The following is a 69,330-nucleotide window of genomic DNA, read 5'->3' as shown; positions in this document are numbered from 1 at the left end:
ACTTAGCCCCCAGCCCTTCTTCCTCATCCCCATTCTTCCTCGCGCCCCTGAATCCTGCTAGTCTCGGCCCACATTCCCCATGGCGCCCACAGCCCCCAAGAGAGGGAAAGGCTCCAAGAGTTCTCCGGGCTGGTACCTCCGTACTCCCTCTTTCTCCACGCGCTCATGGCGGCGTACCAGCTCCGGGTTGCGCAGCTCCACCCCACCTCTCTCTTCCTTCTCGCCGTCTTCCAGTTCCTCTGCGAAGGGTTTGTCGGAGTGATGCCGTCAGTGGCATTATTCCGGCACTACTTCTACCCGCGCGTCGAGCAATCAGGCGCGATATCATCGGGGGTGGTATTCCGGGCCCGCGATAAGATGAAGTCGGAGTTCATCGTGCGGACGGAGAAGAAGATCAAGAAGGAGTGGCGCGCGGATTGGTGCTGGGTTCGGGTGGAGGAACTTGACGAGTTCATCTACGCGTCCACCGAGCTGTCGGTGAGCACAGTTGGCGGGACCACTATAGCCGCGACGCGGTGCTCCTCCCCATCGTCGAGAGGATCAAGGCCCTGCGACTAGCGGGGCTCACTGATCTTGATGTGGCATGCACCTACATCAGCCGGTGCATCGCGCCGCTGCAGCTACGGTCTCGCCCCGCATGGATGTATATGGGGCCCGGGGACACCACGCGCCTCCAAAGCGCGGGCATGACCCTGGATGTGATCCGCGCGTGGGTGAAGGGGATCACCGGCGAAAATGCCCCATTCATGGATCTGCCCCCGGGTGCTCCATCCCTCCACGCCGGCATCGCGGGACTGCACGACATCGTCAGCAGCTACCCGCCCTGCAACGAGTGGGGGCTGATGTCCGATTCCCCTGCTCGAGCCCCGCAAGCTCCGCCACCCGCAGCCCGTGGAAAGCGAGTGGCCGAGGAGAGCGAGGGGGAATCGGAGCTCCGCTGGCCTGACGTCGAGTCCTTTGGCGACGAGGCTGGCCGCGTTGTTGGGGCCCAGATGGCCCCCCCTGCAGCGGAGGAGGAGGAGGACGACGACGACGCACCTCTAGTGCGGATATCAAGGGCGCCAGCGGCTGCAGCCACCTCTGCAGCAGCCGCACGCGCCTTGGCGGCCTCCGCGGCAACCGGGGCGGCAGCGACTCCTCGAGGGTCCGCGGCCCCACCCAAGCGGGGAATTTTCCGGGGCTACTCGCTCAAGCTCAACCTCCCGAAGTAAGTTGACGCTTCCCCCGCACCCCCTTCTATCTACAAGTTTTACGCTTGCCTTAATTCCTTCACTTCCTTGTTGATGCCTCGCAGGGACAGCACTCCAGCCGGAGACGGAAGAGGGGGAGGACGGACACTGCACCCGCCGCGCCAAGCAAGAAGCCGCGCACCCGGGCCAGTGCCAGTGCCAATCAGACCGGCACGGGGACCAGTGGCGCCGCCACCATGCTTGCCGCCGACCCGATCCTAGTGGAGGAGGAGCCCACAACAGGTATAGGGCCCTCCCCTATTCCATTGCACATGCTCCTTCTGCACATTGGCCCATAACCGTGCCATTACCTTGTCTCGCAGGCAAAATCCAGCCCGCAGCGGACAGCCTGGCAACAGGAGTCGGGACAGAGGGGGACAAGGCTCCCTCACAAGCACGGCGGCCCCGCAAGGTACCCGTCCGGAGCTTCCTTGCGTTTGTCGCCGGGTACCCTAGCTAAGCTTGAAGTATTCATTTTGCTCTTTGTCGCAGGCCCTATTCCGCCCACAACAAGGGCGGACGCAGCGGTGATCGACCTCACCTCTGACGTTGTGGACGCAGGGTTGAGGGAGAAGCCGGAGGCGGCTCCTGCGCCAAGCTCCGCCGCGCTGGACACAACGGCGGCGACGCCCGCCGTCGCTACCGGGGCGGAGCTCAGCGGCGCGTCCCCGGCCTTGCAGGCCGGCAGCGCGGGTCCCGCAGTCGCCCAGCAGGAGACGACTCTTGTCGGGGGCGCGGCCCTCCCGCCAGACCCGCAACCCACGGGCACGGGTGCGGGGGAAGAAGCGGCAGGGGTGCAGCAGGTGGCTCCCCTGCAAGCGGACGATGCTCCCCCCGGCCAGACCATGGAGGCGGGGGCCTCGTCATCGTCCGCCGCCACCTCCAGCCCAGACATCGGCATACTTGCCGGGGCGACTTGGGACCAAATCACCTGCGACCCAAGCATTTACGACCAGGGGCACCAATTCCTCGACGCCATCAAGGAACAATAGCTGGAGTTCGTCACCTCGTTCAACAAGGTGAGGGAGCACCACGAGCTCGTGAAGAGCCAACTCGGCGAAGTGCGGCGAGACGTCGAGAGGGAGCGGCAAGAGCGCTCCCGGCTACAGGAGGAGACGCGCCTGTCTCGACAGGCCAGGGACGAGGCCGCAACACCGGTCGTCCCCGAGGCAGAGCTCCAACGGCAACTGGAGCCCCAAGACGCCGAGCACCAGAAAGCACTGGACTCGCTGGCCGCGGCGCAGGAGAGGGCCAACAAGGAGCACGAGGAGGTGCTTGCAATAGCTCAAGCTCGCCTCAACGAGAAGAGCAAGCTGGTCAGCAGCTACTCCTCCCAACTCCAGGCGCTACACACAAAGCTGGAGGAGCAGGCCAAGGCCGCGGAGGACAACGTGAGCAAGGCCGAGGAGATCGGGTGGCTCGCGGAACTCCTCCGCAAGGCCAAACACGCGGTGGCGCTGGCACGCGGCAACCACGACAAGTTGGCGGAGCAGCGGCGGAGGGAGACCGAGGAGCTGTACGAGATCGCCCAGGCCGTGCGCGAGCTGCTGCAGAGGTCGAGCTGCAGGCGAGAAGGTGGATGGCACGGACGTCAGCACCCTAATCCCATTCTTCTCCGACATGGTGGGAAAGCTTGGGGCGTTGGACGTGTGGATCTCCAAGTTCTGCGACGGGGAGATAGCGTCGTGCGCCAAGGAGATCGCCGAGACGATCCTCCCCCGGGTGCACTACCACCACCCCAACTTCCCCTTCAAGACGTTGCTGGATGCGTGGTCGGACAGCGAGGATGGTCCCACCCACTCCAGGGCAGTAAGCCGGTTCGTCAACGAAGTGGTGGATCGGATGCAGAGGAAGCCGGAGCCGGAGCCCCCAGCGGAAGCCCCCGGCAACCAGCCGTCTTAGTCCCCTGCCAGCTTTTATTTTTCCTTTTGCTTCCTGCAAGTGGCGCGCTTAGCGCCATTGAACAATTATCATTTTATTAGTCCATGTAATCATTCGCTACTCTTTTAGCAATTTTGCTTTCTGGTTCTACTTGGTACTTGTCCTTGAAATTGACTCGCGGGGTGGATCTTCCTGTCCTCGTGTGTTATGCTTTGTGTTGGCGGGGACTCGTTAGCTACCCACTTAACCAGACCAGGGACCCGGGACGGACCCGCAGTGCCAACCTGGGGCCAAGTAGCAGCGGCGAGCCACTCCGCTTGCGGGTTAGCTACTCCCAAGCACGCGCCCACATGGAGGACCTGCAAGCCGCATGAGGAGCACACGCCCCCCACAAACGTCCTTCTAACACTCCAGCCACACGCAAGACCCGACCCACACCAACGAGCCAGCATTGAGTACTAGAAAGCTAGGCGCCTAAGATAATGCACTTAGTTGTCTGTTCTCATGCCGAACGCATCAGTTATGCACTTGGAACGCCTGATGGAGGGGTGCGGCAGAGACACTATGGCAGTGCACCCACCGGTGCTGAGCACTGATAGCATGCACCACCACGGCAACCCTTGCCTTGGAACCACCTGCTGGAGGGATGCGGCAGGGGCACGGTGGCAGTGCACCCATCGGTGCGGAGCACGGATGGCATGCACCACCACTGTGTCTTTGCGGCCTCCCTCGCCTCTGTAGCCATCTCCTTAGCTTTGCTCCGAGTTGCTCCGTGGCCACCACGCCCTTTTGTAGGCACGGCGAAGAATCTTGCCGCCGCGCGCGCCGAGCTACCATGGCACACGTGGCGACACCCTCCTGCGGTAGGACCGTTGAAGCGGTCACCATCCTCCAGTGGCTCCCCGCTAGACAACACGGCCCGTGAGTACTCCACGAGCATCACAGTGTGCCCGATCCCTATCCTCATCCTGCATGTCAGATTCTCACCAAGCCCGAGATGCTGCAAAAAAAATTCAAAATGCACGAGAAAAGGGCACAACACAGACAGCCCTCCTGCCTCCCAGCCCCCGGGCATAGAAGTGTCGATAGCAAACTTGGGTGTCAGCACTCTTCCTTTCCCAAGATGCAGGTACTGCATGGTGCGTGTTGCGGGGATCCCGGCAACGGCACGACCCCGTGCCGGAGTGATCCGGCGACGGGATTTACGTTTTCGAGGCTCCGGCAGCACCTTGCTCATAGCCAAGGATGGAAAGAGCCTTCTATGCACTTAGAGCAGGAAACAGAAGAAAGAACATGCAAAAATCGAGACAACTTGAAATCCAGAGGAAAGCACTTATCTTTATTCATAAAAACTAGCGGATTACAATCGGGGGTTGCTCGGCTACACTAGTTCGAGAGGCATGCTGCAGCAGCATCACCCGTGGGTCAGGCTCCGCCGCTTCATGGGTAGAACTTGCGCAAGTGCTTAAGATTTCAACTGTTTTGCACCGGCAAGCCTTCTTCGGTTTCCAGCCGGACAGCCCCCGGCCTGGTCACCTGCACTACCCGGAAGGGGCCCTCCCATTTCGGAGCCAACTTGTTCCCGGCCTTCGTTCCTTGTAACCGGCGCAGGACAAGGTCTCCGACCTCGAGCTCCCGGGTACGGACCCGCCTGTCATAACAACGGCGGAGTCCCTGCTGATAGCATGCAGCTCGTACAGCAGCCCGGCATCGAAGTTCTTCGATGAAGTTAAGATTGTCAACCCTCTGCTCGTGTTGGCTATCGTTGCCGTACGCGCGTACCCGAGGGGATTCATGCTTGAGCTCGAGGGGCAGGACCGATTCTGCCCCGTAGACAAGGGCGAAAGGAGTTTCACCCGTTGCCAGGCTAGGTGTGGTGATTGACCACAGCACGGGCTGGAGTTCTTCGACCCAGTGCTTCCCGTGGCCTTTGAGCTTGTCAAAGGTTCTCGTCTTGAGCCCCCGCAGCACCTCTGCATTGGCTCGCTTCGCCTGTCCGTTGCTCCTCGGGTGAGCAACAGAAGCGAAGTGGATCTTGGTGCCCATGCCCTCGCAGTAGGCTTGGAACACGGCGCTTGTAAATTGTGTGCCATTGTCGGTGATGATGCCGTTAGGCACACCAAACCGGCACACAATGCCCTTGAAGAATTCGATGGCTGCCTGAGCGGTCACCTTACGCGTTGGCTCCACTTCCACCGACTTGGAGAACTTGTCGATGGCCAAAAGCAAGTACTCGTAGCCGCCAACCACTCTCGGCAACTTGCCGACGACGTCCAGCCCCCAGACCGTGAACGGCCAGGAGGATGGAATGACTTGCAGGGCTTGTGCCGGCTGGTTATTCTTCTTTGCATGGAACTGGCATGCCTCGCACGTCTTGACTAGTTGCTCGGCATCGGCTAGCGCTGTAGGCCAGTAGAAGCCGTGCCGGAAAGCCTTGCCGGCTAGAGCCCGGGAGGCCACATGGTTCGAGATTGTGCCCCGGTGTATGTCTTCTAGAAGTGTGCGCCCTTCATCTTAGGGCACGCAGAGGAGCTTTACTCCATTTGCACGCCTCCGGTAAAGATCGCCGTCTACCAGAGCGTACATCTTTGCTTGCCGGGCTACCCGCTCCGCGGCAACGTCGTCTTCAGGGAGGGCTCCCTCCTTGACGTAGCGGGCGATGTCCACCGCCCAAGCCGGGGTTTCCCTTCTCATGCATGCCGCCACATCGGCGGCATGGACCTCCGCTGTTGCAGGGTTTCCTTCGGTTGCCGGGGAGCGCTTCCCCGGCAGCCGGTTTGGGAGTGACTGAAAGCACAGTCTGCCTGTGCCAGAACACGCCCGCCGGGACCTTCCGCGCTCTGCTGCCCACTTGGATAGTTCGTCAGCCGCGAAGTTATCCTTGCGCTTGGCGTGCTCGAATCGCAAACCCTTGAACTTGCATTCTAGCTTGCGGACTTCATCCACGTACGCTGCCATCTACGGGCAGTCGTAGTCCTTGTTGACCTGGTTGATCATGAGTTGGGAATTCCCGCGAACAACCAGGCGCTTGATATCAAGAGCGATCGCCGCCCGCAACCCGGCGAGCAACCCTTGGTACTCAGCCGTGTTGTTGGTGGAGTTGGGGAAGTTGAGTTGGATGGCAAACTTTAGCTGGTCTCCCGTGGGTGACTCGATGACGACTCCGGCGCCAGCTCCTTGCAGGCTGAAAGCGCTGTCGAAGTACATGATCCAGTGGCCTTCGTCCAGCTTGCCGGGCAGGCCGGTCTCTAGCTCCTCTTCTTCTATGCACGTTGAGGTCCACTCTGCAACGAAATCAGCAAGAGCAGCACTCTTGATACTCTTGCTGTTCGTGAAGTGAAGATCGAACTCTGACAACTCCATCCTCCACTCAGCCACCCTTCCGGTGGCTTCACGGTTGGTGAGGGCCCGCTCGAGGCAGAATCCTAACACCACCGTGATGCGGTGCGCCTGGAAGTAGTGGCGCAGCTTGCGTGACGCAAGCAGAATCCCCAGCAAGAGCTTCTGCACTTGCGGGTACCGCGTGCGGGTGTCGCGCAACACCGTGCTGATGAAGTACATCGGGTGCGGCACGAGCCGCTTGTGCGGTGCCGTTGCCGCCGGCTCGTTGGTGGTTCCGGGTCCAAGGCGGTTGCCGAGGCTGATTCAGCCCCCTGCCCCGCAAGCTCAGCCCCCGGGAGATCTTCTTCTCTCTCGGCAACAAGTACTGAGCTGACCACCTGGTCACTCGCCGCTAGATAGAGCAGCAGCGGCTTGCCCGGCTTGGGGGCGACGAGGATTGGCGGCGACTTCAGGTACTGCTTGAGGTCCTGGAACGCCGCCTCAGCCTCGGGGGTCCAATCAATTGAGATGAATCAGCCCTGAGATGAATCGGCCCTTCTTCTTCATTACCCTGAAGAAGGGCAAGGCGCGTTCGCCCAGCCTTGAGATGAATCGGCCCCGCGCGGCTACACAGCCGTTGAGGCGCTGGACATCCTTCACCCTGCAGAGAGTCTCCATCTTCTCGATAGCTTCTATCTTCTTTGGGTTGGCCTGAATCCCCCTATGCGAAACCAAGAAGCCCAGAAGTTGCCCCGAGTCTACACCAAAAATGTATTTCTCAGGGTTCAACTTGAGCTTGATCCTGCAGAGATTATCAAATGTCTTCCGCAAGTCATCAATAATCAAGTCCCTGCGCTTTGACTTGATGAAGATATCATCCATGTAGGCCTGAACATTTCGGCCTAGCTGGGGTCCCAAACACTCGTGCAACGCACGCTGGAATGTTGAGCCCGTATTCTTCAACCCGAAAGGCATGCACGTGTAACAGTAGCAGCCAACCGGGGTGATGAACGCTGTTTTTTCCTCGTCCTCGACTGCCATCTTGATCTGATGGTAGCCGGAAAAAGCATCCAAAAAACACAACAAATCGCAACCAGCAGTGGAATCTACTATTTGATCAATGCGGGGTACAATGAAAGGGACTTTTGGACATGCACGATTAAGATCTATAAAGTCTACACACATGCGTAATTTATTCTCCCCCTTGGGTACTACAACTGGATTCGCTAACCAAGTGGGGTACAGTACTTCACTGAAAGCTCCCGCAGCCTTCAGCTTGTCCACTTCTTGCTTGATGAAGTCTTTGTGCTCCTGTGCTTGCCGGCGGATCTTCTGCTTGACGTGGCGAGCGTCTGGACGCACCGCAAGTCGATGCTCGATCACCTCCCTAGGGACTCCGGGAAGATCCGACGGTTCTCAAGCGAACACGTCGGCATTCTCCCGGAGGAAAGTGATGAGGGCGCTTTCCTATTTGGCATTGAGGTTCGCACCGGTGGTAACGATGCGCTCCTCGTTGCCGGCCTGGAGGGGCAACTTCTTCACCTTGGCAGCCTCCTTCTTGAGTTTCTGGCCCTTGCCGGGGCGTGAGCTTGAGCTTGTGCCTACCCCGGCAAGTTCCTGCGGGGTGACACGAGCCTTCTTCGCTGCGGGGCCATCGCCGGCAGCGAGCCTTCACTTCCGGCGACGCCTTCATCACCAGAATCAGCTGTGGCGGCGGCCTTGACGACCTCGCCCACACACCAAGCCGCGTCCTTGAGGTCGCACTTGATGGAGAGAACTCCGTACGTGGACGGCATCTTCATCACGCCGTAGGCGCAATGAGTTGCTGCCATGAAATTGATCAGTGCCAGCCGACCAAGAATCCCGTTGTACGGCAACGGGGTATGAGCCACGTCGAACACGAGGTGCTCGGTCCGAAACGCTTTCCGGGACCCGAAGATAACCGACAGCGTGATGCGCCCAGGGGGCGCACGATCCCGAGGTTCACTCCTCGGAACGGGTCGGTGGGCTTCATCTGCTCTAGCGGCAGCTGAAGCTTCTCCACCAACCTGGCGGACAAGAGGTTCAACCCACTCCGTTGTCCACCAGCACCTTGGTCACCGTCATGTTATTGATGATCGGCGAGACCACGAAGGGCAAAACCCCTGACCCCAGCTACCGGGCTGGGTGATCGTCAGGGCTGAAAGTGTTAAAAAAATCAGCACGTGCGACCACTTCAGCGGCTGCTGCGGCTCCATGTCCGGCAACAGCGCACACACTTCCCAGGTGAGGTGCTTAACGCGCTATGGGATGAGAGAGCATAAGCTCCCCCATGAATGCAGGGGATGCCGCGAGGTTCCTGGAAGCCAGGCTCGCCGCCCTCACTGTAGTCGGACCCGCGCTGCTCCTCAGCATGAGCCTTGTCTCATCCTCGGGGAGGCCGCTCCCTGCCGGCGCGGGCTTGGGCTCGACCCCCTTGGGCTTCCTCTCTGCCGGCATTCTCGCCGGCAGGCTTCGCTCCAGCTCTGGGGTCATCCGGGCAGTCGCGGGAGAGATGCTCGAGGTCCCCTCAATTGAAGCAGGCGCCGGCTGCTCAGCGCTCCTCGTGGCGCTGCTCGCGCCTCTGCTTGATACCCTGCAGGATGCGGCAATCCTGCGTGTCATGGGTGGCGTTGGCAGGGATGGGGCAGTGGGGTGCGTCGCCCAGCTTGCCACCAGACCCGCCAGCGGGTGAGGCCTTCTTCGCAGGCCTCGAGGCGGCCCCCGGTTCCGCGGCAAGCACTTGCTTCCCGCTACGCTTCTGGGAGCCCTTCTTCTGCGAGCCCTCAGAGGGACTCGCGACTGCCTTGGCTGCAAGTTCGGGTGCCAAGTGCCCTTCCTCGGCCACGGCGCACTTGTGCGCCAAGGCTTAGAGCTCTTGCGTCGTCCGGATCCGGTGCGTGCTCAGTTTCTCACGCATCTTGGGGTCACGGACGTTGATGGCGAAGGTGTTGATAATGGCGGCAGCCTCCGGCTCTGGAATAGAGTAGGAGAGACTGGAGAAGCGGTTGACGAAACTCCGCAACATCTCCCCTGGCTTCTGCACAACGGTGTGCAGCTCCGCCATGGTTCCCCGGCGCTTGTAGCCGCCATGGAACGCGCTCACAAACTGCTCGCGCAGGTCAGCCCAGGAAGCTGTGGACCCGGCGGGCACGTTGAGCAACCAGGTCCTCGCTGATCCTTTAAGGACCATCGAGAACCAGTTGGCCCTGACCTTGTCATCGGCGCCGATGGCATGCATCCCCAACGTGTAGGTCAGGAAGAAATCCTTGTGGTTCACGGTCCCGTCGTACGTTCCAAGCACCGGTGCTCGGAACTTGTGGGGCCATGTCACCCGGCGTAGCTCACGGGTGAACGCGGTGCAGCCATCCTCGGTGCCCATGGGAGCATCCTCCTGCTCCTTTGGGCGTTGACGTTCCGCCTCACGTCGGCGCCGGCGCTCCAAGCGCTGACGGAGGTCTTCTTGTTTGCGGGCGTTCAAGACGGCCCGCGCATCACCCCGTGTGACGGTCGGTGACGAATCCGAGGACCCCTCACGATCCTCGCCTCCTTGCCCTCCCCGCGGGGGACGGTTTTCACCCTGCCCCAAGACGCGGGGTGCGTCTCCGCGTCCCGAGTTCTGCCCTCAGCCTGAACCGGCCGAGGCGCCCTCGCCTTGTGGCTGCTGGGCGGCGAGCGCAAGGACCGCGTCTAACTCTGCACTCCATGCCTCGTGCGCCGGCGTGCCTTGCGGTGGCTCGTAGCGCACCATGACACGCGAGGCGATGATGGCCTCCGCTGGGGTTTGAGCAGGAGGCTGCCGATTCTCCGACCGGCTGCCCTCCGCCCTGTCCCCCGGTGCCCCTGGGTGAGTAGGGCGAGATCCTGACGGCGTCCCACGCGACGCGGTATGCTCGTGGCGCAGCTGCCGCTGCGCGTCTTCGGCCCGCGAGTGGACTCGCTGGCCGGCGCAGGCAGCGTTGTGGCCGCTCGCCCGACTAGCTCTGGCGCTGGGGGCCGCTGGCGCCCTCAGCCAGTTGTTTGCCGACGGCGGAGGAGGTGGGGGTGGCAGCTGCGACTGCTGCTGCTGCACCCGAGAGGGCTCAGGGTTCTCCTGACCCTGCGACGCGGGTTGCACGTCGTGTGACCGCGTGTGCGCCGCTGGGGCACCACGCGGGTTGCACGTCGTGTGACCGCGTGTGCGCCGCTGGGGCACCACGCGGGTCGATCCGAGAGTTGCCAGCCCGCTTGGGAGGCATGGCGACGGGTTTTGTCGTCGGAGAAGACGAAGCTGACGTAGCTGCAGACGACGGCGCCGACGGTCACCGGCGAGCACTCCACACGCGCCCCGTACCTGGCGCGCCAGATGTCGTAGCCTAGGGCTTAGACACCGGGGATGCGAGGTAACCCCCTTTTTGGTTCGGCAGTGGGCGGTGGGGATCGCTCCGGCGATCGCCGGCGAGGCCAATGTCAAGCGTAAAGATGCACAAGACCGTTTTACCCAGGTTCGGGCCACCCTGAGGTGTAAAACCCTACGTCCTGCTTCTGAGCTTGTATTAGCCAATGAACTAGGGTTTACAAGTTGCCGGGGGAGTCCCCGGGCGCTCTTTCCTTTCCTGCTAAGTGCTACTTGCTACTTCTGGACTAAAACTAGTAAGAACCGAACCGTTTGATAGTTGGCAATGTTTCTCCTTTTATACTCAAGGGGATGCCACAGGTGCCTCGGTGCATGGGTGACAAGTGTGAAGCAAAGACCCTAGGCAGCTTGCCCTTGAGGCGCTGGCTTGCATGCACGGTACGTAGCGCTGCAATTTGGGCGGTACGTGCCCTAGATTCACTGCGGGCCAGTCATTAGACGGGGAATCACCTTTCTGTCGGAACATTAAATGCTTGCTTGTGCCACACTCCTCGCCTTGACCAACCCTGCGCACAAGGAGCCTGCCGGGCGGCCACGTGGCGTCAATGCTGTGCCTGCTGGGTACCATCCCTGTTGTAAGTGCCTGTGCTCGAGATCGCCCTCCCCGGCAAGTGACCTTCCCGGGGGTGCCCAGGCGGGAATTCTCTCATCGCCTTCCATGGTAACCCCCGCAGCCCGGCTAGCCTTGTCGGGCTGGTAACTTGCCGGGCAGCTTGTGCGGTGCTGCCCAGGGTGCTATCCTTGCGGGGAGCAGGTGAGGCGACCCACGCGTCAAGCAGCGGTGGTACCCCAGGTGCCACGGGTGCGACCTCAGAATGTAAGATTCATTAACATGGAATATCGAGTAAGCACGTGAAGTATTGGGACGCTTTGAAGCATCCTTGCGAGGATTCAGATTTCCCACAAATGGAGGAACCTCAGTATACTTCTCTCTTCCCTGGGCAAATTTTGTAAGGGGATATTGCTCAGGGAGCCAAGCATCACCATTGACATTTTACTTCCTCTCAAAACCGATACCATCCTTGCATCAGCGAGGAATTTGAAGACCAAGAATCTGGTTCAAGGTTTCAGTCCCTTGGTGACACTTGAGGATACCAGCCTCAATCTGATTCTTCAACTTAGCATTTTCTTCAACCAGTGAGAGATCACTAGGTGAAGGGTTAGTGACAGCAGTGCAAAATTCACCAATAGTAGTAAAGCTAGAAGCAATATCAGGTGAATCAATTGAAGCAGGGAAATCAGTTTGAGTCACAGCATTTGAAGTAGTGATTTGAGGAATGTTGTTTAATGAAGAATTGCATTTAAAACATACTTCAGAGGAATCATCATTTTGAGGTAAGTTGAATAACTTAGCATTGAGATCAAGATTCTCAGATTTGAGATCCTCATAAGAGTTCTTCAGATTATCATGCTCGAGTTTGATCGAAAGCATAGTTAAGACTAGTCTCAGCATGACCTTTCTTCAGATCCTTATGAGACTCTTTCATGGCCCGAAACTTAGACTTAAGTCTTATGAGTTCATTAACCATGTTAGTGTTCTTCTTGATCTCAGTGATAAGCAAGTCTTCTTGCTTCTCAACAATGAGTGCAATGTTGTTCTTCTTCGAACTGGATCCAGGACCATGGATCATCTTCTTTTCTTCCTGATCAAGCTCATAGGACACAATTCTTCCAAGCACCCAGGTAGGGGTTAACTCCTTGAAGTCTGGCCGATGCTTGATCAACTCACAGACAGTGGTGTACTCCATGGGAAGAGCTCGAAGAAATCTTCTGTTTTGCATCAAGTCAGTGATATTGTGATCATCAAGAGTATTCAGCTCATTCACAATGGTGCTCATGCGATCATAGAGTGAAGAGACAATCTCATTAGACTGAAGCACAAGTCTGTCAAACTGACTGATGAGGCGAGTAACTCTAAAATCTTTGACAGTGGTTGTCCCTTCATAGACTTCAGCGAGAAAATCCCAAATCTTCTTGGCATCAACAAGTTTACTGATCTTGTTAAACTCAGCATCACTGATAGTTGAGAAGATGATATTATAGGCTTTGGCGTTCCCTTGATACTTCTTCAGAGAAATAGCATCATATCCAGAGATGGGTCCCTGAGGAACAACAAAACCGTTTGTGACTGCTTCCTCTTAATTCGATTTTTTCAAAAAGCATAATTGGTACTGCTAAGAACAGGTAACTTTCCTTCCTTAGACATACTTCTTCCTTAGGTGGTTAAACCAAAACAAGGAGACCTTGCTCTGATACCAAGTGAAAGATCGAGTACGTCACAGAGGGGGGGTGAATGTGACCAGTTTTAAGTTTTCTTCAAAAATTAAGACTGGAGACTGAAGACAGTCACAGTGCTTCAACAACAAAGATTTTACTTAGCAATTTTAGAGTAGCAGCGGAATGGAGAAAAATGAACAAGTAAAGCAGTAGCAGTGAAGACAAGAACAGTAAGAACAATTATACTTCAACAGAAAATATGAGATTGAGTAACGATATCACCAGAACATGAAGACATGGGGAATTTATTTTCCAAAGTTCAGATTGTTGGCAGAATTCTACGTCTCCGTTGAGGGGGCTGAGTCACACAAGACTCGCGAACACGCAAGTCCACCCAATTCTCCTAAGCTAAGACCTAAGTCTCGCCCAGTTACTCGTGGTAGATCTTGAGGTGATCTCCGGACCTTCACAGACTGGTCGATGGCGAATCACAAGCTTCGATTGCTCTTCAACACTGACTCCTAGCCGTCTAGGTGATGCCAATCACCAAGAGTAACAAGCTTCAGGTGCTCGGCTAGAGAGGGGATCCCATTCTTCACACTCAGTTCAGCTCTAAGGGTTTTCTCAGGTGTTCTTCAAAACAACTCTCTAGGGGATCACCACCAAACCCGTTCGGAGTGGGTCGTCTTATATAGCCTTGGCCACGGCTGATCTAGCCGTTGTGACCGTTGGATAAAGTGATCTCTGAGACTCCAGCTCACACTTTATCTCTTTGTCTCACAACAGTTAGATTACGTGGTCAAATCGTAAAGCGACAAAGATTTTCAAACACATTTGAAATCAGAGTGAAGACTTCACGCGGAAGTTTCTGTGAAGCCTGAAATGCTTCATTCTTCACTCCGACGAAAAACACTCACACAGAAAATGGTTTTTGCCTAAGCTGAACATGAAGAATAGGTTTCACCTGAACCACCCCCCTTAATAGTACAGCGTTCCTATACTCAAGTGAATAAAAAGCTACGGAAAGACCTATGAAGAAAGCTACGCTTCACGTTCTTCTCCGTTCTTCACTGAGTTCTTCATACTTCAAGCTAGTACCTGTACTTCAATTTTGAGGGGTCGTCGATGCTGGTTAAACCAACTCTTCTGAGGAACTAGAACCTGAAATACTCCGTGTAACTCATTAGTTCCTCAACCATGTTGTCATCATTCATCAAAACCCATACAGGGGCAAGGTTTTCCTTTCAGCCTTTTTCCTCCATCTACTCTCTCGTCGGCCCTGCTCTACGATCATCCTTCGTGATGGTATCTGTCTCTGAGATAAATCGACAACAGCCGTTGCACCTGCTCGATCTAGAGGTAGAGGAAGAGCTGCTACTCCATCTACAGGCAATGGTGTAAGAAGCAGAGGAAGAGTTGCTCCTCCACCTACAGGAAATGATGCAGGAGATAGATGAATAGTTGCTGCTCCACCTACAGGCAATGGTGCAAGAGGCAGAGAAGGGACAGGAAGGAACAAAAGACAAACTTACAACGGCAGGCTCTACTATAGGCTTATAATTGGATATGAAGATGTAGGACCATCTACACAGAACAGTGATAGTGGAAATGATGATGATGATGATGTCCTATGATAAATATGTAAGATGGTGTTTTTTGTGATACCATGTGTTGATCCTAGATGGATCACTTGATGCTATATTTTCTGACACCAATTGTGGATGCTTTATATTGTGATAGAATAGCTGGGATGCTATATGGTTACGTTTGTTCAGTTCTGCCATTTTTCTGTCAATTTTCACTGATGTGGATGCTAAATGCTGCCAAAATTTTCACTGCGTTTTATGTAACATTTTTCTGTGCTTCATTTCTCATCAAATTTGGATGTGAATTAAGAATGGCATGTCAATTTTCGAATTTTACAATTTATTCATCAAACTTGACAATTTTCTACATTCATTCATCCATCCATCCATACATCCATCCATTACAAACAACATAAACTACCATTTAATGAGCTTAATGATCTCTAGAGGAAGGATCAACACAAAGTAACAACTTGATGTCACTAAGTACATCATGTAAAGCATCTATTTTCTCCGGTAGCCTAACATCTTGAGGTTGGCCCTTCTGCTTTCTTCTCATTCTGGACAACATTGCTCTTATTCTCCACTTCAGATGCTCCCATGAAACCTTCATCTCCTGGTTTCAAAAAACGAATTGGAACTCCAATTGACTTCAAATACATCATATACTCTGCCTCCCACTCTCAGAAATCACACGGAGTATCCCCAACATATAGAAGAAGGGAGAGAAAAGCCGATGTGATGAAAGGTCACACAGAAAATAGCCAAATCAAATGAAGGAGCACCTGATAATTGCTACACTTGTAAAAATCCCAATTTGGATGATCCACCGTCGTGGAGGTGTAAACCTTCAACCCCCCCTCCCCCTCCATCCGCAGCTGCCGCATTTGACCAGAGGGAGATGGGGCTTCGTCCTTACTGCCGGTAAGACCTTGATGAGCCACCTACCAAGACAAGGAAGAGCTGCGGCACAACGGGCACATCAGCGGTGACCGAGGGAGAGAGAGGGCATGGTCATAGTTACCGGGAACGCGGAACGGTGCAGCGTCCCGTGAATCGGATTCATCGACCCGAATCGAAGATTGGGGTCGACAGCGGGATGTCACGAGTCGATGGTTTGAACGAGATCCCACGAAGCCGGGACGCTGCTGTTGCCAGGAGAAAGAAAGAGATTGAGAGAGAAAGGAAACCCACGTATTTTAAGGAGAAAGATAAAAGGAAACTCAACTACCCATGTGATCCTCTTTACACGGCTGAAATTCTGCTCTTTCCATGCGTGATATTGCTCTCTCCGTTCCGTTTTTGCTTTCCAATCATGATCCTAGACAATATTATGTGATTTGGACCGATCGACCCGCATAGATTGTCCCCGATTAAATGGGATCTCGTCCCGCCTTTCGACCTATCGTCCCAAAGGAGAGTACCCAATTGACTCGTCTTTTTATCAAACAACGATCCTCGACTCCGTCAACCCGGGTTCGTGACAACTATGGGCATGGGCGCCGCGGCAGAGAGGAAACTAGGGTTAGGGATTGCTCCCATTTGGGGGATTTTGCCTCCGATTTGGGGGAGCTCGGGATGGATTTTAACCCGCGTGGTAATTTTCAAAAGAAAAACTGAGGAACTTGAATAGCAGCGTGCTGTCCTGGCTGAAGCCAACATGGCGGCCACGTGGCGTGTTTAAGCCCCGCCAAACCATTTTGGACTAAAGTGACATGGTAACTCCAGTTTATTAAGGGTTTAAGTGTGCGTTTTCCGAATTCATGTATTAAAGTGTTCATTATTGTCGAGTTCATGAACTACCAGTGTATTTTACTCCTAAAGAACAAGTAAAAACGAACTGACCTCGGTGTGTGTCATACGTTCACATCTGAAACACATCTACATGGCACTGCACATCTATTGGACAGAACATCTGAAATACTACATTTCTAAATTCTAAGTCAGCTTGAAACACATCTACATGGCACTGCACATCTACTGGACAAAACATCTGAAGTGCTACATTTCTAAATTCTAAGTCAGCTTGATTTCACCTTCATCTTGAATTTGTTGATCAAACATTTTCAATTTTCATTAATTTTTGAAATTGTCCGGCGATGGGTATTTTGGTCATTCCACACAGGCTACTTTAATTATTTCTTTTGTTTTCTAAGTGTAATTTTAATTACTCCTTTCTCTTCTCAATTATTTTAGTTTATTTACTCCTTTTTCCTACTATTGTTTATACTCTCGAATCCACCTATGTAGAAGATCCCCATTCTATGACCTTCCAAACAGACCAAGTTTTTTCTCATTTTGTCCCGCATTTCTCTTCTCCATTAATCAAATCCAACGTCCAGACACTGGACATAAGGGAAATGTTTCCTTGGCTTGCACTAGACTAATTTCTTCGCAGTGGCAGGGAGGCAAGAGTATCTGTAAGATAGTACTCCCTCGGTTCTTGGAAATAAGGCATTTTTTCCTTTAATCGGGATTTGACCAAGAATTAGTCTGTTAATGTATATTATTTGTAAAATTAAATTGATATCATTGCATATGTATTCAAAAGTACTTGTTTACATGTAAGATTTGTATCGCACGTTGATGGAGTAATTCTTGGCCAAAAGAAGTAAAATACTTCATCCAATTCATAATAAGTGTCTTAGATTTGGTACTAACTTAATACAAAGTATGGATCAAAGGGAGTACGTCTTAATTTTAGGAACAGAGGGAGTGCAGCGATCCATTCATTGCCAAAATGGTTCGTGCGGAATGGTCTAGGAACAAAATTCAGGAAATACAAAAACTGCACGAGAAGGTCGAAGCTTGTTTTGGAAAATACAACAATTTCTCTCCTTTCAAATCTCCTAGAGGACAAGCGAGGAGATCGAAGCAAGCACCTTGCAGTCTAGCACGGTCGATGATGGAGATGCACCATTGCCTAATTGATGTGAAGCTTGGCCAAGACCCTAGGTCCCAAAGGCGGTACGAAATTGAGCAAGGTAGACAGATTTGCCGAGTGGGAACCATGATCCATGAGCTTCCAATGGATGGAACCAGGGCGATCATCAGAAAGTTGAACATGCATCACCGGCACAAGGAGGGACCCACTATGAACGAGATGCTGAAGGTTGGTTCCTTCGACGCAAAGACCTTAACACACAGAAAGTCCCGTCTCCCTTTCTCTCGAAACCTATCGTTCTCAGTAGAATAGTCGACTCAGGTGACCGGAATTCTATACTGTTATCCCATGCGAACATATCCATAGCGATGGCTTGCTTTGAGCACTCTAATTTTTTCAAAGTAACGATGGCAGAGGCACGACCCGGCCAATTAAGGCTAGGAACGCATCGCCGGCTGAAGGGTCGAGTAGGTCGGTGCTCGCCGTGAGACGGATGGGCCGACCCGGCCCAACGTCCAACTACGAGCTTTTTAACTGCAACAACATAAATACTAGCAGGTGTGCCCGCGCGTTGCTATGGGTCAACAAATCACAAACTATTTTTTATTTATTTTCTGTGTAGGCAACTCATGGCGCCGTCGAGGTCGGCATGCGGGTGTGGTGGCGTCGGTTGTAAGACGGAGTAGGAGAAATCGTGGAAAAAAACTGGAGGAAAAGAAAATAACAGGCAGTGGCATATTGATTGTAATTTTAACGAAGTTAACCTACGGCGGCGACCTACGACGGCGACCGTACCATCACCACCAACTTCAATTTAATATATTGGTATAGATACACTATTGGAGCTGGAATTACCGCGGTCGCTGGCACCAGACTTGCCCTCCGATGGATCCTCGTTAAGGAATTTAGATTGTACTCGTTCCAATTACCAAACACTAATGTGTCCCCTATTGTTTTATTAATGTGTCCCCTATTGTTTTATTGTCACTGCCTCCTCGTGTCAGGATTGGATAATTTGCGCGCGTGCTGCCTCCCTTGGATGGGGTAGCCGTTTCATGCCGAAACAGTTCACCGCCGGCAAGCCCACCTTTTCAGGCGTCATGGGGTAGCGGGGAACCTGGTTCTTGGCCTGGTCAAGGGATTTGGTACTAGTTTATCTAGGTTTTTAGTTTCCTCTTCGGCGGCGTGGAGGTTTGGGCGACTTTGCCGAAGATTGGGAATAAAGTGCTCCCTGCTCCGTCCCGGCTTTGGCAACAGTCGCCGTGCTGCTACCAAGGAGCGGGTGGAGATTTTAGAGCATCCGCAGTCCGTTCCTTCGGTGTTACGCGGTGGGGTCGGCTTGATGCTCGCCAATGATTTTGGCTTGGGTTGTCAGGGTTGCGGTCGAGTGGCGGCAAGATCCGGCCATCTTGGAAGAGGTGGCGTCGTGTCAGACCCGGATTTGGAGTTGAAGGAGCCTCGGGAGCTGTTTCGGCATGAAACATGCCTCCGGCTGATTCATCTCATAGGTTTGATTCCTGCTCTTTTGAGTGGGTGTGTATTGCGGCTCACTAAACCTTTCAAGCGAGGGGCTTCATCAGCTCCGTGGGATGAGATCGACTTTGTCTCGGTCTTCTCCGGCGGTGTTTCTCCTGCTACCGTCGGCAAAGGCCACCAACAACCGGCGACTTCTGCGAGGAAGAAGAAGACCAGGGTCTTGTTTGTTTTTTCCTTTGTGTTAAGGTCTTCTTTGCAAATTAGTGGGGACAGCTGTCCAGACTGTATCCTTTTCGTATGTGTGTATTTGTCCCGGTACTTGTCTCTTCTTCCTACTCGTATGAATACAGATAAGTGTATGCCTTTGGGTGTACACCTTCAAAAAAAAAGTCTTGGGTAAACTGGCGCAGTCCCGTGCGCAGCTGAAGCGAAGCCGGCTGACGCGGCATTAGCACCGGCTGACACGCGTACAGCCAGCAGCCCACGCATCTCGCTGGCTCTCTTCTCCCTTCGCCAATCCAATCCATCCCCATCCCTTTGCTCAAAAAAAAGAACATCCCTATCCCCAAGTCCCAACTCAAAGCCCACGAAGCGCAACCCCCAAATCGCCACTGTTCCTCGCCTCTCCGGCGAAGCAGGCGCTTCGAGGAATCAGAGATATGGCGGACATCGATGAGGTCGATGCCTCGGCTGATGAAGTTGAATCGCCGCTCTTCCTCGCCTCTCCTGATGTACGGCTGCAGGCGCTTCGAGGAATCAGAGATATGGCGGACATCGATGAGGTCGATGCCTCGGCTGATGAAGTTGCCGGAGATGCGACCTCCAAATCGCCGCTCTTCCTCGCCTCTCCTGCTGTACGGCTGCAGGCTCTCGGTGCAGTTGGGGAGATGGAGCTGAACGACGAGGTTGATGCCGCTGCTCACCGAGTTGAGGGCTTATCTCTCTCGCGCACCTCGGCGGAAACCGCGTCGACTCGGATCTCCGTGTCGAGCGTGCTGGACAACGACGACATTCTCCGCGAGATCCTACTTCGCCTTCGGTTTTCCATCTGCCTCGTCCGCGCCGCTCTCGTCTGCAAGGGCTGGCTACTGATCATCTCCGACCCAGACTTCCTCCACCACTTCCACAACCTCCACCCGCCCACCCTCCTGGGATTTTACCTGGTCGCTGACCGCCTTCTACAGCCTCGATTTGTCAGCGTCGAGGACCACCCACCAGAGCTCGGTCTCATCCTTGGACGAGCAAGTACCTACTTCGATACATGGGTGGACGTGCCAGTCACCATATGGGACTGTCGCAACGGCCAACTCCTCATCGATGTGTTCGACAAATTGGCTGTTCAGAGTCCTCTGAATCCTAGATATGGCATTGCCATATACCCTCAAAGCCCTCTGAAGGTATGCCTGGATCCTGCGTTCAGGTATAACGTGCTAGAATTTTGCCAGAAAATGGAGGCAGAGGGGTGTACTATCGTTTAGCAATAGGATATAAGGATGATAGCATCGTAGCGTCTCTATTTCTTCTGGAAAGAGGAATTTGGGAAGTCAATACATCTTAATTGACCAACCTACCAGTTCCCTTGGAAGCTCCGGATTTTTTGGTGCCATATGGTGTTCTGATCCATGGGAGGATGTTCCTGATGACCAATGCCAATATAATCCTAATACTAGATGTGAGTCCTTGTGTCTAACTTTAGTGGATCTTGTTGATGAAATGAAGGTGCCAACTTGTGATGTTTTCGACATTTCTGAAGCTGAGTCAGAAAACGAATTCTGTCTTCTATGTTTGCACCAAAGTGTTCTTAGGATCTGGTGTCATAATATGCAGAGCAGTGTTTGGCACTTTGCTGCTTCAATTGATTTGCATGAGGTATTTCAAAGATCCAGCACTCTTGGATCTGATGTCTCACTCAGTGATTTTGGCCTATATGGAGCACTGAACTCTAAGCTGATACTTGTTTCGGCAAATGACTGTGTGTGCCTCTTCAACGTCAAGGAAAATACAGCCACAAAGGTGTGTCAGATTTCAGCAGAAGATGGCAATCTTCTTAGGATTTTCCCATGTATGATGATATGGCCACCAGCATTTCCCTCAGAATTGATCAGGTTGCTCTAGTTAATCATGTTCCATGTTTGTGCATAGCTTTGTGCTCAGTTTCTATTTTTGTGACTTCTTCCTTCTTGGTGCAGACATGTGCAGCTGGAAAGACAGTTACTATTGGAAGTGATAGGTGCTGATGGTCAGTCAAGCAGGCGAAACAATATCAACATGTTCTCACCCTTGGTAGCTTTTAAAGTCAACGATATTTCACAGAAAGAAAATGTCCAAAGGTCAACTGCTTCTGTGGGAGATTTTGGTGTCATAATATCAGATAAAAGGCTTGGACTTCAACAACTGTCGGATTCGGTGGAGATGGAGAGTCCAAATGATGTGTTGATTCATCAGTCATGCAACGTTGTCAGGTTCATAATCGTCCCTCTTATTTTCTGTCATCTTTCATAGTACTGAGCTGATACCCAGAATCCTTTCAGATCATTATGTGTGATGTTAAATTATAGAACTGGACAGCCACCCTGTTATATTTGGTATCTTTGGTTTCAGAAACATATGTGCAGCAGAACATCAACTGCAGTTCTTGACGTTCTTCTGCACATCTATCTATTTCTCAAACCACAAGCTGCAGTTGTTTTTGTTCTCATTAACTTTCCTAAATTTCATGTGTTTATGATATGATTTAGAGGTAAATCTATTGAAGAACCGCAGAGTTCAGTTCCTTCTGGAACAACAAGAATCAGACTCTTCGACACTGCATAGAAGCCAATGAGAATGATTTTCTATAGGTATACTATTGTCAATATTGAGTTATAGGTAAAGCATAGTCATGTTAATTAGTTGGAATGAATCAATGAACGATGTATTGCACTCAAATTCATTGGCTGCCGTTGTGTTAGTGAATGGCCACTAACTTGACATCTTCAAAATCCAGTGGCAGTTCTAGAAAGAAATTGACCCCGTGTCTGCATATCAGTCACCCAAGTTTCTTACTCTGAAGTAGGGTGTCATGCTTCTTAAATACATGAACTATGTCAAGCAAAATACTCCTAATTTCAGACCGTTGTCCTGTACACCACGGTAGCTGTATTAGGTACGCCCCATAGGCATGCTCACCATGAGCAGATGTTGGATTCTACTTCTATAGTTATGTATTTGGTAGCTATATAAAGAATCCATACTCTGAATGCTCTGTTTGCTAAGTTGCGTTAGCCTATGTAGTGCTTTATAGATGGCAACTTATTAAGTACTCCCTCCGTCTCATAATTCTTGTCCTTGTTTTAGTACAAATTTGAAATAAAACAACGACAAGAATTTTGGGACGGAGGGAGTAGGTATTTTCTAGTCCCGCCGTTCCTAGATATAAGATGTTCTAGCTTTGTCCTAAGTCAAACATCTTAAAGTTTAACAAAGTTTATAAAAAAAATCAACATCTACAATTCTAAGTTAGTTTTGTTAAATTCACCATGATATATGTATCCTCATACTAATTTCATATTGTAGATGTTAGTACATTTTTCCATAAAGTTGGTCAAACTTATTTAGAAGCTGAGGTAGTACATAATATACATATAGTTACGTGGTTTGCAAACTGAATAGAACTGAATTTCTAAGACCTCTGTTTCCTTGCAGGTTTCCTGGGATGCTCGAATTGCTGCACGATGTGCTGGGCTAAGTGCTCTTTGTTCGTACCAACCCCCTATCCGAAGGAAGTAGCGTCGACTTGCATACTTGCTGTAAAGCATCACATATAGACGTAGAACGAATAAATACTTGCTGTTTCGTTTGAAGCTTGCACATGAACAAATTTTGTTACACATGTGTGATTCTGCTAACTTGTAACTACCCTTGGAGAATCTGTACTGTACTAAAAATGATATTCTACTATGCCTACATCCCAAAGAACGCCGTCCCGCACGACGAGGTAACAACTGCAGGTTAGCTTTTGCTCCACTCCACTTATAGTGAGATCAATCACTGAGCTCTCTGAATACTACGTACATGCTCTTGTTGCTGTTGTGGTCCCAGTCGTCTCATCGGCGTGGCGCGATGACGCTGTCGAAGTAGGTGTAGGCGTACACGATCCGCGAGTACTGTCCCATGGGTCGCCCGACGTAGAGCTGCCCCGTGCCGGTCAGCCGACAGTTGACGAAGGCGAAATCGGTGCGCTCGCACGACCCGTTCCTCTCCTGCGCCGCCACCGACACGAACCGCTACGCCGGTCTAGTGAGGCTCGCGGTCCTGCTCGCCGTTTTCAGGAGAAGAAAAAAAGTGCCCTTCGAAGGAGAAAGAAAAAAGGACTGAACTATGCCGCGACGTGCCCCACAGAACTTAGCGTGCGGCGTCTCACAAGGCTGCGCGTCACTCGTCGCGGTCGCTCGAGCGCGGGCGAGAACGGGCAGAGCAGAGGCGAGCGGTCGCAGGCTCGCAGCGCGAGCGAGCAGGCGTGGCCTAGTTGTGCCGTTTTCTTCGTTGAAGCCAGCTCAAACACATTTGTACCAGTTCGTTTCGTAACTTCAGAATTTTATACAGCTCAAACCGTGTGTCGGATTTACGACCCATCTTCACGGTTAGAGACGAGTGCTTCAAAACAAGATTTTTTGAAAAAAAGAAGTTAAACCAGACCCTTTGGTTATGGGATCATATTGCGCAAGTTACATCTTGTCTTAAAAGGAGTAACCATGATACCTTACTCCATCGCGACAACGTGATATGTTACCTCGTCCCTGTGACCGAGCTTGCTCCGGCAACCCCTGTGCCTGCGCTACATAGCTCCGCAGCAACTGTTGCCATGCGTGCATCGTTGCCGCTGCCACCGTGCGCACAACAATCTAGTCGTGCAGCGCAACATGCGTGCATCGGCCACTGTGCGCACAACAATCTACTCATGCAGCGCACGTTTCACCCAACTCGCGTCCCGTTTTTCTTTTGGATGCGATTACACTAGCGTGTGTCGTCCCCGTTAGATGACTTGGATGTATTTTTATGATCTGATGACATCTTTTATTTGCTTAGACACTTTGCTATATCACTTGTTTATTAGTACTAGGTTATAATCACTCGTTTACCAGGTTATAGTCACTTGTTTACCAGATTAATACCACTTGTTTACCAGGTTGGTGTTACTCGTTAATCAGGTTAAAAATCACTCGTTTATCATATCGTTTGTTTACCGGGTCATAGTCACTCCTTTACCAGGTTAGTGTTACTCGTTAATCAGGTCTAAAATCACTCGTTTACCATATCGTTTATTTACCGGGTCATAGTCACTCCTTTACCAGGTCAGTGTTACTCGTTAATCAGGTTAAAAATCACTCGTTTGCCATATCGTTTGTTTACCAAGTTAATATCGATTGTTTACCGGATTATAGTCACTCGTTTATCATGAAGCGGAGCTGGTTGTTTTTTAATTCCGTGCCGGTGTCGGGGCCGTAGATCTTCTCGCCGGTCTTGCCCCAAACCTGAAACCAACAACAACAGCAAAAACAAAAAACTTGATTCACCATGATTATGTTCGGTAGACCGATGATGCAGAGCTCGACGATCACCTTCTCGAGGAACAATGGGTGGTCGACGAAGACGCGGTCCACGCCGGCGCCGCTGTGGCCCTTCGCGGCCGCTGCCCTGCGCGCCCCGCGCCGCCTCTGCTGTCGCCCTTCGCGGCCTCCGCCACCCCGCGAGCCCTTTTCTATCGCTCGATGCTTTCGCACGAATCTCCAGCAGCGCCGCACGGGAGAACAACGCTGGACACGTGCGCCAATTAGATTAGCCGAAGAAAAAAAGTCCCTCGCCGTCAGTATGGCATAAAGCACATGCGTGTGTACCCACTAGGCGCGTATTACTGGAGCACCTTGTAGGGAGCGGCCATCATAGACGAAGATGAAGTCGATGGAGCCCTCGATGTAGCAGTCGCCGGCCGGCGGCCGGCGTCGTCGCAGAGCGTGTCCTGCGTGCCGGGTCCGTAGAACCCGCAGCCCAAGAAGAAGGTCTTGTGCCCTTGTCGCCCGAGATGCGGAACGCCACCGCGCGCCTGCCACCGCTTGAAGTTACCAACTCTCACTCACCAGGCACTCAGCTCACACGAGATGAACACAAGAACACACACATACACGTGGTGGGTTTTGCGCTGCGTAAGTTAGCAGCTTTTCTGTTCTTCTCCTCCCTATTTATTCGACCGTAGATCGTCACAAAACAGAACCGAAAAGAAAGGATGCTTGACCAAGCTATAGCTGTACCATCCCACCGCGTCCTTATCTACCACAATGTGATATCTGATCCATCAACATCGTGCCATTGCATGATCGAACCAACAACTACAGCTACGCTATCTACGATCTCAAAGAAAAAGAAAGATCGTGGAATAATCCTAAAAGATCCGGTCTCTCCTTCAGCTGAAAGACCACGTTCATCTTGCAACATGTGACCATTAGCCTATTACAGATTATAATCGTGATTAGTACTCCCTGCGACCAACAAAGCATTTCTCAACTTTTACTAAATTTGAATGCATCTAAATACTAAATCATGTCTAGATACATTCAAATTTTGATAAACTTGAGATATTTTTTGTTGGACGGAGAAAGTATTTTTTTTCTCGCTTCTGATGGTTGGAGATTAGTTTTGAAGCCTAATCTAGCCACGTGTCGTATGATGCACGTGGTCTAGGTCTCTTAAGGGCCCTATTATTTGCTGAAAGCAAAACTAACTAGGAGCTTCTCTTCCCCGAGCTCCACTCAGCCGCAGTGCCCCCCCCGCCCCCCCCCCACCAACCCGACCTCCGGCTCCGGAGGTTGCCATTGCGTTGCCGGGAGAGGAGACCCAGGTGAGTTTTTTCCTTTTTTGCTAGAAAATTAAAGTATAAAATAAAAAGATAAAAATGAAAATTTCAAAATTGAAACCTTAGAACCACCGAATTAAAATTAAAACATCAAGTAAAAAGTAAGAGTTCAAAAGATTAAAAGTTGAATGATTATTAGTTACTTTGCACGCTGATTCGACTTCCATCCCAATGTCTCGATTCGACGGCTGCATGGAGGTGGAGCAGCGGCACCACGGTCCCTAAAAACATTCCCGAGCGACAGCGGAGACCGGCGATTCGGCGAAGCGCGACGCGGTCGACGGGCGGAACGACGGCGGAGATGGGTGGAGGGCTGACCACGGGTTGCATCAGGCGCGATGGCTCTTGATCGGGCACGCCGTTTGGTATGCCACGTGGAGGGAATCGTCGGTAAGGAAAAGGGTGACGCGTTCCACACTTCCCATTTGTGTTTTGTGCATAAGTAGGTTCAAGGCCCGTCTCTTTTTTTTTACACGTAGTTCAAGGCCCGTCTCTGTTCTGCTGTTTGTACTCCACTTCGACTCGGATTGGACTTTGGCCAACTTATAAGCAGCGCACCGCCTCGGCCCATGGATCCAGAGAAACTAACGGAAACGCGCAAGGGAGACTCCGACCCGTATTAGAATTATCGCCAATTTATAGCCCCGCCGGCCGCCGGTCTCCATCGATCCAGATCTAGCAGCAGGCAAGAACCTTTCAAAACAAAACTGCCGCCGCGGCCAAAGCTCCCGGGCCTAGCGGCAACATCGGCTTGAGCAAGGCCAGGCGCTACTGGCCGGGAAAGGCGCCAGATTGGTGTGACGGCGCCGCGGCCGAGGAGGCCGATGATCTCAGGACCGCATGCCTCTGCCTCGAGAACAAGGGTCTACGGCGCCTCAAGGTCGCGAAGAACCAGCTGGAAAAACAGAGCATGGATCACCGCCGTGTACGGCGGCCCGAGGTAGTATCGACCGTTGTCCAGGAGAGAGAGACGGAGGAGGACGAGGAGAAGCGCCGGATGAGGATAAGGGAGAGGCGCCTGCTCTTAGGAGAGGAGGAGGAGCTTCTTCCCCACGAGGAAGCGGAGGCCGAGGACGAATCAGAGTACGAGACAGAATCAGAGGACGAGCAGCAGCTGTACATTACTACTATGGCGAAGCCGGCTCTGTTCGTACCGAAGCCGCAGCGCGTCACCATCGCGGAGAGAGGCCGGCTCGAGGAATGGGGGCGGCGGCTGGAGGAGCTGGCCAAGAAGAGACTTGAGGGCAGGAGGGTCGAGACGAGGCAGATCGTGGTGGAAGAGATCAGGAAAGAAGGTCAGGCTGACAAGATGACGCTCAACGACGACGAGGATGGCGTTGACACGGATGATGAACTCAATGAGGCCGAGGAGTACGAGTTGTGGAAGCATCGAGAGATTGCAAGAATCAAGAGGGCTAGGGATGGGGAACCTGAGATTAAGAAGATGAGCATTTCAAACAAGGAATATGAGCTGACGAAGCTAGATCCGCTTGCACGACGACCCAAGAAGAGGCAGAGGAGGTTTCTGCAGAAATACTACCACAAGGGCTCCTTCTTCCAGGAAGATGCCGATGATACGCGTGATTTCTCTGCCCCGACTGGAGAAGATAAGATGGACAAGAGCATCTTGCCCAAGGTGATGCAAGTTAAGAACTTTGGCCGGAGTGGACGAACCAAGTGGACACATCTTGTTAATGAGGACACTTCATATAGGAATACACCATGCATATTCGCATCTGTTGCATGCTAGTTTTCTACATGATGTTACCGACTTGGCTTAATGCATTCCTGGGGTATCCACTGTAAACATGTTATCTTGCATGTAGTTGGTGTAGGAAAATAGACTAAATCTTGAGCTACCTTCAGGCTTCAGCAATGATGATTTTGTCAATTTTCATTTGGAAAATATCACCGTGGTGTAGATGTCTGAAACTCTCAATAAATTGGATAGAGCCCATTATGTTACTCTGTTTACCCATTAAGTTTCAGAATGCTACAGAATTGGAGGAGCCTGGCAATGACTCCCATTCCGTGACCACTCTATCAGCATCAATTGCATGGAATGGACCGCTTGGTGTGCAATCCTGTAAGCTTGCTGTGCATCATATCATATGGACAAATCGGTAATACACTAATACTAGTCTCACTGTTCGACAAAAACTCTGCTTTCATAAAATGTTGTAAAAAAACAATCGAATAATACTCCAGGACACCGTCCTTCTTCGGAGTACTAAAACACTGTTCGGGAGCCCCAGACAACACTTTTATGAATATAAAATAAGGAGACTGTACAAATACATATTAAAAGGATATTTACCAGAAAATGAGAAGAAGAAAAAAAGGCAAAATAGCTTGCCAATTTACAAGTGGCTCTTTGTCCTGAGCTGTATACATGCAAGTAAATATCATTCTTAAATGACGATCTCCAGGTTCTGAATGGTGGGTCAATATTTTCGAATATCTTCTCATTCCTTTGTTTCGGAATATTCCAGCAAGCAATTGCCAGCACTTCCATGAAGAAATTGTTTCCAGGATCCTCAGCCGTCCTGTAGCGACCCAACATGTCACCAAAATGTAGATCTTTTGTAGATCTTCGACATATTACAATGAAGTGAAATTTCTGAGGTAATATATCGATCAGAGTAGTACCACAAAAATATTTGTAGCATTCTATACATAAATAATTGGAATTACATTTACAATTAAAATATAAATCAATTCTAAGAAGAATTTACATTGGTTCCGTCAGGTGCTAAAACTTTACAGGAGATCCTTGTGTACTGGTTTCTTGGAGTGGTTCTCCTACTTGGTTTCATTACAAAAGGTACTCAACAAGTTCAGAAATATCAACCGATGGTTGAATGCACTGTCAGCTACTAGGACACATGGTCCCCAAACGAACAATGATTTCGAGAACATTTATGAGGAAAGAGTCAAGTTTTATATTAGAAATCAATGATTTCGTTGTCTCAAGGACAGCTACAATCCCCAATGGACGCATTTCCCGTCGCGTTCACAGTTCTATCCCGATGAGGGAGAGACAAGACATGATTCAATACTCTTCAGCGGTGTGTTATTTTACCAACAGACGTCCACGATCATGAGTCTGAGGTAGCTAGTCCCATTGGACACAAAGGCTTTTCACCCATCCTATTTCTCATACCTAAAATGAGGAACACATAATGAGTTATCCACTAAAGCACAAGAAGTCGTGAAGAAATCAGTTGGGCGGGATGGAAGATATATGGACAGATAGATATTGAAAAATGATCCACTAAAGCACAACAAGTCGTTGGATGATAGAAAGTTAGAAATGGATGGATCTATGTGGAGGTATGAACAGAGAAATTAAAAATACACAAAGAATAGTGAAAAATGGATTTTGAAACCTTTTGGAACCAACAACATTCGCGACAATGGGCGCCATCATGAAATCCATTAACTGCTTAAAACACGCACCATGGGTCCAAAGTCTATGTGCGGAAGAATAAAGTAAACACACCATTAATTTTTGGGTTAATTTGATTATGCCATTGCAATTTTTGCGAATTCAAAAAGGCACTGTAATTCTATCATCTTCCGAAAAATGTCATGGCAGTGGCATCTTTGGACCTAGTGGCATATTTCAAAGAATCTGCCGATTTGAAGTGGATATTTTGAAAAATGAAAATTATACTTGGATTTTCAAATACTCGTGAATTGCAATGACATATATCAAATTAACCCTTACTTTTTTTTAGCAAATTTCACTTTTTACCCATGCTTGTAAACGTGTGAACATTTTCTATCCATTTAACTAATTTGACTAGTTATGACATGATGGACCCACCTATCAAGAGTATGTGTTTTCTCCCTCAGATGGATAGCCAGCCCTCGTGACTAACCACACCACTTCACAGCTCCACACCGATTTAGGCTCAACAAAAATGATGCATAGAGAAAATACACTTTCAGTTTGAGATCCGGTCACTTGCCATATATCAGTTCAACGGTTGAAACCAACGTGTTAAACCAGGCAAATTAGTTAAATGAAGTAAAAGTTATCACACATTTACAAAATGTGGATAAAATACGACACAAAACATAAAATAGAATAAACATTGTCCCAAATTTACAAACAAGAGGTAGTAAAAAATGGAATTCACTCAAAGCTTGTTCAAGAGTGTAGAGGAAAAACTCTCCCGGAGGCCCCTGCGTCGCTCTACAGGGGCAACTCGTGAGGCAACCAAACCCATCCTGAGAGAGCGCCACCACGTCCGTTCCTCCCCTCGCCACCGCCGGTGGTCGCCGGCGGGCAACTCGCGCGGTGCAGGCGGTGGCGGGGTCTTCTTCCCATCGGTCAAGGATGGGTGCAGGAGGTCGCAGGGCGCTGCCCTCCCGGCCGTGCGGCGTCGCAGCGTGGGCTGCTGCCTCCGGCCAGATCCGGCGGTTCCCGGTCTGATCCGGCGGGACCCGCCGGATCCGGCGGCTAGGTTGGCAGATCCGGCGTCCCCAAGGTCCCTTCGTATCCTTCCTAAGTCCTCTCTCTTGGTGTCAGGCAGGCGGCGGCAAGGGCTTCCCGGCGGCAGGCAGCCATCTTCAGCAGCGGTAGGCCCGCGAGCGAGGTATGGTGGCTGTGCACTAGTTCCAGCGGCATCGTCTTCGACGGGCGGTCTATTATGACGGTTGTGTTGTCCGGCCTCCTCAGCTCCAGTGGCCTCCTTCATCAATGGTCTTGGCACGATGCCATGGTGGCGTGGTGTATCCGTTCTCTGCTACGGCGTTGGGGTTGGGCTCCCGGCAAGTGGTATAGGTGTTTGGGGTGTCGGCTCTGGGTGAAAACTTGCAGATACATTGTTCTTTGCCAATGACAACGACGCCATAGCGCCGTTTACCTTCTTGATGGAGGTGTCGTCGAAGAGCTTCAACATTCCTGCACTTTGATGTCTTCTGTCTCCGGGTGAAAACCTAAGATTTGGCTTTGGTCAGATCAGGCGACGTCGGCATTTTTTATGTCACTTTCCTCCTTGGGGGCGTCGCCATGGAGACCTTGACTCTTGGTGGCACCGGGATGTGTGGTTTGTCTTTTGTGAAGCTTCTTGTCTCGGGTTGTTGGAAGTTCGGTGGTGTCTGTCTCTTGTGTCTTGTTTAGCCTAGGCAGTCGGTTGCCTAGTTTTGAAAACCGGACCGGTGATCGAACCGGTGAAGCTCTTGGTTCCGGTTTTTCCGGTCGAACCGCCGGTTCACCGGTTGAACCAGTTTGGTTTTTTAGTTATAAAATAATGTATTTTGGTTTAATTTCGGTCCAACCCAACTGGCGACACGGCCCAATCCAACTGCCAAAAGGCCCAGGTGGAAACAATGGCCCATCAAGGATAGGCCCAACGTTCTAAAAGGTTAAAAACGACGTTTTCCTACCTTGGTAACCAAACAGTCCAAGCCCAAGTGGCTAGCGTGGTCATCTCGGGCGTTCACGTGGGAAGTCTTGGGTTTGTTTCATGGCTTGCTCAATTGTTTCTGACGATGTTTTGTACAGGTGGTGAACCGGCTGTTCGAACAAAACCGCCCGGTTCACTGCTTTCGTCATAAACCGGCCGGTTCATCCCGGTTTTCTCTGTCTGGTGTGCCGTCCGGTCGACTGATCTTAACAGACCGCAGAGGCCACCGGTTCCGGTTTTCTCCGGTTCAACCGGCGGTCCTGTCCGGTTCCTAAAACTAGGGTCGGTTGGTGTCCGGCGAGAGCGTGCGTTTCTTATCCTTGGTGTAGTCTCGGCATGTGATGCCTTTCGTCTTCACTGTCGGCACGTAGGTGTCGTGTTATATTCTCGGTGGGGCGTGTGGTCCTTCGGTTTAGCCGACGGCAGGGGAGGTATGATCTCGGTTGTGAGTCGCGCGCCTTTTGACTTCATTTGCGGCACATGGGCGTCGCGGTGGGTCTCGGTGGTGCATGACCCTTCGATTTTGCCTACTACGTTGGCGTCGTGGCTGCCTTGACTGTGTGCTTTCCTTCGGCTATGGCGACGACACGGTGTCTGGGTGGGCTCGGCTGATTGACGCCTTTCGGCTGCATTGACGGTGTCTTTATTGTGCGTTTTTCTCGTCATTGGCATGTTTCGAGTGTCTAGATTTTCTTTGTTGTGTTTCTGTTGGCAACAACTGCCATTGTACTTGTTGTTGCCGCTTCTTTCATTTAATTGAAATATTGTGCAGGCTGTCTTTTGACCGCCGTAGTCTCTTCAAAAAAGAAATGGAATTCACTTCACCCTTTTTCTTTCCGAAACAGCTTAACACAACATTGCCCAGGGACGTAACAACGGCGCCGGAAGTAACTGGATCAGATTATCCAACATTCAACAGCGACTGTTTCTGCGGCCGGATAGCGAGACAGACTAGCTAAAGTCGTTCCCGTTCGTTGCCAGCCATGCATGCGCCCCCTCGAGCGCAAACGCCGAAGCCATCCGCGCAGCAGGCACACCACCCGCCCCCACAGACCCGCTCTCGCCTCTCTCGATCTGGTCGGCTCCACTCTCCTCGCTGATATCTCCCGATCACGCACATACATATATATATAGCCGGCAAGCACATCCAAACTCAGCCTGAATCCAAACGCCCCTACGCTACGCCATCACCCGCCACGTACATACGCAAAAGCACACCGTAGCCCGGCGCGCGCGCGACGCCCGTCCGTCCAGTACTACGCGCCATGGCGCCCCAGCCGCTCCACCTCCCGCCCTACTTATCCCCGACCGTCCGCCCCCGCTCCTCCGCACCGCCATTCCAGAGGCCCCCGTCGCCGCTCCTGCACCCGCGTTCCTCCTCCTCCAGCCTCCTCACCGAAGCGCTCGGGGCCGAGAGCCTAGTCGACCCCGACGACGCCGCCATGGACGGCGTCGCGGCCGCCGCCGAGGTCTTCGACGGCCGGGCGCCCCCGCCGTGCAAGGCGCACGGCGGCGGCAGCGTGGACGACGAAGCCGACGACCAGGCGTTCGTGACGCTGAGGCGGACGAGGAGCGGGCGGGCGTTCCCGCCGCCCATCTCGGTGATCGGCAAGAGCGGGCGCCCGTGGCTCAGCCTCCGGGCACAGCGGGAGGACGGCCGCCTCGTGCTGCGGGAGATGCAGCTGCCGTCGCAGGAGCTGCTGCAGCAGTGCAGGGAGGACGGGAGGTTCAAGCTGCTCAGGCACCCGGAGGCCGGCAGCGGCCGATGCGGCGCCCGTGGCTCGGGAATAGGAAGGGGATCAGCACTTGAGGATCCGATTGCGGATTGAATCTGTCATTGATTTAGTTCCTGAGTGACATCATGAATCTGAGTTCTTTGTCGATCTCCTCCCTGCAAACATTATTCGTGATTGTCTTCCGTATAATCAATCCATGCATGGCTGGAAAAATTGCTGCGACCATCGCCCACGCCGCGCGCGATCAAAATGTCACATGTTATGGCCTCTGAGGAATTGAGATACTGCATGGAATTCAAATCAGTTGAAAGACAATAAACATCAACAACAAATTAAACATGCAAATTTAAGGCCTGGTACTGTCTACCCATTAGTTTAGCTTCCGTATGATGGAATTTTCAAAACATTTTGTCATATATGAATAAAAAGCACATTGCCGGCCATTGGTGACGTACGCATCTAGTACATAAGGGTGAGTGTATGCACGTGTTATGACCGTATGCGTTTGTAATGTATTTCTCAAAAAAAAAACACATTGCCGGCCATTGGTCACACATCTAGTGAACATAAGTTTGGTAGGTTGTGCAACCATTATCATTTTGGTTTCCGACTGAATAATGACCTGGCTATCCATGACGTTGGTAGATCTGGTCTCCGACCACAAAATATTGTGGTTTCCGCCAATACTTTTTACTATCTTCATGTTGATGATGTGAAATTTACTAATAGCCGATTTTTATACACTAAATGTTGCTGACGCGTGTTGTTTTTATAAACTTGAAGAAAATGACTTAGAACAAAGATATGACTTCTTATATTTACGAACCAAGCGAGTATTTGTATGTCATTTTCGTTGCTAACTTTATAAATTAACATACAGTATAAGATAATTAAAATTATAGTCAAAGTTTTTGAGCATTGACTGAACGTAAAACCATGTGTCCTATATTTTGAAAAGGAGGGGGTATGAATAAAATACAGGGTACTAAATTATTGGAGATGATATTTCGTGAATGAAAGGATTTGTGGAGCAAATCTTTTTTAAAGGAATCCCGCATAGAGAGTTTGGAGAATCAGATTCAGGGTTTCTCTCGGAAATGCTCTTAAGTATTACCAAAGATGTCAGTGTAAGCGGAGAAGAAGCCAAAGATAAAGAGCCAACCGGTTAATCAATTGCCATTGTCGGCCTGCCCACGGTGCGACTACTGAGAATATAACTTCAAAGTATTTTGATCAATAAAATCATCTGGTTTTCCATTCGGCAAGCATATATTTGTCAACATTTGTGCCTTTGTCATCGTTCGCAATACTCAAATTAGAATGTTCGGTGCACCAATCAATGTAGAGACCACAAAAGACTCTCACCTTGTCTTAAAGAAGACCGAAAATCTTTCAAACAAAATGGATTGCTTTCAATAATGTAATAGTGCAAAAGAAAGTACTCCCTCTGTTTCATAATTCTTGTCTCAAATTTGCTCAAAAATGGATGTATCTATTCCTAAAAAATATCTACATGTAAAATTTTGACAAGAATTATGAAACGGAGGTAGTACTATTCAACTCTAAATTCTATTCCTGGCAAAACAATCAATACCTATCTAAAAAATACGGACCGTTCTCTTCACCGTCGTCTGTCAAACTTTCCATAAAATTTGTGGGCCCTCAGGATTGCACCGAATCTATCTATACCTACGAATGTAAAAAATACGGACCGTTTCATCTTTTTTTTCTCCCTTTTTTTCGTCAAGCCCCCGAGACCCACCTCATCCGCCTGCACGCAAACCACTCCTTCATCCGCTCTAGACGTCGAGCTCCCGCCTCCTGGCGCAGCCCAATAGAAGACCCTTCGTAATCCAACATAAAAAATACTTCACCTGACGCAGCGAAGAAAACCCAATTAAAAGCCCAAAAGTATCTCTTCACACATTTGACCTTGCTCTGCCACTTTGGTGATGCTCATTATCTGTAGGTGCAGCGGCAGATTGATTCGTCACAAAAAATATGGTCCAGCATGTGGTGCCTCCTTCCATCTGAGAGCCGGTGGCACTGGCTTGCAGGCTCCATCTTGTCAGACACCGTTTAATTTCAGAGAAAACAGGAGAACAGATTCGTTGTCTCAGCCCTCATCCCCGGCGTGTTTATCTAGGCCAACAGGAGCCGCTACGACAACGCGCGCTAAGGCGGTTCATCAGCCGTTTAATTCCACAAAAAACAAGGGAAGAGGCTCGTTCTCTCAGCCTCATCCCCGGCGTGTTGATCTGGGCCAACGGGAGCCGTTACAACAAAACGCGCTAAGGCGATTCAGCCGTGATTATGGGGGATGATTGAGGAGGAGAAAAGGAAGGAAAGAGTCATGGGATACGGTTCAGAACGCCTGGATGGGTTGCGGGTCGAGAAGGTGTCGTTGAGGGCGGAGACTGCGGCGGCCGGCGCGCGTGTGTGCTGTAGCTTTTCGCGCGAGAAGGAAGATGGGCACGAGCGCTCGTGCGGGCATGGGCTGGACGCTCTCGGGGAAGCTGGCCCAAAAGGGAGAACGTGTGTGACCCAAGAGGGAAAAAAAAGGAGAGAAAAAAGAGAAGACCTAAAAGTGACTTTTCTGAACCGTGGCAGCGCACGGGTATTTTGCTAGTCTAAATCTAAATTCTAAACACATGGTTTTCGTGAATCAAGCCTAGTTCACGGCTTTCCTATTCGTCATTCGGTTTAGTTTGCAACCTTCTTAAATTCACCAGCTTTGCATTAGGATTTAGGATCGCAAGACAAACAGTTCGAAACGTAGGAACAATGGATTCTGATTGGGGCGTTCACCAGATGAGATGGACCGTCCGATCTAGATCTAGCGGTTCAAATAATCAAGTGCGTTTTGGAAAAACAAATCGCCGGATGAACAGGCGGACTCCTCAAAGAGTTCACCACGCAGATCCTCTTCTTCCCGCACATTTCGCATCGCGTCCAATGCTTCATAGTTCCACACGCAGCGCCGCGGCCGCGTGACATCGCTATGGACCATGGCCATGGCAATGGCAAATCCTGCACCCCTCGCTACCTTCTGCTCGCAACCTCGAACCCTAACGCCATGCAATTCACTCCGAGGCTTCGGAGTAATAGCCCACTCCAGAGCCCTGGCCCTGACCGCGACACCGGTGTGCTCCTTCCGCCTTCGCGTACGGGCCTCCAAAGGCAGCTCACCACCGCCGTATCCGCTATCTGAGGTTTTCCCCTACGTTGCCGCGGAGTGGCGGACCATCGCCAAGGGGTGGGCGTGCGCCGCCGTCGCCGTGTATTGCCTCTCGCGGGCGGTGCCAGCCGCGGGGCGCCTTCCGCGCGTACTCGCCGCCGGCGTAGGCGGGAGCGCAGAAGGACAGATTCCCAGAGGCGTGGTCACGGTCGCGGCGCTCGCCTCTGCGCACGCCGCAGCGGCGTACGTGCAGCAGGCATTGCTCTGGGAGGCGGCGCTGCGGGTGGTATGGCGCCTGCGGGAGCACGCCTTCGAGCGAGTGCTTGCACGGGACCTCGCGTTCTTCGATGGCAGAGAAGGGATGGCTGCGGGAGATATCGCGCACCGGATCACGGATGAGGCGGACGATGTCGCGGACGCTCTGTACTCTGTTCTCAATGTGAGGTTCCTGCATCCTTACATTCTTTTTTGGATTATCTTGTTTTGATTCTTGCGAGTTGAGTAATGAGAGTTTTCTGATTGCCTGAATTAATCCTTTTGGAAATACCTGAATTGTGCACTGGTGCTATATTTGTAGACGGATGTGTTTGGTGAAACGTAGGCAAGGTGTTTGTGGAAATGCTCGGCACTGATCAGTACAATTGTTGATTATACACGTGGCTTCTTATATTATCTCTTTCTTTTTTGAGAATTCGGCATTCCTCGTACTTGATACACTTGTAGCAATGGTGAAATGATGATAGTTTACTGGCCTGTCGGCTTCGGTGCAGGCCCTTATGCAGTTCTGCTGACACTGAAAATTATGGCACAGGTAGACTACCATTCTAATGTTTGTTACTTTTTTTTATGAAGACAATTGTGCCAACAAGTTTGCAGTTGATAGCAATGGGTACTCAAATGGTGGCAATAAATCTCCAGCTCTCATTAGTTGCAGCGATGGTAAGTGGTAACCAATCTCACAGTTTGGACCGTTCATTGATGGTCACTTCTATGTCCTCTGTCTAATTTTCTCTCAACGTTACATGCATAGGTAATTCCATGCATGTGCATAGTCATTGCAAATCTGGGAGAAAGACTCCGTCAAATATCCAAGAAGGCGCATCTTAGCCTTGCCATGCTCGCAGCCTATCTCAATGATGTCTGGTTTAGTAGTACTTACTAAGTTACTAGTTAATGTCTAACAAACATGCATATCAATGCATGGATTAATGTTTACTTAAATACATTTTGTAGGTACTCCCGTCGATTCTCACTGTGAAGGTAAACAATGGGGAGCACAAGGAGATATTAAGATTCCATGAGTTAGGTTTTGGTGAACTGAAGAATAATTTGGATAAGAAGAACATGAAAGCTCTCATACCTCAAGCTGTTCGAACAACATACATCGTAGGCCTGGTAGTGCTCTGTGCTGGTTCAATAGCAGTTTCTGGAACAACATTTGATGCCGAGGGCTTTCTGTCTTTCCTAACAGCACTTGCGCTTTTTGTTGAGCCTATACAGGTATCCCCATCAAACATTTACTTCAATAAATTTCTTACAATATGTATTGTCTTGTCAGTTGTCACTTATTTTCCTTGTATGAACTGTAATGTTACCCAAGTTCAAATAAATTTATAAAGCATGCAGTAGTTATGGTTAAAAAACATTCCCTGTTCTCTTTCATAATGTCAACTGTTCATGAAATTTTGTGTCCAACTAATTACACACTTCTTGTCGCAAGGAATGAATGCTCACACATTTTCTTTTCCAATCGATGGGAATATGCGTACACTATTTCCCCCAAGCCTTTTCTCACCTGAAAAATAAATATCAAATAATGCTTGCATTGGAATATGCAAAATCATTATTGTTTTATTATTTCTGTAGCTATGCTTTAGAAGCAATTTTCATTAAATATCCATAATAAAGTATAGATTATTAAACTTACCTTTGTTCCTACTTTGTATTGTTAACAAATTTTATTGAACAACTCTGAATGCGCTTTTATCACGTTATAACTCTATGGGCTCATTGCACCACTTTCTTCTCATCGCAAACATCTTGATTTAGTTATCACTGGAATTATTCCATGCATAGGATTTGGGCAAGGCATACAATGAGTACAAGCAAGGAGAACCAGCATTAGAACGCATATTTGATCTAACAAGATTCATCCCTCAGGTAATCATCATCTCGTGTTTTTATGGACTGTTCTTAAAGTTACAAGATAATCATGGCTGAGCCGTAAGCCGTTGATATGTTCTATTCCAGGGATCCTTCAGTATGTAACATATCTATTAATTTTTGGAAAATGTAATCTTCTTTCTTAAAATATTTTTCTTCTGAATTCGATGATCATGTGGTTTTAGTTTTGTTTTTCAAATGAGCTACCTGAAGGCAAAAAAAAAGTCTATTTGGATTTGTAAGAGATGAATCCAATAGTATATTCATTTGACAAAATATTAATCTCTGCTATGAAGGAAAAGTTATGTCAATGTTGTTTATTATTTCTGTCAGCAGTCATAACTCATAGGTCCATGCTGCTTTGGTGTGCTGTAGGTGAGGGATAAACCAAGTGCGCTTCATTTAAAATCTGTTATGGGAGATATTAAGTTCCAGGATGTTACATTTAGATATGCAGCTGGTATGCCTCCAGTAGCAGATGGAGTGAATCTTCATATCAGACCAGGAGAAACTGTTGCTATTGTTGGACCATCAGGTGGAGGGAAAACTACTATTGCCAAGTTACTCCTCCGCCTTTATCATCCACAAACAGGTATTGAACTGAAAACCAGTAAAGCAGCACCGCAGATTCTGTAAAAAGTCCTATATGTTTCAGCCTTTTAGCTTTTGAGATCTAGAATTTCCATTTTCTCTGTTATGTAAACTTCATAATTATATTCTAAGATGGTTACTGGTAATCTTTCCTTTTAGGATATATAGTTCTGGACAACCATGATATTCAAGACATTCAGCTGCAATGCTTGAGAACACATATTGCTTTTGTTTCACAGGATGCGGTAAGTATCTGTTGTGTATCATTTCCTTTTGTGTTATTGTTGTTTCAAAGCATCTCATTCGGGGTGTTTGAAATGATATCTCAGTTATTTTTCCTTTGCAACTCCTGCTGGAACTTAATTCCGGTGCTCTGTCAAGTGTGAACACATAATTCAAATATCTTTTTATTCTTGCATTATTATTTATTTACGATTTATCTCATAGATGTTATTTTCTGGGACGATTGCTGAAAATATTGCTTATGGAGACCCCATGGGAGATATTAATATGAGAAAAGTTGAGAATGCTGCTAAGATTGCCAATGCTGATGAGTTCATTAAGATGTTGCCAGAGGGATATGATTCATATGTAGGACAAAGAGGTTCTAGTTTAAGTGGCGGGCAAAAACAAAGGTAAAAATACCCCTAGCACAATATATGTTACAGACTGACAGTAGGTTTTGGCATTTTTCCACCAAATTGGTTTTTAATGTTTCATGTAAGCCATAATGGTGTATAACTGCATATTTTCTACCCACAGGTTATCTATTGCAAGGGCAATCTACCAGAACTCTTCCATACTGATATTGGATGAAGCAACGTCTGCTTTGGATAACAGATCTGAGCTGCTGTTGAAAGAAACACTGACGACTTTTATGACAAACCACACTGTGAGTGCCATATGCAACATTGTTCTTCAGGCATTTCTGTTTTCGCAATTTCACTTCCGGATATTTTCCTTTCTTAGGTTCTCATAATTGCCCATCGACTGGAAATGATCCTGATGGCTGATAGAATTGTTTTACTAGAGGGGGGTAAATTGCAAGAGATCACAAAGTCAGCTTTCTTGTCTGGAGATGGCCACTTTGGTTCACCGGAGGTCTTGAATCCATAACAGACTGGGAGTGGCTTGATACTTAGGGGGGGGAGCTGGTTTACGGTAACGGGGATGTCTAGGCACATGCAAGATTGATGATGAGTGGTCTACGATGCGGACAAAGGGGGGAAACGTTATTAGCATGATTGGATGCTGGAAGCAGGCATGAGCTGGACGTTTCTTGCGGATGCCCGTAAATCAACCAAATCCTCGACAATCAGTCTACCTCTCCAGCAGAAAACCCCCCTTGTAACTCATTTGTGCTCCATGCCTTAATTTGGGATTCCAGATCGCTGAATGTCAGAATCAGGTAAGCAAACTAAGTAGTAATATAGTTAACGATACTATACCAAAAAAGAGAGAGTCAGCAAAGGATGCCTAAAGCTATGAAAACACATTATTAAATGCTAATCACAGCTGCAACAATAGATCTGGGACCTGAGGAGCAATTTCGCAAGCTACACTCTCCAAAATCTAGATGAATCTCGGCTTGATGTATAATCTCTGGTCCAGAATTAATGCTGCATTTTAATTTTACGCCCGCTAGTTGCGTGTTTCGGAAATGTTGAACTACCTCGTGTTTGTTGTGCCTTTCGACTTGTTGCAATCGGAAGCGTCTGCTCTTTGCTTTTTATGCATTGTAAGAGCATCTCCACTCGGGCCCCCTAAAGACCCCCTAAACGGACTTGGGGGGCGCCGGCGCAAAAATTCTGACCCAGCCGGCCTCTCCAATTTGTTTTTTCATCCGGCGCGGCCTAGAAAGTTAGCCGGCGCCCTCAGGCCGAACCCAACCCAAGGGGGGAGGGGGGGGGGGGGTGAGCGGTGGCGGGCACAAAACCTCGCGGGCCAGCACTGTCAGCGGCACAACCCCAAAAACAAACCTTGAATCGTCGACTTTCACCACGATCGCCGCTGGAACCACCCCTCTCACCAGAGACCTCCGCCCCCGAACCTGCCGCCACAGTTCCAGTTCCACCGTCCGCCGCCGACCAGTTCCAGCACCACGTCGGTGTGCCCACCCAGCGGCCACCTCCTCGCTTCTTGCCGTCAAGGTGTTTGGCGATTTGCCAAGGCCATGGATTCGGATGACGAAGAGATGCTCATCGCGCTTTTTGACGAGGAAGTCGTCGCTGTCGATGATGCTACCTCCGGCGTCGAACAGGAGCATCAACTCATCGTCTCATCGCTTCTTGCCCTCATCGCCGAAGATGCGGAGCGGCCGGGAAGGGGAGGATCGAGGAAGGGCTGCCGCAAGAGCAAGGCAGGCAAAGGATGGAAGGCTACTGCATGATGTACGCTGACTACTTCGCCGATGATCCATTGCACAACAATGTGATCTTTCGGCGCCGATTCAGAATGTCTCGGAAGCTTTTTTTGAAGATCGCCGAGTACCTCCAGGAATACGACGATTACTTCAAATTGATTATGGAATTTCTGCCGATACACAGGACGACTACCTCCGCATGGCCGAGTCCACGGCCATCGATTGCATGTACAGCTTCTGTAGGGCAATTGTGGCGGTGTTTGGAGAGCAGTACTTGAGGACACCCACTGCAGAAGACACAACTCGGATCATGACACATAATGCAGAAAGAGGATTACCAAGTATGCTTGGCAGCATTGACTGTATGCATTGGTCATGTAAGAACTGTGCATTTGCACACCAGGGCATGTATAAAAGCCACAAAGGATCATGCAGTGTGGTGTTTGAGGCGGTGGCCGATCAGGATCTGTGGATTTGGCATGCCTTCTTCGGTATGACAGGATCGCACAATGACATCAATGTGCTGCAATGCTTGAATGTGTTTGCCAAGCTTGTTGAAGGCACTGCTCCTCCGGTGAACTATGAGATCAATTGCCCTGTGTACAACAAGGGATACTACCTGGCAGATGGCATCTATCCAAGATGGTCGACCTTTGTGAAGACAATCTCAAACGCACCCACAGGAGGAGCAAGATCTTGGTTTGCGATGCAACAGAAAGCATGCAGGAAGGATGTCGAGCGGGCATTTGGTGTGTTGCAGGTTCAATTTGCCATCGTCCGGTACCCTGCTCTCACTTGGTCGAAAGATCAGATGTGGGAGGTCATGACTGCCTGTGTGATTATGCACAACATGATCATTGAGAGCTAGCAGGAATGTCCGGTGTTTGACACTAAACCGTATGAACAGATGGGTCCTCTAGCCAATGTCAATCACAAGGTGCCGGCCGCCTTTGCTGCTTTTCTCGCTCAGCGGCAAGAAATTCAAGACGCCGGTACTCATCAGCAGCTTCAAGATGATCTGGTCGAGCATTGTGGAGGCTCCGAGGAAACGTCTTGTTTTTCTTATTTATTTGCTTGCATTTGATTAAATTTGTTTGAAATGTGATTCAAAACTTACCATGCTTGTTTCAATTCGCAATATTTGTAAATTTGGTTTTGGGAGGCGTTTGGGGGCGCCAGCTGGAAACTGGCAGGACCTTAAAAACAAATTCCAGCCGGCGCCCCCCCATACGGCCGGAAAAAGTGGCGGGCCGAATGCGAAATGGGGAGAAGGATGGAGTTGCTCTAACAGCGAGCTCATAACAAGAAGTACCTTAATTCTAGCCCACCCCCCCATACGGCCGAAAAAAGTGGCAGGCCGGATGCGAAATGGGGGGGAAGGCTGGAGTTGCTCTAACGGCGAGCTCATAACAAGAAGTACCTTGCCTGCGGACACGCTATGGTAGTAGGGTCTTAGATATGACCGATCTCTAGTTCAATTTTGGGGAAATTGATCACAGGACACCGTTATTTTCAGCCATTTGCCGAAACACACCGCTGGATTACGCCTTTGCCCAGTACCATTACAATTTCATGGTCATTTGCTACAACACACCGCCTGGCTTAAAATGGAAAGTTTGACTTTCTCCACAAGAAATTACCGTTCAATCTGGAATATATGCCTACACTAATTGATTTTATGAACTTTATGGTTTGATTTGAGGATAAATGGTGACCAATTTTGTAATCATAATGCCCAAAATTGACCTACTAATTGCATTTTTGGCCAAATTTTGTTCAAAACCGTCATCCTGTCAAGGAAAAAACGTCATGCGAAGGAAAAGAAAATCAATCGTTTTCCGTTTGGGTCAAGCAGTGTGTTGTGAGAAATGACCACGGAATTGTAATGGTACCGAGCAAATGCGCATTCCAGCGGTGTGTTTCAACGAAGTCTAAAAAATAACAGTGTCTCGTGGCTAATTTCCCCATTTTCAAATCTTCTAGTCAAAAGTTGTCTCAAATTTTTTAAATCTTCTAGTACTCCCTCCGTCTAACAAAAGATGTATCAAGTTTGTCAAAATTTAGATGTACCTAAACATAACTTAATGTATATGCATTCAAATTTAGTTAAAGTTGAGACATTTTTTGTTGGACGGATGGAGTATTAGATTTAAGAATTAAACTAGAAGTCAGCCATATGTTGGACCCACTTGCATCCCTAGGTACAACAAAAAAGGCTGGGACACTATAAAAGTTTAATTTAGGATAAAGCTACATGTTATATAAAATGGAACGGAGGTAGTAACTCTTTTTCTAACAAAAATCATTCCTTGCAAACTTCACTAGTAATAATGTACAAGGACCACATCAGTACATGACAGGTACGACAAAAAATTCTCACCGAAACATGTTGAAGATATATGCATATTCAACATGCAGTATGAACTTCTGCTACACAATCCAGCCATGCTCAGCCGGTGCTGTTGGTTTCATACCATTGCAGTGATCTTAGTGAAGTAACGATCCACTAACTCCCCAAACTTGTGAAAACTGGCAAACGGCCTCCACTAATACAGCACGGATGAAAAAGTTTGTAAGACAATGAAAAGGCGAAGCAATACAATGATTCCTAAGCATGCCATATTGCCATGTTCCAGGATGGCCAGATTCATCAATCTTGGATGGTTAACGGATTAAAACAACAGTCGAAACAGGTCCACTATATACCGAACTCAGCTACCCTGCTTCTAACCTCCTCAAGGAATGATCTGAATCCTGCGGAGCTGCCCACCAGGGTACCATCCAGAGTCTCATCCTCGATCAGGTATTTCTCAAATATTGTAGTATCATCATGCGCACCATGAATAAAGACAAGCCTGGGGGTTAAATTCCTTTCTTGCTTTAATCTATTGATCGTTGATCTCAGCAGGCCTACAAACAGTACATGTATTGGTTGAAATAAGCACTGGTAATCATCAATAGTACTTCATCTGTTCTATGTATTATAAAATGCAACAAGAATGAAACTAGTATAACTTAGAGAGGAAGGCGGTTAGTCTCAGGATAATTAAGTGGCACATCAAAAAGATGGTGCTGGACTCACAGTCACGAGGAGGAGGAAATGGAATCAAGGTGCTGGCTGTAGGCAAGTAATACACCAAAAGGTCAGTGTAGGCATCAAGAAGGAATATTGGTCTCTCACTGGTGAATACACTGCGGCTTAGCGACTGATGCACTTCTGCTTCTATATCCGGAGATATATATGAAATCATCGTAGGACATATAGCTTGCCGAAGTGAAGCCGGCTCCAGTGCACTGAAAGAAAAAATAATGTAAATATGATATAATTTGAAAATATAATAAAATAGTACTCAAACCACAGAAGTGAGTAAAATTCAAAAAAAAAAAAAGTGGAGATAGGTAGCATGTTGCAGTTTATCATTTCTTCCTGAGAATTCTAGCAATTGCAAGGTATCAAAATATATATGTGTATATTACCTGAAGAGACATTGCAAATATGTCTGGTAATCTGGACGAATATTTTGATCTCGGACTTCAAGCAAGGGGCTTACTAAAAAAGCAAATACAAGTCGTGCCAGAGGCTGCAACTGAGAGCAGTTTGAGAAATCGACGTCAATGTCAGAAACTCCAGTATTAGCGGATCTAACGATCTTGTATGCCTTGTTGTACTGGGCAATGAAAAACGCCAACCAATCATGGAGCCATAGCCTTGCTTCTACCACATCACTTAAAGAAGCCACAATAACCTGAAAATAAACCTTTCAATCTCAAAAGATGTTCTGTGATAGCACCATTTGCACTTCTATCATGCTCTTTATTTAGTCACCAAAGCTAGAGTTTGTAACAGATAAGACACGTGTAGATTCAGGATGCCAAAGGGAGATACTGCAAGATACAGTATATCCCCTTGTGCTAAAATGGATAACTTGAATTGACTGGTCAACTTTAGCTCTCTTCTTGCATGCCAATACAGCATCCAGAGATTTTGGAAATCAAGTATTAAGGACTTGCTGGTTTGTGTTTGAGAAACAAAACTTGTTGGTTGGATCAACTTCACTAAACTGGAAACTAGTGCCAGAGTACGCCTAGCTTCAGATTAGCCCAAAGTAGGGCAAAAAATTTTAATGCAGTGAACAAGACATACCAGCCCTGCCAACCAGATCTACTAACTGCTAAGCCCAGAAGGGTTGAATGACTGTCAATTTTGTACTAACATTAAGATAAAAAACTGTTAGATGAATAAATGTTAAAATATAATATAGAAACTTAGTCATGTCGTTTCTATACTTTATTTTCTTGTACAATTGCATTTAATTCATGTAGTAAGTAGTTAGAGACTTAGTCTTTAGAAGTTGTAGCAACATTTGATTGCTGCTGCAATACAACGGTAGCTTGTTTGCTACAGCTAAAATAGTCAATTGCTCTACAGTATAGATAATGTGTGCAGTTGCTGCTTATGGAACTGTAAAGTTAACCTTGGTGTAGCCTACACTACTAGGCTATCGAATATAGGTAGGACAGTATTCTAATATCTTCTCGATGTAACCTCCAACAAAGCCATTAAGCAAAAATATGGTCTCTGCATACTTTGAATAGAATACTTGTACAACTTACTTAATATCTACTTATGTAATTATGTTCAACAAGCACGTGAATCCGTGCTTAGCTAACGGCCTTTCAACGTGCAACAAACAGCTTATGCATCAAACTTGTGTAACAAATATATGTATGGGAAAAGGTTGTGTACCTGGTGTACAAGTATTGTCAATACCACATCTGGGTCAGCAAAATCATACAGGTCCCAGATATTAGCAGTTGTGTTGTACTGGATAGTCCGCACCCTTAGCCGCCTTTGTAAAGAGAACTTAGATCTGGAAAAGGTGTGTTTAAGTTATAAAATATAGTATATCAATGTGAATAAAACTGCTGCTAGCATAGAACATCTGCAAATTGACAGTCAAATGGAAAATAGCAAGCAAGTTACTTGCAAAGTTGCCAGTAAATCACAGGGTCACCCAAAAATAATTTGGTCAGCACCGCAAGATGGACTGATGGACATCTCACGCATCAGGAAAAGATAACAGAAATAGAGTTACACCTCAGAAGATTGTCGCTATACCTAAATACTACTGACACCAGAAGAGTGAATAGTAAATATAAGTAAAAAAAATGTAACCTGTAAGAGTAAGTTACATACTACTCAGTATTCATAAATCTGCATCAAGCAGTAAGCAAACTTACCTGCTACCAGAATTTGAGGCATCATCAGATGTATCACCATGGTTTACAATCAATGTGTACTTGAATGCAATTTGAAGAACAGGAGGTCTTGACTTCCTGCAGGTGCAAAAGTGATATTATAAGGATTTTGGAGATAAGATTAAAGTGTGGTTTAAGATGTTCACCTGAAGATTTATACTGATTCCAAACAACCTAGTGGTTACAAATCCTTCTTTACGCATGGAGGTCGTAATGTTGTTACTAAAAGACATACTCAAAGAGCATCACTTTCAATCAACAGTTCGAATGTGTCTTATGATTTAGTATGCTTTGTGCATTTGTAGCATAGTTATTAAGAACCCTTGTAGATAACATCCTTGTGCATTTTGTATTTTTTTTAATCTATTTTAAGAGCAAATCCCAAACATTATATAGTTCCGAATTGGGCTTTACACTCTCCATTCCTTTATTTAAGGTGCGTGTTGACTACCCATATTCAAACTTTGACCAATAACTAATCCAATAACATGTAGACAAAAATTATACCATCCGAATTGTATTCGAAAGCACTTTCTTATGATGGTAATTTGAAGAATAAATATTGTGCAATAAATGTACGGCCAAAATTCATACCTGACAGTCAAAATAGGCCCTCCATTGAAGAACGGAGGGAGCAAGTAAGAAGTAACATCTAAAAGATCGTCAGACTCCCTTTTAAGTTGTTAACAGTTTCTAGCCTTTCCTTTTTTGAAAGTGAAAGATGTAATTTCTAGGGGTTTTATCATTCTCTCAGAGGCGTGGTGTCTTAAGTCTAGCTAGTTTTTTCTTCCTATATTGCTATATAAAAGAACAACACCTTGAAAAAAGTCAATTGTCACAACCAACCAGCTGGCCTAAGTTTCTAATAACAGGTGTAATAAGGAGAAATACTTGTACACTCATACACATATTATGGCATGAGCTGGATCAATTTAATACATGTGTAATGTTCGGTGCAGACGTATAAGCACCATGGTTGTTGCTCGCCACCACCAAAGCCTAGTCCAGATCTAGAAACAGCAGCATTACTGGAAACCGCACCATCCTAGAAGAGTTCTTCGGATTAGGTATGAATCTTAGTTGGTGTACTGTCCCTAACGATGGTACAATATTGCTACAGTAGGAGTCCTAGTTTAGGTAGTGTTCCTAACTACCTTTCGATGAAGAAATTATATAGTGCAGTTTGTGTTCTCAAGTTCTCATAGATAACAGTTGTAGGCTATGGTATTTTGATTTGAGTATAACGTGTAAGAAAACCCTCTATATAATGGATTAGCAACGTGATGAACAAATCAAGTAAGCAATACAAGGACCACATAGTTCTATTTGCCCAACATGGCATATCCCTCTCCATGTGCCTGGGACTAACATCCCTAGCCACACACTAGCCTAATATACCCACATTGCTTTTGTTCCAAAGGTTCAAGTGCTAAGAGCAGATAAGAATGAATTACATTTTTCCTCGTGCTATTTCTGTGGTTTATGCTAGGCTGCTGGCCTCTCTCATGGATCGGTAACTAGATTCAAGTATCCTACAGTGACAACAAATTGGCCCGTACTTCTAAATTCAGACCAGGCATGAGCCACAAAAATAAAAATAATATATAGAACTGCAGTCAACTTGTAGATAATAACCAGATAAATGCTTCGTATATAGTAGAATAAAAAAGGTCCATGACAGAATTAGCTACAAAGTACTGAATAACAGCCAGTAAGAAAACTAACAAGGACCTGCGTACTCATATGGTGTTGACCACCAAGAAAACCATTTGTCATAGCAAACAGGGTAAGTGCCCCATTGCTTTGAGTTAGCGAAAAATTGTAACAGATTAACACAGTAAAGCACATAATCTGCAAAAGTTGGAATATAGAATGACCTTTACCTGCCAAATTGGGAATCCTTTTCAAACTCAAAGTCATAGGTGTAGCTAGCAAACGAATCACAACAATTTATGTGCTGAACATGCATGTATTGAGGATCCGGAAAGAAATGCCCGTACTGTTGGACATAAATTAAACAATATCAGCAGAAGGCGCATACCAAAACACTTACTAGGCGAATTGCATACCCCTCAGAATACTTACAGAATCAGTTATCTTGAACTCTGAAGATGTTCTCAATCGCAGCACACACCCAAAGGCATATGGACAGGTTAGCATTTTGTATCTGCAAAATGGTGGATAAATTCACATTACTGCTTCTTAGCTATATAGTAAGCTCAAAGCATATTAACAACATGCAGTCACATTACTGCTTCTTAGCTAATATAGTAAGCTCAAAGCATATTAACAACATGCCGAACATATGCTCACACTCATATAAAAATTATGGATATATTACCATATTACCTTGTACCTTTAAGACAACATGCAGAACACATCCACCTAACTTTAAAACCCTGTCTGATGCAGTTTATACTATGAATTTGACGGTAGTGCACAACCAAGACTTATATATTCATTGGATATTTCGCATTAGGCAAGTCAACATGATCCAAAATTCAAAAGGTGTATGTCTAGGACCAGTTGTCCACAATAGAATAATAGGAAGAGGCATATTCAGACCTCACCACCCGAAAAGAAAGTCCCTAAACAGCCTTCATGCATTCACACTTATCTAAGGAAGATGGACATTGGGATCCTACCACTTTGACTGTCATACACAGAGCAAGCTATGAAGCATAAACAGATCAAACAGTGGCTTGAGGATTGAAGCACCTTAAGGATTTAAGATTTTTTTACTCCCTCCAGCCGAAATTACTTGTCACTGATTTAGTACAACTTTGTACTAAATCTGGGACAGTTAATATGGGTCCGAGGGAGTACTTGAATTGATACAGTTGAACTGCTGGATAAACAGATACATAGAGCATGGATGATGCTTGAACTTACATATCTTGGGGAAGTGTTGATTCGTCTGTATTTGAATACAGAAATAATGAGCCACCACTCTCAACACTTAAAACTTTCAGGGAAGTAAGATCTGTGTATTCATTTGTAATTGCGAAAAGGTCCACACACACACCTGCTTGAACAGCACTAGCAGCCTGTGATATGGCAATCAGGATATCTCCTAAAATATTATCAGAATGAATTGAATATTTACGCTAAGCCACAAACCTACCAGATTTGTGTAGAACCTAGTCTGCTCAGGAAGCAATGTATGATCTGAATCCACCACTTTACGAGTACTGTGGTCCTCATTGCTTCTTGTGTCTAGTCGGCCGGCCCCATAATTCGGTGGTCCAGATAAAAACACGAATATCCGAGCTGTTTTTTATATTATCAGGAGAATGCAAAGGTAAGCTTGTGTGCGACAGTTTCAAGTAGTAATAAAGCCTCTAAACACAAGACGAATCTATCTTGTACAAATTAAATAACAGAATAGTAGTGTAGCCAATAGAAGAACATACCAAGTTCAAATGTAGTTCCATATTCCACACTTAGATAGTTGACAAGAGCATCCATAGCCACCCCAAATCCACGGGTATGATGCAACGCATGATCTTCAACTTGTGATGTATTTGTTGCCATTTCCCAGGAAGATATTGGTTTAATTGTTTCTAGTGCTTCAGCAATGCGATCTTTGCAAGTGTCAACCTATTAATACATAATTAACATAAGCACATTGGGAGACAAGAATACTCTAGGAACACAACTAGAATAAAACACAACACCACAAATTAATAGAACAAAAAATAAGAGGGCAAATGTAAATCACAACGTAGACTGTGTAGTACACATACAGGAGCCAGAAAAGATTGAAATGGCATCACGTCTTTAAGGTCCACAAATAAGGTGCCGTCAGAATCCGGAGGGATAAAAACATTCTTCACAATTGGTATGGGACCTTGAACATCGTATAGTCCTATCTTGCTGCTAAATGTCAAAATCCCAAATAATGAACCTGGAGAAAGAGCTGCACAGCATCGCTAGAACTAGATCAGTATGTGCATATTTGTATAAAAAAAAACATGAGTTTCATGACACACTCTTGCACTGTTGCACAATAGATTAGCTCACAAGGCCTGTGACTGGACCTCACCTTCAAGAGCTGCCAGAAGAGCACTTTTGACTAGCTCCAAAAACTCCTCTGAAGCTAAAACACAAATGAAGAAATAAATTATGAGAAGGCATAACCAAGCGAACTCCAAAGAAAAAGAAACAGGTCTCAAAAAGCTTGAAGTGGGGAGGACTCTAAAAATATTCTTATGAAAAGTCTTAAAAACTCTTTGAACATGGCTATGGTTTAGATGCCATTAATAAATGTATAATGTTAAAGGATAACAACATCCATAGACTGAATGGGGTCTTGGATTGGTAGAGTTGCTCACTGTTATGCTGCAATGCTGGTTTCCCTTTTACAACTCAAAGCAAAGCAACTACACATCTAGTGGTACCGCAACAGGAACCCCATGATCATGGCAATGGATCAAATTCAAACCACTGTATTCACATTTGTATGGCGCCCCTCAGCAGGGGTAAAATCTTATTCATAGTTGGCAAGATTTAGCAAGCTTAAAACATTAACAGGCAACCGTTTTCACTTGTCAGTTCATCAATCTCTTGTGCAGAGATAAAATAGTGGGTCAATAATGATCACAAAAGGGATGGAGACGTAGAACAAATAAGCTAGAACGAAATGGCTATTGTTTGAGGCGAAGAAATTATGAGATCACCAATCTTACATGATAAGTCGATTGCTGCCACGTACACGGGCGTCGTCACAGCCGCCGCCTCGCCCTCCTCTGCCAAAATCATAAACCCGTCAGCTCACCGCATCACATTGGATCGGATCGGAACTTGTGGGAGCGGGACCCATACCAGGGAGGAGGAGGTCGACGAACGCGGAGCGCAACTCGGGTGGGTCATGGCTGCCGTCGCGGGCGTAGCGCGCGGCGGCCTCGGCGGGGAGGTCGTTGTCTTCGGAGCAGATGGGGCACGTCCATGACCAGCGATGCAGTGGGCAAAGGATGTTGAAGTAGGCAAAGCAGGATGAGCAGCGTGGGAGGAGGTGGCCCTCGTCGCCGGTGGCCGGAGACGAGCCGCGCTCGTCGGTGGAGGAGAAGGGCGTGACGGCGACGCCCCACGGTAGGCCGCAGGAGTTGTGGAGCACGGGGTCGGAGGGGAAGCAAGCAAGGCTCGCGCGCACCGCCATTGCTGGGCCGCGCGGTTTGGGATGTGGATCTGGTGAAGTGCACGCGAAAGAGATCTGACGAGGGAGAAATAGGGAAGCAAGGATCGGGTTGCTGTTTCGCGTTACTGTGAAATTGTTAAAAAGACCAAACAGACAAGACCATTTACGACCGTCTAAATTTTACTGTTTGGTTTTACTTTTTCCGATTTCATATTTTTTTTCTTGGTTTTAGTTTAAATTGAACTAAAATCATGAAAAAAAATTATGAAAAGGAACGAGTACTAAGAGTGAATTTTTAAATCTCAGCTAAGAATAAAACAGGAAATACAGCTATTGGTTCTGTTACTTCTACTGTTTTCTCTTTGTTGATGTAACAGACTTTCTTATTTCCGCTCTTTGGAATGGAAAATAGGGAATAGCTCTAATTCAAAAAAAAATTAACATGCATCGAACCGCTTCTTCTGGTGCCCCATGCTGTCGTGGGTATTTTTGTTGTAGGGTTGCGGGCTGATGTGTGGCACACCTGTTAAACCATGGGACTGGATATACGGTAGCTTCCTCCATCATTAGAATACAAACATTTTAAAAAAACATATTCGCGATGCCTATTGTTGTCAGAAGGTACATCCGTCCAAAGAAGCGAATCGCTTACTCTCCCCTTCTGAGATGCCTATTGTTGTCTACATTGTCGCCACCATCTCCAAGAATACGAGCAATTTGGGTGACACATTATTTATTTATTTATTATTTGTAGACACATGTAGGGTTTCTTAGAAAAAAGGTACGGGATCCACTTATAAACGAAGATAATTGGGTTTTGTTCCAAAGATTTAAATTTATCAAGAGAACCCCTCCGGTAAATTGTATGGCTACAAGAAATCTAAATGGTTGTTGATTATGGTTCTAGGTCGCCTTGTTGTTTCTAACTGAAATACGTCCACTATTAAAGTGTTACAAAAAAGAAATAGGTTCTTGATGGAACTTCACATTCGAGATTTGTCGAGTCTCGTCATTGTTTTCATTGGATTTTTAGTAGAGGGAGGATGATTTTTGTGGCTTATGCAGCATTATGATATTCATATCCAAATTTCTGGTATCGCCCCATATTCCCGGAGAACCCTGCTGCACGCTCGACCGGATCACGACGCACCGGGCACAGACAGTAGATACATCCAGTTTGCATTTCCGATGGAGAGTACCATTTTTGCATCGAAATAATGGTTATTTAATTATTACCTGAATAAAATTAGTACTGCCTCTAATCCTAACTTGTTGTCGAAATATTACATGTATCTAGACGCCTTTTAAGAGTAGATACATCCATATTTGGGCAAATTAGAGACAAGAATTTAGAATCGGAGGAAGTATTGTATTATTATTTTAAATGAAAGAAATTATATTTTGATTATCTTGTGCTATTTTTGCACACTCGGGCTATACAGCGAACCCCGATCCGGGACTCCGGGTACATTCTCAGGCAGGCATACCTTTGTGGACAGAAGATAGCTTTTGCATCGTTGCTCGTAGCTAAATAGGAACCTCCACCATGATTGATATTTTGATTCTTATTTTTTTTTATTTGTCTTTGATTTTGCGATGATTGAAGTTTGATTCATTTGATGAATGATAATTTGAGTACGTACTGCCCTTTTTTGAAGATCGTTCGTATCAAATACGTGTCCGTCTAAGCGCTACTCTGAAAGTTTGAGTAGTTGTGATTCAGGCACAAACAAAGGGGAATTTACCTTTACAAATCCCTCTGTAATCGACTTTAATACAACCAAATGGCGAATTTGCAATAGCAATATAAAGTCTTTGAAAGCTTCAACTCGAAACAATAAAAAAACCAATTGAATTGCATACGAAACAATATGAACGGGCACAGATTACATTTGGTTAAATTAGCCGTTGCAGAGCGCAACAACAAGCACACATCGCAAAATCAGAGCCGAGGCTCAAAGACCACCAGACCGGGTAGACAAGCAAATCAACCCAATCCAAGACAGCTTCAACCTCAATCACGAGCAGATGGGGCACCGGACTAGGCCGTTCTCGTTGCACTCGCCGCACTGGACCGTCTCCTTCTTCTCGCCGTCGACGCGCACCTTGCGGCTGCCGTTGCAGTCCCTGCACATGACGAACCGCACGCCGGCGCATCCCGCGCACCAGACCCGCGCCCGCGGCAGCCCCTGGAGCATCGCCCTGAGCTTTCCTTCCTCCTCCAGCTTCGTCACCTCGGCCGCGCCGCCGACGTGCTTGCCCCGGACGAACACGGCGGGCACGCGCAGCTCCCGCCCGCCCAGCAGCAGCCGCAGCTCCTCCCGGTAGCCCGAGTCCATGGACACGTCCCGCTCGATGACCTTCACGTCGTGGGCCTCGATCGCGGCGCGCACCGCGTTGCACTCCTCGAACGTCCTGCGGATGCCGCGGAGGGTGGTGGTGTAGAGCACGACGGCGTCCGCGCCGCCGGGCGGGCACTTGCCCTCCGCCACGATCGCCGGCACCACCTTCGGCTGCTTGGGCTTCTCGGACCCAACCACGCGCTTGATGTGTGCGCCTTCTTCCGAGAGCTCGCGCTCGATGGACGCGAGGAGCTCCGGATCGAACAGCGGGCTCAGGCTCCGACGCGAAGAGGACATGCCGCCGCTCTCGGCAGCAGCGTTGGGCTTCCGGATGATCCGGGCGCTGGCCGGGGAGGAGAATCTCCTGGACGCCCTGGACAGCTTGGAGTTGTCGATGGAGTTGTACGGCCGGAGGACCCTGTCCTCGTCGGCCACGTCGCTGGGCTTGCTGTTGTTCCCGGAGCACCTCTGCAGCGGGCTGTTCTCCTTCCCCGGCGTGTTCCTCCGCTTCGCCGAGGACCTCTTGGGCGACGACAGGGCCATGGCCAGGACCCTGGCTGGCGACCAACGGCCCGGCTTGGCCGGCTTCTTCGCAGGCGATTCGGCGTCCTCCAGCCCGGCCATGATCTCCCACGCATTGATCACCTCCATGCCGGACTCCGGCTTGGCCGCCGGCGCCGGCGCCGGCTTCTTGACCTCCGGGACGACGAGAGGCGGCGGGCGCTTGCTGGAGGCGCGCTTCCACTCCCTGCTTATCGGCTTGTCCTGCTCCGGCGGCGGCAGCTGCTCCTTGGCTTGGCATGATGCCGCAGTGGCGACCCCGTGCTTGGTTTGGAGGTCGAGGACGCCATAGGTGGTGGAGGTGAGGGAGACGACGTGGTCGACGCGGCCGCGCACGGTGGCACGCGCGCCGGCGTCGTGGCCTCCGGGCCCCGGCGGGAGGAGCTTCGACGAGATGCACCCCATCGGCGCAGCGATCGGCGACGGAGCAGCAGTAATCCTCTCTCCCTAACCTCTTTGCAGTTCCGCTTTCTTGACCAGCGACGATGTGGGCTGATGACTGGCTTGACGGGGAGGACTGGGCGCTTTGGGGTGTTTGAAGTGTGCGCGCAACGGTCGTGAAGTGGTGCTGCGGATTCAGTTTTCTTTTGACCCTCCTCGTGCCGGGGCGATGCGGTTTCATTCCAACGGTCGAATTCGGCAGATGGTTGGTGCGGGTGCCAGGACGAGAGGCTCCGAAACCGAAAAAAGGAGGCGCGGCCCGTGCCAGGATGTTCCCGTTGGATCGTACGGACGTAGTATTGGGCCGGCCAGGCCTCTCCCGAGTTGCTCGTGTCGGCTTTGATCTCGCGTGTGAGCCTGTCAGTAAAGTTTCCAACTTTTTCACTTCAATTTTTTTTTCAGCCGCCTTCGGCTTTTGAACTTTTGGCAGTTAATTTTTTTGGTCTGTCCAGTGATCAGCGTCTGGTTTTGTACCAGGAACAGTCGCCTGCTATTTTTTTTAAAACCAGACGCCTACTTTTGAAAGAAAATCTAGGCTTCTGTTTTTGAACAGAAAACCAGACAGATTTCAGATCTGCCATAAAAGAAAGAGAGAGATCAGAGTCTTTGTATCAAAATAACTGAATCTGTGACAGCATGGAATACAAAAAATATGCTTCTTTTTTGAACATAAAGAGACGTTGCACAATAAAAAAGATCCGACAACTGCAGTACATGCATTTTTGAGATAAAAAAGATCAAAAACTGTTGTGAAATTTTAGAAGTCAAAATGGAGGCTTTGAGGCTTGGAGCCAAGGCTTGTAATGTATATTGATTGATACAGGAAATCCATCAAAGATAAGATATTAACATCTAACTGGGGCTGCACTTATTATACATATGCAAATTTCAGAGGATTCAGAATTAAAAAAATGCATAAATTTGAAACAAAAACAGGGCTATGCAACTACAGACATAAAAATTGTAAAAGGCTAACCTACACATAGGCAACTGTTTGAAAACAACAACAATACAACACAACTGCAAAAGAATGATACAATCTCCAACCTTGTTTAGAATTTTCGTATGTGCAAAAAGGTAACAGAACAGGGCAAGATGACATGTACTTCTAATTTGCTGATTTGAGTAATATCTAGCTTCACTTGACCAGCTGTTTATACAATAAGGATAGATCCATCTTTGTGGCGTCCAGTTTGCCAAAAAAACCCTGAGGAGATAACAGTAGCTACAACAAGCTAACATCATAACACCTTGCAATAGCTTCTAGTTATTCAAAAATCAAGCATAATCGCAGGGGACTTGATAAGTTTAGATACTACCTGCATTCACATTGCAAAGATTTCATAATATAAAACACCTGGAGCAGTTTCCATATATACACATGATACAACTACCTGCCATAACACATCATTCAACGGTGCATTACAAAAAGAAAAGCTTGGATGCTAACTGCATTCACAGTGCTAAGACCTGGGCGAAAATTCAGAGAGATAACATACGAAACGAAACAAAAAGGTTCAATTCAGTGGAGATAAAAACATAGTTGGTACAGAGAAATTGCAACTGTGGTTAATGGAAATCAAGATTGCAATTGCGCTTAGCCAGAATATAACTTGCACTTTTGTTTGGCATAGCATAAAGTAAGAGAACAAAATGTTCAAGTTTGGGCACATAACCCCCTAGTTGCGACAGAAAAATTGCAATTAATAAAAGTAAACAGTGCAATTGCACTTAGACACAATGTAAGTTGCACTACTATTTGACACTTCATCAATGAGAGAACAACAATTTCAAGATAGGCAGAAACATCGATTAATGGAAAACAAGAGTGCAATTGCGCTTATACATAATAAAAATTGCGCTACTGTTTCGCAGTGCATCAAATAAGAGAACAAAATTTTCAAATTGGCATATAACCCCCAACAGGAAAGCAAAATCATGTTAGGCTGAAAAAGAGCAGAAATGCACTAAGAAAATCAAATAAAAACAAATAAAAAAACCAATCAAAATGGGGCCCAAGAGAGTGCAGGAACAGAATAAGGCACACACACATCATCCTACAGGTGCAAGTCAAAATTTATAACAATGCAATTGCACACAGATAGTGACCCAATTTGCAATCAGCTTATGCAATTGCAGACTTTGAACTCTAAAATTGCACTACAAAAATTGTATTGTAATAAGTCATAACTTGGTGTCAAATCCTACATGTGCAAATCAAAAAAGTTAAGAATGCAATTGCACACAGATAATGACCCAATATGCAACCTGATTTTGCAATTGCAAACGTTTAAATATAGAATTCCAAATGACGTCACATAATGCAACTACTTAAGCACCACTTGAACTCGAATATGACTTTGAACGACTGACACAGCTATCCGGCTATCAGAGACACAAATGCCCAAAGTTCTGAAATATGATTGCAACTGGAGTATTCAACTCCAGTATCTCCTATTCCTTTAAATGAAAAGAACGAACTATGAAAGAACTGAGACGACGACAAAAATTTCAGATAAACTGAAGGCTACACCTAAAGCCTGCATGCTTAGCCAGAAACCCAGAACCTTTTGATCTAATGAACCAAATATCCTTGCTTGATTTATTTTTAGACCACATACAAGTCAGGTTTGGCGACAATTAGAACTTTGTCATACACAAAACCAGGGAGAAACTCAAAAGCCAAACAGGTTCAGGCAGCACGTTCAATTGCGATGTACTTATGTACTTGGACTTTGGACAAAAATACCTACCTTATGTACTTATGTACCTGCACTTTGGTACTGCCGAGCTTGCACAAAGTTTTCTCCATTGAAAAGCTATTTCTCAACTCCATACATGCAAAATATGAAGTAAAAATATTTTTACTTTATCATAAATCGGTATCATTTGTTGTAAACAAATGCTACATATACAAAACAATGGATGGAAATTATTGCATCTTGACGACAACGCTCTGAATTTCATAAGTTAATTGAGTACAAATAGCAAGGAGTTAATGTAAGGGTTAATGTAAAGGATCCTAATGTAAATTGACTAGTTTACGGGGTACTTTACATGCTGCAGCCCATATAGAAGAAATATCAGCGATCAGATATAGATATCATATATGGGTAGCGACGAGACATACCTTCTTCAGAATAAGTATTTTGTTTTTTAAATATTCTTCTGAATTGGTCTTGAATGACTGACAAGATCAGAAACTTGTGTTGCTGCAGAAAAGAAAATAGAATTACAAATATAGATACAATGAATTAACTAAGTTATTTAACAAGCTACATTTATACCTCCTTCCAAAACAATCTTTGCTTTTTATTTGAGTTCCTGAAATTTACAAATGAAATCCTGTAAGTTCATTGTGCATTTCATACATTGCAGGCTGCGCGTAATTTATATTGGTACAAAATGTACCATTTAATTGACCAAAATGCAAGAACATATACTGGGCTTAGTCTAAATGCAAGTACACATCCTTATCTGGTGATGAAGTTAGAATAAGAATATAGTTGAGATAAAAGCATTTCATAACTCGAGATAAAAGCATTTCATAACTTTAAATCTAAGCATCCTTAGCAAGCTTTGTTGAGTCCAGGAGAAGGACAAAGTGGGTTTTCAACTGGAAATAACATGAAAGACAGAATCTAATGATAAGAGAAGTCCTCCACTTCAGTAGAAAATACAAAATGGCCAATGTGTTCAGAAAAATGACAGTTTCAAGTCCATTTCAAAGACTTGCCAGTCAACACTTGAGTCCCAAAAATCTTAGTGAACAGAAACATTACTATACCAAAAGAAAGAGCTACAAATGTCAGCAAGACACTTGATTTCGAAAACTTACCAGTCAACACCCAAGTTCCAAGAATCTTAGTGAAGAGAAACATTCCTATACCAAAAGAAATAGCTACAAACAGCAGCTTGACGCTTGATGTAGTGCAAGTTCTCCATCCTGCATATAGTAGCTGCAACCAAATTAGCTTGCATATAGAGCAAGCAAAATACTAAGAAGCATATATGACAATATGTGCCAAGTGGCTGTGGGAGTGAGACCAACATCTAAAGAGACTTGAGTTTCTGATTGACCAATAATTGCCAAGTTATATTTACATATTCGTAATGTTAATTTTTACTACAGCTTTATGGCTAAGTTGATAACCCATCTCATATTATTGGCCAAGAGCATACTTCCCTGCAGGACCGCAAGCAAATAATCTAACATGAGCTGCACACACCTTGTTGGGCAAGGAGGTGGCCACCATGATGGAGGTTGCGACCCACACAAACATGAATATAGACAACAAAATGACACTAGCACTAGCCCAACCTATAGAACCAGAAAATGGAAATAATTTGGATGAAAATGTTGCCATATTAGTTTCAGTGGGCATAGCCAAAAGCATATCCAGGAACAAAGATCACAAAACACAACATAAAGCCATAATGCACGAAATGAACTGCCCATTAGTCTGAATCGCTACTACAGCTAGCCGGACTTCCAAATTCAGAAAGGGTAACCCTGCATCACATGTACAGAGGCTAACCTGACGGCCGCGAGCAGACATCACCGAGGACGAGCACGAAATCGAACCTGCCCCTCTACTACCTTCGCATCTCCACATCCACCCGAAGAAAAGGGGAGAAATCAACCACCACCAAAATCACCGGATGACCACCTAATAGACGTCACCGCCGACGAGCGCATATCGAAACCCCCTCGAACAGGCGCTAGCCTCTGCCATCTTCGCCTCGTCACAGTGGAGCCAACGACAGACCACAAGCAAAAAAATTAGCGACCAAACACAAGCGCGAGCAAACGAGCCTTCACCTCGACACATCGCGGCCACGGTGATGTATGAGACCAGCATCGGCCCGCACGGCATCTCCACCGCCCGCACCCTCGACTGCAGGCACTTGGTCCTCTCCTCCTCGTCTGACGAAGCTCCGCGCAACGGCGCGAGAGCCCGCGGGTCGGAGCAAATGCGGCTTGATGGCGACCTTGCAGGACGGGAGGAGTTCAGAGGCGACGGAGGAAGGTCTCCCGGTGGGCGCTTCGAGGGCCACGCTAGCGTGCCCCGCTCACCGTGCAGTCGCCGTTGACCCCATGAGGGCCACGCCGACAATGACCCCGCGAGGGCCGCATAGAGGAGGGAGGGAGGAGGACGGGGGACACCAAAAATTGAAGGGGAAGCTCACCGGACGGAAAAGCCAGCCTCCGGCGAGCAAAATCGACTCCTCCCCTTCCCCGTGGCCCCCATCCTCTCGCTCCGAAGGCAGTCGGCAGAAGGAAGAAGAGTGCGTTCAGACTTCAGACGCAAAGAAAAAACCGGTCAGAGCAACAAAAAGAAAAGGCAAAAGGAAAAGGCACCAATCTGCAATCTTCAAGCATGAATCGGACGGCCACAAAATCGCCTGTTTTTCAAAAAAAAAACAGGCCCCTTTGCTATAGCAAAACGGTAATTCTTTAAAAAACTTTTCGCAGTTTTTCTTCCGTTGAGATACTACTAGACGATATGTTCTCACCAAGAATAAAAGATGCTGCTAGATGAGATCACGAGATTGAGATTAGATCATCAGCTTAGATTGTTTTTTAATTCACTTAATCATGCATTGCCAATTGGTCTTCTCTGACTCCACTGACCGAGTGAAGAAGTGATGATTTACCAAAGTCAAAGATCCATAACCCAAGGTAGCCATGAAACAGCAAACTGTACAAAAGAAAGAGACGGACACACAAGACACGAGAGAAAATCAAAAGATGGAGTTTTTTTTTAGCACGGGTTGGCTTGGCTAGCGGACTACCGGTGCCTGGGCAACCGTGGTCCGTGGATGTACAACTGTTCTCGTGCCTCCCGACGACCGAAGCACGCAACGTCAAGCGATTCAAACCGGCGGGCACCGCCCATCTCCTGCCATGCCGTCCGGCCACCGCCGCGAAGCAAGGCGCTTCACTTCTCCCAGCCCCAAAACCGTGCGCGGCGGCGACAGAACGGCCACTTTCGTCGGTGACTCTAAGTACTCCAACGCCGTGGCCGTCGATAACTCACTCGCCCAAATTTCACCTTCGGGACCATTGTCGTCGGTGCGGCACAAGGCACGGAGCGCGGAAGCGACACTCGCCCAGCACCCGCTCCGCGCGTCTTCCCCACGCGGTGCCGGCGCAGGCGCCGTCGGACGGCTCTCGGCCTCGGACCGTACAGCCCCAAAGCACGACACCTTCGGGGACACGGGCTCCGTCGTCTCCACGGCCTCGCTCGCGAAGACCCTGGCCCCTCCCGCGGGCCGGCGCCAGCCGCGGCCTGGAGCTGGGGAGCGCCGCTGCTCCACGACCAACTTGCCCGCGGGCAGAACGCCGATGACCATGGCCGGCAGCCTCCTCGGCCTCGGCGCGCCCTTGCTGCGCGTCTCCTCTTTCGCCGCCGCCGTGGTCTTGGGGTTGGAGCTTCCCTTGGTAGACCCGGCCCGCTCCAGCACGGCGCCGGCCAGCCCGGACCAGGCCCAGCTAATCCGGCGCAACTCTCCCCAGCCGTCCGCGTAGTCCGCGTGGGCGCTGGCGGTGTTAATATTGCATTGGGCGTCGGCGTCGGAGCCCGCGAACGCGACGACCTTGGACCTTGACTGGCCGCTACCAGCGAGCTGTGGCATCCTTGCGACCTTGCCTGATGCCTCTTGGCTCTTGCCTGCTGCTACTAACAGTAGTATCGTGTCGATGGCTGAGAAGTGTGGAGCGTGGAGGTTTGGTTTTAAGAGGCGGCGGCAAAGGCGTCGAGATTTTTAAAAGCTTGGTAGAACTTCGGGAGGAGGCGCCGGGAGCCTGCGACGGTGGCTGCCGAGTGCCGTTGGGGGAATCATTGAGTTGCTGCGGTTTACCAGGAAATTTGGAATTTGTTTGACCGTGTATTTATATGCTGCAGCTCAGTCGTACCAAGTCTCATGTACTACTAACTAGTAAGACACCCATGCATTGCTACGGAAAAAAAAAAGGCTACTTAGATAAATTGATAAGACGAATTCTATTACAATCCTGGCTTCTAACCAAGGCATTGATAGAAATTATTACTGACGTTCTACGCTTGTCGCTACAGAACATTGATAGAAATTATTACTGACGTTCTACGCTTGTCGCTACAGAACATTGATATACATGTAAGTACTTGATAGACTAAGAGAGATTTTCTTTCACCATCACTAAGGTAGAAACACAAGCAAAAAAAAAGTCTGCTCGTTGATAGACAACAAAGACAATGTTAACTATGTGTCTCTAATTTGCCTGCAACTGAATAGTTTAGGTACTAATTACAAAGGACACATGAATAAATACAACACACATAGAGTAACGCCGCAGCTGTATCAATACCATGGCAAAAGTTGATTGAAGTCCCTGAAAATGAAAATCACGAGAAAAATAGAAACATGCACCAGCAGATTCGATATCAATTTCTACCAGAAATAAAAATAGGCCATGTTGAAAGCAACTTATTGAAATCTTGTAGCAACAAAGATAAAGTTGTATTAATCAGAGCACTCTTTCTTTTCATCTATGTCAAAGGGGTGGGAAGAAAAATGGCAGATCATATACAGAGAAAAGAGATCAGAAAGAGAGAATAAATAGATTGAATTGTGCTACTACAGATTGGGCAAAACTGAGATGCGCTGCATACAGGCTTCTGCTCAAGCGATGTATACCTCCTGCCCTTGGCGTGTCCACGAGCTCGCTAATTCCAAGTTCTCCGGACTTCATCTAAGTAATACCTAAATACATAAAGGAACTGCAAGTTGCAGAACATGAGATGATTTTGCAATTTGCAAGTGCCCAAACACCTAAATACTTTAGAAATTGGAACATCAATTGAGCACATACCATCAACCGGTCGCTTGGGAGCATACGATAGTTTTCCATGCTCAAGAGAAACAATACATTGTTGAACGTACTGGGAGCATACGATAGTTACCAACACATCTCACCTCCAGCTGCAGGGGTCTGGACGAGGCAATGGCTGCGACGTCTCGACGCACGCTTGTCGCTCAAGACATCGGCCAACGGCCCGCTTCCTCCTAGCGCGGCAGCAGCCAACGGGCCAAGCCATCCCGCGCGCGGCGCTGGTTCCAGACTCCAGAGCGGAGGCATCCACCAGCATCGGCCCGTGGCCAAGGCGCTCCTGGCGGAGGGTGGTGGCCTCGTTTTGGGATGAGTTCGGCCACAGGGCTGCGGGATGGAGGCCGGGCGGGCGGGCGGAGCTACCGGAGAGCAGCCGGAGGTTGGAGGAGAAAGGAAACGCGAGCAGGCCTGCCAGCGGCGGAGATAGCCTCGCTTTGTGTGGAGAGCGCGCGCGGCGGCAGCGTGAGGGGTCCATTGTACGGCTCGGCGCTCGGCAGGTTGGTTTTTACAGTGAGTTACTTATTTCCCCGCGCGGGACTGACTATACGGGAGGGATAGAATTCGTGGAGGATGCGGATCCAGGTGCGAGGAAGAAGAGATCGAGGAGGATGGATCGATCGAGGAGAAAGGAGAGGGGATAGGATCAGGCCAGTCGAGCCGCGTCCCGCGTGCGAGGACTCTCCCGTGCGAGAGGGTTCGGGCGGAAAGAGTTGAGGACGTATGGCTGCGGTCGTACCGTCACCGCCAAATTTAATTTAATACTGGCAAAAAGCCCCGTGCGTTGCTACGGAAGAACAAATGTGACGTACCGCGCTCACCCTCTGGACAGTGGTGGCATATTCGTAATTTTGGCAAAGTGACGTACCGCAGCGATGTCCGTAACATCACCACCGTTTCGAATTTAATATAATGGTATAGATATAGATATTGCTATAGATACTCTTGCCGAATGCTAAATCCCCGTAATAACTTTGTACTAAATAACCAATGGTTATTATGACCGGAGGGAGTATGATTTTTCTCGGACTAATCGGATTAGTGTGCGACGGTTGGATCAGACTCATGGAGCGTTAGATTTGTAACTTTCCGAAGCAATTCAGTTGAGCCTCTTATCCAGTGTGATTTGTTGTTTATTGGGCTTTGATTTGTTAATAGTGCACTTTCTTTACATATATCGAGGCTTTTTATGTGCAGCACATCCTCAAGCTCCTCTCCTACCTGAGCTTGAGTTGGCATGAAATTGTACAGATGCATGAACCGTCCCACGTGTAACCAGCAAAAGTGATTAGGACCAGTAACTTTTTATTGATAAATTGGGGTAATATACACAAGTGGAACAAGCGCCTCGAACGAACCGACATTAGGAAAAATGGGCCTGTACAGACAAGGGCGTCCGTACGGGCAACTAGAGGAGTCCCTCGCCACCATTAGTGGTTAATTAACCCACTGATTGTTAGATTAAACTAATTCTAACACTGTCAAGAGCCGAATGCTTCAGAGTTCAGAGCGGACTGGGTGGAACTTCAAGCGTCACGCCAGCTTGGATCTGGCCCCACCCGATGAGGCGCCAATGCTTCTCGACACGGCGGCTCAGGGCGACCTTCTCGCCCTTGCTTGTGCAGACAGGCGAAGTGAGCTGAAGCTTGGCAAGATCATTCTTAACAGCAACCGCACGGGCGCCTGTTGACATAGATCCTATGTTAAGCATCAGGATCTCACCCTTGGTGAGCTTGGAGACCTTCCCTGCTTTCTCTGTACCCTTTGTTCTCACACCCAGCAGCCTTCGAAGGAGGAAGAAATTTATCTGCACAGTAGTCCAAGGATGTCATTAACAGCTACCCTTGCTTGACTAAAAATCTTGAAGCAACAAAGAATTGACAAACCTCAAGCTCTACGAATACATCAGGAAGTGACCCAATTTCTCCTAAAACCTGGCCAACCAGCCTATCAGCACGAGTCAAAGTTGGATCCATGGTTGTTCCAACACCAATAAGCCCCCCTGGCACAGCGAATTAGAGTTCATTTTGCTCGGCATATAGCGAGACAATCCTCGAGTAGATTGGGTGCATTTGATGTTGCCACTCTCATCCTTCATGACAATGCCAGGGCGAACTTCAATATTCTGGTTCACCCTCAGGACTCCCTGTAAATAAGAATTGCCATTCAGTTTAAATTTATCAGAAGAAAAAGAAACACTTATAATCTAATTATGCCCCATGACTACCACCCCTAATGTCATCGACCTCTGAACCACCTCTGAACCAGGCTTGTTAACATCGAAGGAGCGAATAACAATCATGTTGGGAGGTGAAGTGAAGTTCCTTTCTGGAATGGGGATTTTCTTTACAATATATTCACAGATCACATCAATGTTGTACTTAAGTTGGGCAGATATTGGCACCACGGGAGCACCTTCAGCTATCGTGCCCTGCACAAATGGGGGTAAAAAAGATCAAACCATGAAACAAAAGACATGTATCTTAAAAAGAGTGATGACGAGCAGAAGTGGCCTGGATGAACTTTTGGATTGCTTCATGTTGGTTCATCGCTGCACTTTCCTGGATAAGATCGATCTTATTCTGCAGAATTATGAGATGCTGGAGACGCATAATTTCAACAGCTGCAAGATGCTCGGATGTCCGGGGTTGTGGGCAGCTTTCATTTGCTGCTATCAAAAGCAAGGCTCCATCCATGATAGCTGCTCCATTAAGCATTGTAGCCATGAGAAGGTCGTGGCCCTGCTCAAGGAGATGCATATTGTAAACGTATGACATTTCATAATATCATAGTAAAGTTCAAACAATAAAACAAATATCTAATAGATCAATCAAATATTCCGTGATACAATTTTTAGTGTAAACAAATATCTAGTAGAAGTAGAACTCATTGATAGCCTTAAACTATGAATAATGCATGTAACATAAGCATTGAACGTGTTGGTTGAAAACCTCCATTCAGTAAAAATATGAAAACTTTCAACCATAAACATTAGATCTTAAATAAACAGATGAAATGAATGGTGGGACCTCTAATCACTTAAACATATTTTATGAAAAAACTCCGAGGTGGGGAAGTTTAAGGGGGGTTTCATAAAATACATGAACTTCAACCTTTCGTCTCATCCATTTATTTGGGATCTAATAGATAGGATTGGAAGTTTCCAAGTTTTCACTGAAGGAAGGTTTTCACCTGATACGTCGCCCACCAACAAATGTATGATAGTTAATAGGAATCCACAGTGAAGTGCATGATACTAAATACGCAAAGCTACTAGCTAATGAGGAGCAATCCAGTAACTTAGAAATCATGAAAAATAGCTTGTACACAAGATAATTAAATTCTCCATACTGAAAATGGAAACATTGCCAAAAAGATCGTATTTGTACCAATGTTGATTGTCGCTTGGCATGAGATAACCTCAGGTGACAACGGGTGGAGCTTTGTAACATCAAGCTTTCTTAAGTCCTGCTCCATTAATCCTCGGCGTGCCATGTTTGAACCCGAAACAAATGATAAACAAGACGATGACCAATTGCAGGAAAAGATTACACATGCTATCTCCCTTATGAAGCCAGCTTAAACCACCATGAGGAGAGATTTGTACTACCGATGCAACAGGGAGCACATAAACGACCACTATATCTATTGCTACTATATGGTGTACAAACAACTTGCACAATGTTCGGCGATGTATTCTATTTTGGGGTTTTCAGTTCAGTTCATCAGTTTGGCTGGAACCCTGACGTCTAGGGTTTGGGAATTGGGACGGGGTCGGGCGTGCACTGAGTTACGAGAGAATCCAGAGTAGTCTATTTAACCACACATGATTGAGAAGGTAAAAACATTAAAATTAGCACAACACTTGTTGGCATGAAATTAGCATGGACATGAAACATAATGAAGTAGCTCAACGAAGTAGCTAGTTCGGATGGCCAACCAACTGCAATACGGAGTGCTTAACAGCCCCAACGAACTCATGGAAGAAAAAGAAGCAAGGGGAGACGATGAGGGGGAAAGATGCTGCTGTACAGAGAGAGTTTGGAGGAAGAGCAGCAGTAGCTATCGTATAAGAGGAGGGGAGGAGGTTGTCAGGTCCTGTACTACTGAAGAATTCAACACTGCCTTATTATTCAGAAGCTACGGTGCGAAGCGATATCTCCTACAAAGTTACCTTTACTGTTTCCAGTTCCGGCAATCGTTCACTTCGTTCTCTCTTGCTTTTACTGCAGTAAGAGTTTGCCTATATAGTTGGCCGGTCTAGTGCCCTGTAAAGTTATCCTCTTATTCTCCAACCTTTGCTTAAAACAATATACATTATACTCACTACAGTAAAGAGCTTCGCTCTAGGGTTCGTCCGTAAGAGGCGCCCCTGCTCAATTCCCCTGTGTTGATTCGTTACTTTAGTTCTATTATGTGATCTGGGGTCTGACAAAGTGGTATCAGAGACCAATCGGTCTTTGGCAGTGGTGGCGATTGGATTGGAGCGATGGTGAAGTTGGGATCTCTCGTAAAATCCTTCACCATCGACTCCCTTCCCGGCGACGGGTGACCATCAAGGCGGCGATTCGTCGGATTAGGAGCAGGCAGGTGGAATTTCGGTTCCGCTGGTATCCCTGTTCTGAATTCGGCGCGGCGGCGGCAGGATCTACGACCAGTGACGGGTTGCTGGTGCATACCAGTGTAAAATTCCTTCACTGTCTCGTTGATCAGTTCCGATGGGGAAAAGCAAACCATTTGTGGACGACGACGACCTCACCGCAGATTTTCTCCAACTCAAGCAAGAAGTGCTTTCTCACCACAATGAATTGGTGGATTTACGCAAGGATGTTACCCGTGTGAGCTCTCAGCAGGATGTCTTAGTGAGTTCCATGGAGAAAATGAATTAGGTGATTGCTGGTGTCGGTGACCAAATGTCAGCGCTTACTGAAACTTTCAGGAATCTGCGTCCCAATTTCTCACCTTCCCCCTGTTCCATTTGGACAAACAATGCCTGGTAAGGATGGTATACCTACTTCGCTCTCTCCTATTAAGATTCCTAGCAGTGCAGAATGTACCAAAGCTATGGAACTTGAGGACCTTAAAAACCAGTTGCATATGGAAAAAGAATTTACTCGTCGATTTGAGCAGTTATTCCAGCAACAACAAGTGTCTAGAGGCCCTCCTCCTGATTTTCATACTACTAATCCTCATACTGCATCCCATAGGCAACATCTTGATCATACAACAGGTTTCACTCCACAGTATCATCAAAACTCATTTCAGAGAAATCCATGGCAGAATTATGCTAGATATTATGAACAGGACATGAGAAATCAATTCCTAAAATCCATTACAAAAGGACCCAGATTGGATTTCCCTCGTTTTGATGGTGACAATCCTGAAGAGTGGATTAGACAATGTGAAAAATGCTTTCAAATGTCAGCTACTCCTGATGAATTCAAACTGCAGATGGCTCAGTTGTACATCACTGGTCGAGCTGACAAGTGGCTTAGGAGGTCTGGCTTACTCAAATGTATGCCGACTTAGGAGAGATTTTGTGAAATGATAATTCACATATTTGCTAGCTATAGTGCCTTTCAGTTAGTGGAAACATTCAATACACTGAAACAACATTCTCAATCAGTTGCTGAATATACTGACATATTTGAGGACTTAATGGCTACTGTTTCTGAAAGTAATCCAACCTTATCTGAAGAATGGTTTGTTAAGTGCTATGTCAATAGATTGAGGGATGGAATTAAACATCAGTTAAGACCCCTAAGACCCCCTACCTTGACAGAAGCTTGTTGGATGGCCTGTGACTATGAACAATGCTATCCACCCAAGAAATCTACCTCTCCCAACAATACTCCCTATCAGAAACAATATCAGTATCAGCAAGGCAAGATACAAGATATCCCTCCTGCTCTACCAGCTAAGCAGCAAGATACTGAACCTTCTGCACATATTAATAGAGCAAGGCCACCTGGAATATGTTGGCGATGTGGAGCTAAATGGCAACCAGGCCATAAGTGTCAAAAGGTTCCTCTCATTAATATGTTGCAAGGTGAAGCTGAGGAACAAGATGATACCGATGAAAATCCCACTGAAGAAATGGAACAGGAACAAAAAACTGAGGATGTTCAGCAACACATCATGCAGATCTCTTGTCAAGCAGTCAGTGGCATGCCTTCTGCCAGTACTCCCAAGATCTACATCACTATTGGTGGAAAATTAGCTGTTGCTTTGGTGGATTCTGGTAGCACTAATACATTCATGCATTCCAGGTTTTCTAGTACCACTAATTGTGCTATGCTGTCAGCCCCTCCTATCACTGTCAGGGTTGCTGGAGGAGATTTGTTATGCTCTGATTCTGTCATCCTTAACTGTCCTT

At 47.7% G+C, this 69,330-nt stretch overlaps 7 protein-coding genes, 1 long non-coding RNA gene and 1 pseudogene across 9 annotated transcripts; 3 read left to right on the top strand and 6 right to left on the bottom strand.

Moving 5' to 3' along the window:
* The first annotated feature begins 18,521 nt into the window (after positions 1-18,521).
* LOC100826104 lies at positions 18,522-22,965 on the top strand. 2 transcript variants are annotated; one of them, XM_010241579.3, is made up of 4 exons: positions 19,483-21,113; positions 21,198-21,470; positions 21,747-21,848; positions 22,693-22,965. In XM_010241579.3, exon 1 carries the CDS (start codon positions 19,668-19,670, stop codon positions 20,484-20,486), a length of 819 nt encoding a protein of 272 aa, XP_010239881.1. In that variant the 5' UTR covers positions 19,483-19,667; the 3' UTR covers positions 20,487-21,113; positions 21,198-21,470; positions 21,747-21,848; positions 22,693-22,965. The 2 variants fall into 2 exon arrangements, with proteins under 2 accessions (XP_010239882.1, XP_010239881.1); XM_010241580.3 differs by lacking the exon at positions 21,747-21,848 and having other exon boundaries at positions 18,522-21,113.
* A 581-nt stretch (positions 22,966-23,546) lies between these two features.
* LOC112269353 lies at positions 23,547-25,233 on the bottom strand. Its single transcript, XM_024455989.1, has 3 exons — positions 24,911-25,233; positions 24,609-24,803; positions 23,547-24,521 (listed from the first exon to the last, which is right to left on the bottom strand). The coding sequence occupies exons 1-3, from the start codon at positions 24,929-24,931 to the stop codon at positions 24,432-24,434; spliced, it is 306 nt and encodes a 101-aa protein (XP_024311757.1). The 5' UTR covers positions 24,932-25,233; the 3' UTR covers positions 23,547-24,431.
* Positions 25,234-26,494: 1,261 nt separating this feature from the next.
* On the top strand, positions 26,495-27,875 carry LOC100825482 (microfibrillar-associated protein 1A). Its single transcript, XM_003581157.4, has one exon. The coding sequence runs from the start codon at positions 26,808-26,810 to the stop codon at positions 27,645-27,647; it is 840 nt and encodes a 279-aa protein (XP_003581205.1). The 5' UTR covers positions 26,495-26,807; the 3' UTR covers positions 27,648-27,875.
* An 8,094-nt stretch (positions 27,876-35,969) lies between these two features.
* On the top strand, positions 35,970-40,637 carry LOC100824878 (ABC transporter B family member 29, chloroplastic). Its single transcript, XM_003581155.4, has 10 exons — positions 35,970-36,667; positions 37,081-37,167; positions 37,259-37,366; positions 37,462-37,728; positions 38,305-38,388; positions 38,767-38,983; positions 39,142-39,227; positions 39,430-39,617; positions 39,745-39,874; positions 39,952-40,637. Exons 1-10 carry the CDS (start codon positions 36,059-36,061, stop codon positions 40,096-40,098), a joined length of 1,923 nt encoding a protein of 640 aa, XP_003581203.3. The 5' UTR covers positions 35,970-36,058; the 3' UTR covers positions 40,099-40,637.
* Positions 40,638-43,635: 2,998 nt separating this feature from the next.
* Positions 43,636-51,831, bottom strand: LOC100838050 (protein transport protein SEC24). Its single transcript, XM_003579655.4, has 14 exons — positions 51,428-51,831; positions 51,292-51,351; positions 50,649-50,702; positions 50,350-50,522; positions 50,017-50,203; positions 49,728-49,873; positions 49,496-49,650; positions 48,689-48,770; positions 48,487-48,602; positions 46,586-46,681; positions 46,092-46,215; positions 44,822-45,090; positions 44,427-44,638; positions 43,636-44,254 (listed from the first exon to the last, which is right to left on the bottom strand). Exons 1-14 carry the CDS (start codon positions 51,759-51,761, stop codon positions 44,043-44,045), a joined length of 2,220 nt encoding a protein of 739 aa, XP_003579703.1. The 5' UTR covers positions 51,762-51,831; the 3' UTR covers positions 43,636-44,042.
* Positions 51,832-53,510: 1,679 nt separating this feature from the next.
* On the bottom strand, positions 53,511-55,279 carry LOC100837744. The gene has a single exon (XM_003579654.4). The coding sequence runs from the start codon at positions 55,046-55,048 to the stop codon at positions 53,759-53,761; it is 1,290 nt and encodes a 429-aa protein (XP_003579702.1). The 5' UTR covers positions 55,049-55,279; the 3' UTR covers positions 53,511-53,758.
* A 5,548-nt stretch (positions 55,280-60,827) lies between these two features.
* LOC100824043 lies at positions 60,828-61,936 on the bottom strand. The gene has a single exon (XM_003581153.3). It carries the CDS (start codon positions 61,721-61,723, stop codon positions 60,962-60,964), a length of 762 nt encoding a protein of 253 aa, XP_003581201.1. The 5' UTR covers positions 61,724-61,936; the 3' UTR covers positions 60,828-60,961.
* A 349-nt stretch (positions 61,937-62,285) lies between these two features.
* LOC112269242 lies at positions 62,286-63,660 on the bottom strand. Its single transcript, XR_002960776.1, has 2 exons — positions 62,940-63,660; positions 62,286-62,847 (listed from the first exon to the last, which is right to left on the bottom strand). It is a non-coding gene; the product is annotated as an uncharacterized LOC112269242 (long non-coding RNA).
* Positions 63,661-64,458: 798 nt separating this feature from the next.
* On the bottom strand, positions 64,459-66,585 carry LOC100823733 (annotated as a pseudogene).
* Positions 66,586-69,330: the final 2,745 nt, after the last annotated feature.

This window comes from Brachypodium distachyon, chromosome 5 (genome assembly GCF_000005505.3).
Source record: "Brachypodium distachyon strain Bd21 chromosome 5, Brachypodium_distachyon_v3.0, whole genome shotgun sequence".
Lineage (NCBI taxonomy): Eukaryota > Viridiplantae > Streptophyta > Magnoliopsida > Poales > Poaceae > Brachypodium > Brachypodium distachyon.
The sequence above is the reverse complement of the archived record's forward strand: the minus strand, read 5'-3'. Positions and strand labels throughout refer to the sequence as shown.

Excerpts from the sequence above, each read along its gene's own strand:
- LOC100826104 (XM_010241580.3), top strand. The coding sequence starts at position 19,668 with ATGGCGGACATCGATGAGGTCGATGCCTCGGCTGATGAAGTTGAATCG.
- LOC112269353 (XM_024455989.1), bottom strand. The coding sequence starts at position 24,931 with ATGATGGCCGCTCCCTACAAG. Across the intron at positions 24,804-24,910 it reads TGATGGCCGCTCCCTACAAG|CGTTGTTCTCCCGTGCGGCG; the intron begins GTGCTCCAGTAA and ends GCACGTGTCCAG. Across the intron at positions 24,522-24,608 it reads ACCCATTGTTCCTCGAGAAG|GTTTGGGGCAAGACCGGCGA; the intron begins GTGATCGTCGAG and ends TGTTGGTTTCAG.
- LOC100825482 (XM_003581157.4), top strand. The coding sequence starts at position 26,808 with ATGGATCACCGCCGTGTACGGCGGCCCGAGGTAGTATCGACCGTTGTC.
- LOC100824878 (XM_003581155.4), top strand. The coding sequence starts at position 36,059 with ATGGCCATGGCAATGGCAAATCCTGCACCCCTCGCTACCTTCTGCTCG. Across the intron at positions 37,168-37,258 it reads TCTCATTAGTTGCAGCGATG|GTAATTCCATGCATGTGCAT; the intron begins GTAAGTGGTAAC and ends TTACATGCATAG. Across the intron at positions 38,389-38,766 it reads TAACAAGATTCATCCCTCAG|GTGAGGGATAAACCAAGTGC; the intron begins GTAATCATCATC and ends GGTGTGCTGTAG.
- LOC100838050 (XM_003579655.4), bottom strand. The coding sequence starts at position 51,761 with ATGGCGGTGCGCGCGAGCCTTGCTTGCTTCCCCTCCGACCCCGTGCTC. Across the intron at positions 51,352-51,427 it reads CGTCGACCTCCTCCTCCCTG|AGGAGGGCGAGGCGGCGGCT; the intron begins GTATGGGTCCCG and ends TGATTTTGGCAG. Across the intron at positions 44,255-44,426 it reads ATTTCCTCCTCCTCGTGACT|GCCTGCTGAGATCAACGATC; the intron begins GTGAGTCCAGCA and ends TACTGTTTGTAG.
- LOC100837744 (XM_003579654.4), bottom strand. The coding sequence starts at position 55,048 with ATGGGGTGCATCTCGTCGAAGCTCCTCCCGCCGGGGCCCGGAGGCCAC.
- LOC100824043 (XM_003581153.3), bottom strand. The coding sequence starts at position 61,723 with ATGCCACAGCTCGCTGGTAGCGGCCAGTCAAGGTCCAAGGTCGTCGCG.